We start from the raw sequence: 72,089 nt of genomic DNA on the forward strand, positions 1-72,089 counted from the left end.
CGTCACCCCTCAGTTCTCATCTGTATTTGTTGTTATGTCTTTACTTCTTTCTACTTTTCTTCTATTCTTCCTACTGTTCTTTCTCTCTATTTTCTTTCTTTGTTCTTTTCTCTTCTTATTCATTTCGTTCTGCTTGATCTTCTCTCTTTGTTTACTTCTTCTTACAGATTTTTCTTCGCATTCCTATTACCTCTCCCCTTTTCTCTATTCTCATTTCCTACTTTTACTTCAGCTTATCTTTTTATCATTCTCTTATTAATCTATATTCCGAGTAGTTACATGGAATGTTAAGGGTTTAAATAACCCTATTAAACGTCAAAGAGTTTTAACTCATTTGACTAGACTTAAAGCAGATGTAGCCCTCCTCCAAGAATCCCACCTTACAGAAACGGAGGCTACCAAACTCAAACGTTCATGGGTGGGTCAAGTTTTTTACTCTCCCGCTTTAGGTAAGAAAAATGGTACAGTTATCTTATGTCATAAAAAGTTAGATGTTTCAGTTTCTTCACAAGAATGCGATGTTAATGGTCGTTGGGTTGTTGTCAACTTTCTTATTGATAAAATTCCTTTAGCTATTTTTAATGTTTATGCTCCTACAGGTGTTGATAAATTGTTTTGGCCTGCTATTTCTGATAAGCTTGTCACTCTTAATGAACAGTATGTTATTTTTGGTGGTGATTGCAACCAAGTTTTTGATCCTTTTTTAGATAAAAATTCAACAGTTAAATTTGTTCCCTCTAAAATGCATTCTCAATTTATCTCAGCTATGAGAAATAATGCTTTGGTTGACATTTGGAGGCTATGTAACCCAGATCTACGAGAATACACCTTTTATTCCCCTACCCACCATTCACAATCCCGAATTGATTACCTTTTTCTCAGCAAACCCCTAGCACAACTTGCTATACATTCAGACATAGGTTCCATTTTAATATCAGACCACGCTCCTGTCTTTGTAGATATTGACCTTATCCCATACTCCCCTCACTCAGGGCGCTGGCGATTTAATAACTCCTTACTCCTTGACTCTAATTTCTGCACCCGTTTTACTTCTTTTGTCAATGAGTTTTTTACACTTAACCACCTTCCAGAATCCTCCTTTCCCATGATATGGGACTCATTTAAGGCAGCCGCAAGAGGTTTCATTATTAATTTTGTTTCTCACAAGAAAAAACAATCTATTTCTAAGTCAACTCAAATATTAGATAAAATTAAAAAGTTGGAATATATCTATTACAATTCGAATTCTGAATCCTCCCTCCGTGAACTGGTATCGGCCAAAATTGACTTTAATAAATATACCACCAATGCGGCCTCAAATTCGCTTCTTAAATGCAATTCCCGCTACTACGGAGGGCAAAATAAAATGGGCAAGCTTCTTGCAAACTATCTCAAAATACGTACTGAAAGGACTAAAATTGAATCCCTACAAGGTCCAGCTGGTGTTTCTTTGTTTAAAGATAAGGAGATATTAGCTCAATTTGTTTCGTTCTACAAAGCTCTATACACTCCCGAATCTACTCCTGACCTTACTGATCTTCTTGCATATTTTCAAGATATTCCCTCTCCGGATTCCTCTCACATTGACTTACAACCGTTGGACTCGGACATTACCCTATCTGAAATCTCACATGCCGTCTCTGTTCTTCGTCGCGGTAAAGCTCCAGGGCCCGATGGTTTTACTATTGAATTTTACACTCATTTTTCTTCCCTTCTTCTCCCTAAACTACTTTTGTTATTTCAATTCTTCTCGGCTTCCGGATCTTCTCAAGGAACTTTCCAAGAAGCATTAATTTGTCTCATCCCTAAACCCGATAAAGATCACACCCTATGTAAAAATTATCGTCCCATTTCCCTAGTAAATACTGATTATAAGATTTTTGCCAAAATTATAGCTCTTAGATTAGATCCTATATTGCCAGACATCATTGGTCCTGAACAGTCCGGTTTCGTTAAAGGTCGGCTATCATCAGACAATTCCCGTGTTTTCTTTAACATTTTGAGTAAAGCCCCCTCCCTATCTACTCCCCTTGCCGCTATCTCCCTAGACGCCGAAAAGGCTTTTGATCGAATAGGATGGGATTTTATGTTTCAAGCACTCCGTTGGTTTCGTTTCCCTCCCAAATTCATTTCTCTTATTTCCTTACTCTACTCTAGTCCCCACGCATCAATCTTTGCAAATGGCGTGACTTCCGATTACTTTCCCCTTCAAAGAGGGGTGCGTCAGGGATGCCCTCTTTCTCCTCTTTTGTTTATTTTGGCCCTAGAACCCTTCTTAACAAAAATTCGGCTCGACGAGAATATCACTGGTTTTCATTATGGACCTCAGAAGCAAGCTAAATTATCAGTATACGCAGATGATATTTTATTTTACTGTTCAAACCCCCAAACAACTCTTCCTTCCTTCCTTAATCAAGTTTCTTCTTTCTCGACTGTATCAGGTTACCGTCTTAATATTGACAAATGCGAAATTTTACCCTTAAACCCCTTATGTCAAAAACATCTCTTTGACTCCTCTGGCTTCTCCTGGCAGCCCACTAAGATTAAATATCTGGGTGTTTGGTTTGCCCCCCGTATCCCTGATACTCTTAAATTTAATTTCGAATCTCTGTCTAATAAAATTACTGCATCAATTAGTCGTTGGCACCCTCTCTTCCTTTCTTGGTGGGGACGTTTAGACTCCATCAAAATGATGCTAGCACCCTTGGTTCTCTATACTATCTCCATGATTCCCATTCGTATACCTGATCACTACTTCAAATCGATAGATTCTCTTCTAATAAAATTCTTATGGAAAGGTAAAAAAGCACGAATAGCTCTCTCTTCTTTAAAAAAGGACAAATCCCTAGGCGGTATCAAATTCCCTAACTTTAAATCATATCATAATGCTTTTTCCTTAAAACAATCCATGCGTTGGCTCTCTTCGGATCTTCCTCACAATCCTCCATTATGGCTTACGTTGGAATCTTCCTTATTACATCCATATGACTTCTCAGAAGTTCTCTCCTTTTCCTCCAATGTATCATCTCTTCGTTCCCCCATCATTTCTCACTCCTGTTCTCTTCTTCGCCCTTATGTCCTATCCACTTATCCCTCGGCCTCCTCTATTCATACCCAACCCATCTGGCATAATAAATTCCTCAAAATCCGTAACCGCTCATTATACTGGAAAACCTGGCATTCTCTTGGTTTAAAATGGATTTCCCAGCTTGTTTCCAATAATCGTCCACTTACCTTTCACGATCTCCAAATACAATTCTCGCTACCTTCCTCCTCTCGTAAACAATATCTGACGCTAACTCCTTCCCTTACCCGATACCTTGATTCGCTCCCCTCCACCAACTCTATCCCTGTCACTCATCTTTCCATTTCTAACGCTCTCGATCAATCCCTTTCCGCTTCATTTATCTATAAATCTTTGCAGTCTTCTACTGCACGTACTAAATCTAAGATTGAGTTGGCCTGGGAAAAAGATTTATCTCAAATTTGGTCATTCACTTTGTGGGATAAAATCTGGTCCAAAATTCACAGTACATCCAGAGCTGCTAACACTACACAAACCTTATTTTTTATATATAATCGTACACTTTTTACTCCTTCGGTTCTATCTTCATTCTCCCCAGACACTTCCTCCACTTGTTGGTCCTGTCCTTGCCCCTTAGCTGATTTGAAACACATGCTATTTGATTGCCCCCACATTTTACGTTTTTGGCGCTTGGTTTGGTCCCAATTACAAAAGATTTTTCGCTTTACTTTCTCCTTTTCAATCATTCACATTTTCCTAGGATCTCTCTCTCCTGCTTTCACCGACACGCACCATAACCATAAATTGATTGACCTTTTAATAGCCATTGCCTTTCACCATATTACCTCCCATTGGAAACAAACTACTGATGTTTCCTTTAATGCTTGGTGGAATGCAGTTTGCTTTAACCATCGTCTTGATACTAATTTTGTTTCCCCCATCTCCTTGGCAATTAAGCGCGACCTTTTATGGATTCCCCTCACAGATTATTTATCTAGGATTGCCAGACCTCCTCCCAACTCCCCTTTGCGTAATGTTGAAGTTAGTAAACCACCGTGAGCACATTTTCTTATTTACTTACAATGTTTCTACATTACATGTATTGTATACCATTCTATTTTTATGCTTCTTTACTACAGTTACTCCCTTCTTCCTTTACGTTACCTGATATGTACTACGATTTTTATTTTTATGTACGACACAGCTTTAATGAGTTGCCATTATTTTGTAAGAGAGATTTTTTTTAGCTTCCTTATCTTATGACTGTTTCTTCTTTTCTTGCCTATGTTTGTTCTGATTTCAATAAACTTCAAACTTAAAAAAAAAAAAAAAAAAAAAAGGGTGATTTCTGGAGAGTCATTGTGCTGGTTTCTTTCTGCAAGCAGCGAACCTATGAGGAAGGGCTGATACCCGAAACGCGTCAGGTGCTGCAGACGCGGGGCGTGCCTGCTCCCCTTTCCTGACCCGATGAAATGCCGACAGTGAGTGCGTCTTGCTCTTGGGCAAATGTGAACCTGAATACTTACCGGCTAGTCCGGCCGGAAGGCGCACCGCCGCACATTCTTAGCGGATTCTGCAGCTGTTCGTGGATGGCTTTGCGGGACTAACTGGCAAGTGGCTGAATGGGGGAAGGTGTGGGCGACACCCCCTGATATGATGAACTTTGAAATTTTGCATGTAAGACGCCAGCAACCCACATGGGTATTATTGTGTGACTACCAGTCCCAGGATGCATTTCACTCACCTGAGCTGTATTAAAGGGTGATTTCTGGAGAGTCATTGTGCTGGTTTCTTTCTGCAAGCAGCGAACCTATGAGGAAGGGCTGATACCCGAAACGCGTCAGGTGCTGCAGACGCGGGGCGTGCCTGCTCCCCTTTCCTGACCCGATGAAATGCCGACAGTGAGTGCGTCTTGCTCTTGGGCAAATGTGAACCTGAATACTTACCGGCTAGTCCGGCCGGAAGGCGCACCGCCGCACATTCTTAGCGGATTCTGCAGCTGTTCGTGGATGGCTTTGCGGGACTAACTGGCAAGTGGCTGAATGGGGGAAGGTGTGGGCGACACCCCCTGATATGATGAACTTTGAAATTTTGCATGTAAGACGCCAGCAACCCACATGGGTATTATTGTGTGACTACCAGTCCCAGGATGCATTTCACTCACCTGAGCTGTATTAAAGGGTGATTTCTGGAGAGTCATTGTGCTGGTTTCTTTCTGCAAGCAGCGAACCTATGAGGAAGGGCTGATACCCGAAACGCGTCAGGTGCTGCAGACGCGGGGCGTGCCTGCTCCCCTTTCCTGACCCGATGAAATGCCGACAGTGAGTGCGTCTTGCTCTTGGGCAAATGTGAACCTGAATACTTACCGGCTAGTCCGGCCGGAAGGCGCACCGCCGCACATTCTTAGCGGATTCTGCAGCTGTTCGTGGATGGCTTTGCGGGACTAACTGGCAAGTGGCTGAATGGGGGAAGGTGTGGGCGACACCCCCTGATATGATGAACTTTGAAATTTTGCATGTAAGACGCCAGCAACCCACATGGGTATTATTGTGTGACTACCAGTCCCAGGATGCATTTCACTCACCTGAGCTGTATTAAAGGGTGATTTCTGGAGAGTCATTGTGCTGGTTTCTTTCTGCAAGCAGCGAACCTATGAGGAAGGGCTGATACCCGAAACGCGTCAGGTGCTGCAGACGCGGGGCGTGCCTGCTACCCTTTCCTGACCCGATGAAATGCCGACAGTGAGTGCGTCTTGCTCTTGGGCAAATGTGAACCTGAATACTTACCGGCTAGTCCGGCCGGAAGGCGCACCGCCGCACATTCTTAGCGGATTCTGCAGCTGTTCGTGGATGGCTTTGCGGGACTAACTGGCAAGTGGCTGAATGGGGGAAGGTGTGGGCGACACCCCCTGATATGATGAACTTTGAAATTTTGCATGTAAGACGCCAGCAACCCACATGGGTATTATTGTGTGACTACCAGTCCCAGGATGCATTTCACTCACCTGAGCTGTATTAAAGGGTGATTTCTGGAGAGTCATTGTGCTGGTTTCTTTCTGCAAGCAGCGAACCTATGAGGAAGGGCTGATACCCGAAACGCGTCAGGTGCTGCAGACGCGGGGCGTGCCTGCTCCCCTTTCCTGACCCGATGAAATGCCGACAGTGAGTGCGTCTTGCTCTTGGGCAAATGTGAACCTGAATACTTACCGGCTAGTCCGGCCGGAAGGCGCACCGCCGCACATTCTTAGCGGATTCTGCAGCTGTTCGTGGATGGCTTTGCGGGACTAACTGGCAAGTGGCTGAATGGGGGAAGGTGTGGGCGACACCCCCTGATATGATGAACTTTGAAATTTTGCATGTAAGACGCCAGCAACCCACATGGGTATTATTGTGTGACTACCAGTCCCAGGATGCATTTCACTCACCTGAGCTGTATTAAAGGGTGATTTCTGGAGAGTCATTGTGCTGGTTTCTTTCTGCAAGCAGCGAACCTATGAGGAAGGGCTGATACCCGAAACGCGTCAGGTGCTGCAGACGCGGGGCGTGCCTGCTCCCCTTTCCTGACCCGATGAAATGCCGACAGTGAGTGCGTCTTGCTCTTGGGCAAATGTGAACCTGAATACTTACCGGCTAGTCCGGCCGGAAGGCGCACCGCCGCACATTCTTAGCGGATTCTGCAGCTGTTCGTGGATGGCTTTGCGGGACTAACTGGCAAGTGGCTGAATGGGGGAAGGTGTGGGCGACACCCCCTGATATGATGAACTTTGAAATTTTGCATGTAAGACGCCAGCAACCCACATGGGTATTATTGTGTGACTACCAGTCCCAGGATGCATTTCACTCACCTGAGCTGTATTAAAGGGTGATTTCTGGAGAGTCATTGTGCTGGTTTCTTTCTGCAAGCAGCGAACCTATGAGGAAGGGCTGATACCCGAAACGCGTCAGGTGCTGCAGACGCGGGGCGTGCCTGCTCCCCTTTCCTGACCCGATGAAATGCCGACAGTGAGTGCGTCTTGCTCTTGGGCAAATGTGAACCTGAATACTTACCGGCTAGTCCGGCCGGAAGGCGCACCGCCGCACATTCTTAGCGGATTCTGCAGCTGTTCGTGGATGGCTTTGCGGGACTAACTGGCAAGTGGCTGAATGGGGGAAGGTGTGGGCGACACCCCCTGATATGATGAACTTTGAAATTTTGCATGTAAGACGCCAGCAACCCACATGGGTATTATTGTGTGACTACCAGTCCCAGGATGCATTTCACTCACCTGAGCTGTATTAAAGGGTGATTTCTGGAGAGTCATTGTGCTGGTTTCTTTCTGCAAGCAGCGAACCTATGAGGAAGGGCTGATACCCGAAACGCGTCAGGTGCTGCAGACGCGGGGCGTGCCTGCTCCCCTTTCCTGACCCGATGAAATGCCGACAGTGAGTGCGTCTTGCTCTTGGGCAAATGTGAACCTGAATACTTACCGGCTAGTCCGGCCGGAAGGCGCACCGCCGCACATTCTTAGCGGATTCTGCAGCTGTTCGTGGATGGCTTTGCGGGACTAACTGGCAAGTGGCTGAATGGGGGAAGGTGTGGGCGACACCCCCTGATATGATGAACTTTGAAATTTTGCATGTAAGACGCCAGCAACCCACATGGGTATTATTGTGTGACTACCAGTCCCAGGATGCATTTCACTCACCTGAGCTGTATTAAAGGGTGATTTCTGGAGAGTCATTGTGCTGGTTTCTTTCTGCAAGCAGCGAACCTATGAGGAAGGGCTGATACCCGAAACGCGTCAGGTGCTGCAGACGCGGGGCGTGCCTGCTCCCCTTTCCTGACCCGATGAAATGCCGACAGTGAGTGCGTCTTGCTCTTGGGCAAATGTGAACCTGAATACTTACCGGCTAGTCCGGCCGGAAGGCGCACCGCCGCACATTCTTAGAGGATTCTGCAGCTGTTCGTGGATGGCTTTGCGGGACTAACTGGCAAGTGGCTGAATGGGGGAAGGTGTGGGCGACACCCCCTGATATGATGAACTTTGAAATTTTGCATGTAAGACGCCAGCAACCCACATGGGTATTATTGTGTGACTACCAGTCCCAGGATGCATTTCACTCACCTGAGCTGTATTAAAGGGTGATTTCTGGAGAGTCATTGTGCTGGTTTCTTTCTGCAAGCAGCGAACCTATGAGGAAGGGCTGATACCCGAAACGCGTCAGGTGCTGCAGACGCGGGGCGTGCCTGCTCCCCTTTCCTGACCCGATGAAATGCCGACAGTGAGTGCGTCTTGCTCTTGGGCAAATGTGAACCTGAATACTTACCGGCTAGTCCGGCCGGAAGGCGCACCGCCGCACATTCTTAGCGGATTCTGCAGCTGTTCGTGGATGGCTTTGCGGGACTAACTGGCAAGTGGCTGAATGGGGGAAGGTGTGGGCGACACCCCCTGATATGATGAACTTTGAAATTTTGCATGTAAGACGCCAGCAACCCACATGGGTATTATTGTGTGACTACCAGTCCCAGGATGCATTTCACTCACCTGAGCTGTATTAAAGGGTGATTTCTGGAGAGTCATTGTGCTGGTTTCTTTCTGCAAGCAGCGAACCTATGAGGAAGGGCTGATACCCGAAACGCGTCAGGTGCTGCAGACGCGGGGCGTGCCTGCTCCCCTTTCCTGACCCGATGAAATGCCGACAGTGAGTGCGTCTTGCTCTTGGGCAAATGTGAACCTGAATACTTACCGGCTAGTCCGGCCGGAAGGCGCACCGCCGCACATTCTTAGCGGATTCTGCAGCTGTTCGTGGATGGCTTTGCGGGACTAACTGGCAAGTGGCTGAATGGGGGAAGGTGTGGGCGACACCCCCTGATATGATGAACTTTGAAATTTTGCATGTAAGACGCCAGCAACCCACATGGGTATTATTGTGTGACTACCAGTCCCAGGATGCATTTCACTCACCTGAGCTGTATTAAAGGGTGATTTCTGGAGAGTCATTGTGCTGGTTTCTTTCTGCAAGCAGCGAACCTATGAGGAAGGGCTGATACCCGAAACGCGTCAGGTGCTGCAGACGCGGGGCGTGCCTGCTCCCCTTTCCTGACCCGATGAAATGCCGACAGTGAGTGCGTCTTGCTCTTGGGCAAATGTGAACCTCAATACTTACCGGCTAGTCCGGCCGGAAGGCGCACCGCCGCACATTCTTAGCGGATTCTGCAGCTGTTCGTGGATGGCTTTGCGGGACTAACTGGCAAGTGGCTGAATGGGGGAAGGTGTGGGCGACACCCCCTGATATGATGAACTTTGAAATTTTGCATGTAAGACGCCAGCAACCCACATGGGTATTATTGTGTGACTACCAGTCCCAGGATGCATTTCACTCACCTGAGCTGTATTAAAGGGTGATTTCTGGAGAGTCATTGTGCTGGTTTCTTTCTGCAAGCAGCGAACCTATGAGGAAGGGCTGATACCCGAAACGCGTCAGGTGCTGCAGACGCGGGGCGTGCCTGCTCCCCTTTCCTGACCCGATGAAATGCCGACAGTGAGTGCGTCTTGCTCTTGGGCAAATGTGAACCTGAATACTTACCGGCTAGTCCGGCCGGAAGGCGCACCGCCGCACATTCTTAGCGGATTCTGCAGCTGTTCGTGGATGGCTTTGCGGGACTAACTGGCAAGTGGCTGAATGGGGGAAGGTGTGGGCGACACCCCCTGATATGATGAACTTTGAAATTTTGCATGTAAGACGCCAGCAACCCACATGGGTATTATTGTGTGACTACCAGTCCCAGGATGCATTTCACTCACCTGAGCTGTATTAAAGGGTGATTTCTGGAGAGTCATTGTGCTGGTTTCTTTCTGCAAGCAGCGAACCTATGAGGAAGGGCTGATACCCGAAACGCGTCAGGTGCTGCAGACGCGGGGCGTGCCTGCTCCCCTTTCCTGACCCGATGAAATGCCGACAGTGAGTGCGTCTTGCTCTTGGGCAAATGTGAACCTGAATACTTACCGGCTAGTCCGGCCGGAAGGCGCACCGCCGCACATTCTTAGCGGATTCTGCAGCTGTTCGTGGATGGCTTTGCGGGACTAACTGGCAAGTGGCTGAATGGGGGAAGGTGTGGGCGACACCCCCTGATATGATGAACTTTGAAATTTTGCATGTAAGACGCCAGCAACCCACATGGGTATTATTGTGTGACTACCAGTCCCAGGATGCATTTCACTCACCTGAGCTGTATTAAAGGGTGATTTCTGGAGAGTCATTGTGCTGGTTTCTTTCTGCAAGCAGCGAACCTATGAGGAAGGGCTGATACCCGAAACGCGTCAGGTGCTGCAGACGCGGGGCGTGCCTGCTCCCCTTTCCTGACCCGATGAAATGCCGACAGTGAGTGCGTCTTGCTCTTGGGCAAATGTGAACCTGAATACTTACCGGCTAGTCCGGCCGGAAGGCGCACCGCCGCACATTCTTAGCGGATTCTGCAGCTGTTCGTGGATGGCTTTGCGGGACTAACTGGCAAGTGGCTGAATGGGGGAAGGTGTGGGCGACACCCCCTGATATGATGAACTTTGAAATTTTGCATGTAAGACGCCAGCAACCCACATGGGTATTATTGTGTGACTACCAGTCCCAGGATGCATTTCACTCACCTGAGCTGTATTAAAGGGTGATTTCTGGAGAGTCATTGTGCTGGTTTCTTTCTGCAAGCAGCGAACCTATGAGGAAGGGCTGATACCCGAAACGCGTCAGGTGCTGCAGACGCGGGGCGTGCCTGCTCCCCTTTCCTGACCCGATGAAATGCCGACAGTGAGTGCGTCTTGCTCTTGGGCAAATGTGAACCTGAATACTTACCGGCTAGTCCGGCCGGAAGGCGCACCGCCGCACATTCTTAGCGGATTCTGCAGCTGTTCGTGGATGGCTTTGCGGGACTAACTGGCAAGTGGCTGAATGGGGGAAGGTGTGGGCGACACCCCCTGATATGATGAACTTTGAAATTTTGCATGTAAGACGCCAGCAACCCACATGGGTATTATTGTGTGACTACCAGTCCCAGGATGCATTTCACTCACCTGAGCTGTATTAAAGGGTGATTTCTGGAGAGTCATTGTGCTGGTTTCTTTCTGCAAGCAGCGAACCTATGAGGAAGGGCTGATACCCGAAACGCGTCAGGTGCTGCAGACGCGGGGCGTGCCTGCTCCCCTTTCCTGACCCGATGAAATGCCGACAGTGAGTGCGTCTTGCTCTTGGGCAAATGTGAACCTGAATACTTACCGGCTAGTCCGGCCGGAAGGCGCACCGCCGCACATTCTTAGCGGATTCTGCAGCTGTTCGTGGATGGCTTTGCGGGACTAACTGGCAAGTGGCTGAATGGGGGAAGGTGTGGGCGACACCCCCTGATATGATGAACTTTGAAATTTTGCATGTAAGACGCCAGCAACCCACATGGGTATTATTGTGTGACTACCAGTCCCAGGATGCATTTCACTCACCTGAGCTGTATTAAAGGGTGATTTCTGGAGAGTCATTGTGCTGGTTTCTTTCTGCAAGCAGCGAACCTATGAGGAAGGGCTGATACCCGAAACGCGTCAGGTGCTGCAGACGCGGGGCGTGCCTGCTCCCCTTTCCTGACCCGATGAAATGCCGACAGTGAGTGCGTCTTGCTCTTGGGCAAATGTGAACCTGAATACTTACCGGCTAGTCCGGCCGGAAGGCGCACCGCCGCACATTCTTAGCGGATTCTGCAGCTGTTCGTGGATGGCTTTGCGGGACTAACTGGCAAGTGGCTGAATGGGGGAAGGTGTGGGCGACACCCCCTGATATGATGAACTTTGAAATTTTGCATGTAAGACGCCAGCAACCCACATGGGTATTATTGTGTGACTACCAGTCCCAGGATGCATTTCACTCACCTGAGCTGTATTAAAGGGTGATTTCTGGAGAGTCATTGTGCTGGTTTCTTTCTGCAAGCAGCGAACCTATGAGGAAGGGCTGATACCCGAAACGCGTCAGGTGCTGCAGACGCGGGGCGTGCCTGCTCCCCTTTCCTGACCCGATGAAATGCCGACAGTGAGTGCGTCTTGCTCTTGGGCAAATGTGAACCTGAATACTTACCGGCTAGTCCGGCCGGAAGGCGCACCGCCGCACATTCTTAGCGGATTCTGCAGCTGTTCGTGGATGGCTTTGCGGGACTAACTGGCAAGTGGCTGAATGGGGGAAGGTGTGGGCGACACCCCCTGATATGATGAACTTTGAAATTTTGCATGTAAGACGCCAGCAACCCACATGGGTATTATTGTGTGACTACCAGTCCCAGGATGCATTTCACTCACCTGAGCTGTATTAAAGGGTGATTTCTGGAGAGTCATTGTGCTGGTTTCTTTCTGCAAGCAGCGAACCTATGAGGAAGGGCTGATACCCGAAACGCGTCAGGTGCTGCAGACGCGGGGCGTGCCTGCTCCCCTTTCCTGACCCGATGAAATGCCGACAGTGAGTGCGTCTTGCTCTTGGGCAAATGTGAACCTCAATACTTACCGGCTAGTCCGGCCGGAAGGCGCACCGCCGCACATTCTTAGCGGATTCTGCAGCTGTTCGTGGATGGCTTTGCGGGACTAACTGGCAAGTGGCTGAATGGGGGAAGGTGTGGGCGACACCCCCTGATATGATGAACTTTGAAATTTTGCATGTAAGACGCCAGCAACCCACATGGGTATTATTGTGTGACTACCAGTCCCAGGATGCATTTCACTCACCTGAGCTGTATTAAAGGGTGATTTCTGGAGAGTCATTGTGCTGGTTTCTTTCTGCAAGCAGCGAACCTATGAGGAAGGGCTGATACCCGAAACGCGTCAGGTGCTGCAGACGCGGGGCGTGCCTGCTCCCCTTTCCTGACCCGATGAAATGCCGACAGTGAGTGCGTCTTGCTCTTGGGCAAATGTGAACCTGAATACTTACCGGCTAGTCCGGCCGGAAGGCGCACCGCCGCACATTCTTAGCGGATTCTGCAGCTGTTCGTGGATGGCTTTGCGGGACTAACTGGCAAGTGGCTGAATGGGGGAAGGTGTGGGCGACACCCCCTGATATGATGAACTTTGAAATTTTGCATGTAAGACGCCAGCAACCCACATGGGTATTATTGTGTGACTACCAGTCCCAGGATGCATTTCACTCACCTGAGCTGTATTAAAGGGTGATTTCTGGAGAGTCATTGTGCTGGTTTCTTTCTGCAAGCAGCGAACCTATGAGGAAGGGCTGATACCCGAAACGCGTCAGGTGCTGCAGACGCGGGGCGTGCCTGCTCCCCTTTCCTGACCCGATGAAATGCCGACAGTGAGTGCGTCTTGCTCTTGGGCAAATGTGAACCTGAATACTTACCGGCTAGTCCGGCCGGAAGGCGCACCGCCGCACATTCTTAGCGGATTCTGCAGCTGTTCGTGGATGGCTTTGCGGGACTAACTGGCAAGTGGCTGAATGGGGGAAGGTGTGGGCGACACCCCCTGATATGATGAACTTTGAAATTTTGCATGTAAGACGCCAGCAACCCACATGGGTATTATTGTGTGACTACCAGTCCCAGGATGCATTTCACTCACCTGAGCTGTATTAAAGGGTGATTTCTGGAGAGTCATTGTGCTGGTTTCTTTCTGCAAGCAGCGAACCTATGAGGAAGGGCTGATACCCGAAACGCGTCAGGTGCTGCAGACGCGGGGCGTGCCTGCTCCCCTTTCCTGACCCGATGAAATGCCGACAGTGAGTGCGTCTTGCTCTTGGGCAAATGTGAACCTGAATATATATATATATATATATATATATATATATATATATATATATATATATATATATATATATATATATATATATATATATATATATATATATATATATATATATACCTACTGGCGGTCGCCGGTAGGTATATATAGTTAGGATTTTTTCTCTATGGGTTTTTTGAAAATTCTATGTCTAATAACTTTGGCGTTTGTGGACGGAATTGGCTGGAATTTTCAGGAAAATGGCACATTTTGTTTCTGAGCAGCCCCTGAAAATTGGGGGGGGGTTCGTCCAGGGGGGGTCGAGAAAAAAGGGGGGTCCCAAAACGTGTTTTTAACATGAGTTTTCCATAGGGCGGTTGGCCTCACTTTTAGCCCGAACGGCTGAATGGATTTGTACGAAACTTGGCAAAATTGTAGGGACTGGTAGCCCGATGTGTCTTTTGTAGGTCTCAATATATGTGCTCCAGTGGATTTTGAGAAATTAACGTTTAAAAAAAGATATATATCTGTAACAGCGGACCGGGCAGCGCTCCAGTTCGCGTACTTTTCGCGCAACGGAGCTTTGTGAAGCGAAGCTGATTGGTTCTCCGGCGTCTGTCAACATTCTAAACAGTCCGTAGCGGCCGCCATCTTGTCTCTCGGTAGGATCGAGAGACAAGAGGAGGCGAAAGGGAAGGGGCAAATGACGATAAGGGGGCATAGTAGATCCTCCCTGACCTCTTAGGTTTGATGTACCATTTTGCCAAGTTTGGTGTAATTCCATTCAGCCATTCAGGCTGTAGACGTATCTAAATGTCAATAATCGAACGGCTGAATGGATTTGCACGAAACTTGGCAAAATATTAGGGACTGGTAGCCCGATGTGCCTTTGCTAGGTCTCAATATATGTGCTCCAGTGGATTTTGAGAAATTAACGTTCAAAAAAAGATATATATCTGTAACAGCGCTCCGCTTCGCGTACTTTTCGCGTTACGGAGCTTTGCGAAGCTGATTGGTTCTCCGGCGTCTGTCAACATTCCAAACAGTCCGTAGCGGCCGCCATCTTGTCTCTCGGTAGGATCGAGAGACAAGAGGAGGCCAAAGCGAAGGGGGAAATGACCATAAGGGGGCATAGTAGATCCTTCCTGACCTCTTAGGTTTGATGTACCATTTTGCCAAGTTTGGTGTAATTCCGTTCAGCCATTCAGGCTGTAGACGTATGTAAATGTCCTATGGAAAATTGCATGGGGAAAACACATTTGAAAGTGTTGAAATTTAGAACCAATTAAAATGTTACTTTGGTTTTGTATTTGTGTGTGATGAAAGTTAATTGGTTATGTATATATGTCAAATGAGAGGAAACCACAGCCATTTTGTGATACTACTGTCTGAGGTACATTTGTGAGGAATTTTTGGTGGTGAATTTCTGGTGTTTGATTTACACAGTACTAACACTTCTCCTACTTTTAAAAAGGTGAGTTGTTAATTTGTAAGGGGAACTATGTTGTACACTTGAAGATAATTTGAAAAATGTTTTCTGTTATTTATTTGCAGTCCTTTCTGTTATACTAAATACTTGATAAAGTTAGTTTTATATTATGTATTACTAAAAACGATAAATGAAAGTGATTATTTTTTTCTGCAATTTACAGCAAGCAATTTCAAAATAAAATGGCTCACAATGGAGAGACCGTGGCAATTTCTTTTGAATTGTCCACTACATTGATTGAAATTGAGAGCACCAATAATGAAATATTGTCACATGGAGGAGATGACTTGTATGATTCCATTAGATTGATTGAAATGGACAGCACCAATAATGAAATATTGTCACAAGGAGGAGATGACTTGAATGATTCCACTACATTGATTGAAATTGAGAGCACCAATAATGAAATATTGTCACAAGGAGGAGATGACTTGTATGATTCCATTAGATTGATTGAAATGGACAGCACCAATAATGAAATATTGTCACAAGGAGGAGATGACTTGAATGATTCCACTACATTGATTGAAATTGAGAGCACCAATAATGAAATATTGTCACGAGGAGATGACTTGAATGATTCCACTACATTGATTGAAATTGAGAGCACCAATAATGAAATATTGTCACAAGGAGGAGATGACTTGAATGATTCCACTACATTGATTGAAATTGACAGCACCAATAATGAAATATTGTCACAAGGAGGAGATGACTTGAATGATTTTTTTGATCAATCTGTTGATGGCGAATTTATCGAATGTTTGGAGACCATAGAGTTACAAGAATCATCATTGCAGACTTTTCATGAGGAAATTGCTGATGAGGACATGTTACTAGTTCTTTCAAATTTAGAAAATTCTGAAGAATGAATTTATATTTAGAAATCAAAAATTGTTTGAGACATTATTCATTTTTATTTTTAATTTATGAGTTTGTAGCAAAGTGATTGTAGTATAAAATGAGACTTATAGTATAGAGTGCAACATTTTTATGTTACATGGTAAGTTTACTCATATTTACTTCCCTTCTGCCACTATATTATCTCCAATGTGTATTTGACATCTCTTCTTCATCTCCGGCCTCCTTTCTCTCACTGTGTGTCTCCGATGCATCTTATCGCTGCTATTTTGTGTAATTACAGAAGAGAGTAAAATAAAATAGTTCGGAACGTGAAAAGGGGGCAAAGTAGAGTACCCCTCACCCCGTAGGCCTTTTCAGGCGGTCCCAAAAGGATCAGTTTCTGCTTTCCTGAGAGATTATGGTATGAGTTCCATATACCACAATAATTTGCATTACAACATGCAAGATATCTATCTCCTATTACCAACTTTTGGAGATATTCGCGCTAAGCGCGAATATCTCCAAAAAGTTATACCTGCCCTGAGCAGTTCTTAGCCATGTTATCCAATGGGAGGTGGATAACATGGCTAAGAGCATTAGCTCGGTAATGCATGAATATCGCTGACTTTTTAGCGATATTCATGCATTGCGGCCGTTTTTTATCGCATTTGCGATAAACCTTGATAATAGCAAGGTTTATCTTCGATAATTTCTGACGATGCTTAGCGGTAAAAAATTTGTTGGTAAGCATCGTTAGCGATAAATATCGCTTAACTTTGGTAATATGCACCAACGTCTGTTAACGTTCGATTCGAAGGAAATGAGGAAGTGTTGAAAAACATTGTTTGCGCCATCTTGCCTTTTTTGAAATGCCACACTTTTGTCGTGCACGGCAGCCATTTTAGATGCCTTGACCAGACCCACTCTCTGCACGCTGTCGATTCGTACCATGGCTCCCCACCCTCGCAAGCATCTTCCCCAGGCACTGGTCACCCCCGCTCTCTGTGTTATGCATGGGCAATAAACCTCCCCCCATCTGCGCTGCTCTTCCCTGAGAATCACACTCTGTGCCCGCCCGACACCTCCCTTTCGCCCTATTCACTACCGCACCCTTTGACACTCCTCTTCCTCTGTGTCCGATTGTCCAGGCTATCAGCTAGCCCTGCAGATGTAGTTTATGGCTCCAGCTGTAAAGAATCACCCCTCTTTAAAGGAGTTATAGTAGATCAAGGCCCACACCCGATGAGATCCGTCACACCACACGTGTTACTACTATCTGAAAACCATCCTGTATTGTGATTGGGGAGGGGACCGAGCCTGAAGCGGAAGATTCCAGGAATGACTCTTTGTACATCAAAGTTTTTACAATTATGTGTCACATTAAAAATATATAGCACTCCAACAAAGTAGTAGGAATATAAAACTTTAATAACATATAAATATATACAACAAAACAAAAACAGTAAAAACATTTAAACAACGAAGAGACCGTGGCAATTTCTTTTGAATTCCTGATGAGGACATGTTACTAGTTCTTTCAAATTATTAAAATTCAGAAGATGTTGCCTGGGGGTGGGTCGTCAGTAGCAGTCTGTTGTGCGAATAGTTCCAAGGCAGCAGAACGCGCTGAAATCTAGATGGCACGAAAGTGATGTCTAGTAAGTTGCCGCCCAGCAAATAACGGCGTGGGGCGCCGCGGGGGGTGGATTGTCAGTAGCGGTCTGTTGTGCGAATAGTTCCAAGGCAGCAGAAAGCGCTGAAATCTGGATGTCACGAAGGTGATGTCTAGTAAGTTGCCGCCCAGCAAATAACGGCGTGGGGCGCCGCGGGGGTGAGTGAGTCCAGTAGGCACCACAGCTATTGTTACCGGCATTGCAGAATTACTGCTGGGGACAATGCCTGTGCTGTAGCAGGGTCACAGCAGAAACAAAAAGGATTCTGTTGAAGATGTTGTTGGTTTTCAATTTGAAAACAGTTCTGGTGTCAATTGCTATGCTAATGTAGTGGTTAATGTTTTGTTTTCTCTAGAAAATGTAAAAGAGGGGGAGGCAGTCCAAAGTTCCGTTAAAAGGGCAAAGGAAAGGATCGGTGGTTTGAACTATCAGTCAAAAAGGGGAGGGGGTGCAACAATTTTTCCTACCGGGTCACACTGTGCTTTCACCGGAACTGAGGTCTGCAGGATTCTAGTAATTCAAAGTGAGGCTGGCGCCAGCATGGGAGCGCCGACGTCCCGCGGATACAGTTTCGTCACTCCACGGGCGATCATGGCAGTCATTCCCCATCGGGGGTGTCTGCGGGGGTCGGAGACTCCCGCGGCTCCTGTAGAATCTTCAAGGTCGTGGAGGACTACGGTGGTGGAGTCAACCAGTGACCGGGCCATTTCTTTATGCTGGGCCCGCTCTTGCCAGGTCGACCGCCATTTTGAGAGTTCGGTAGCTACTGGCGATCGCGGGGTCAAATGAGCGGACGGGCTCCACCCTGCCGGGCGAGACGTTGCAGCATCGCCACAGTGGAAGAACCCTTTTCCGGGCGCTTGGAGCGCCGAGGGTGCAGGTGGGAAGCCTCCACTGGGGAGGCGGGAGAGGCCTGTTCGCATCGTCTCTCCCTCCCAGTGCACCCCACGGCGTCTCGCTTGAGATTTGTTATGGCCGGACCAGGCGATGAGGACGAGGGGGGGGGGGTCGGAGGCATGTGCAAGACATCCCCCCCCCAGTGTTGTCGCAGCCATTATTCAAGAGAGAAGAAGTGTCCCGTCCGTCTTCGGGCCGGGCTTCCGGTGGATGTCGGCCGGACGCCCCTGGCTTTGGCCCCATGAACGGGTTTCTTGGTTTATCGGCTGCAGCCGGATCCAATCGGCCTCGGCCCCCCGACCGTTGGTGGCCGGACCGGAAGAGCATGTGGCGGGACTACCTGCAACTCTCAAGGGCCACCGCGGCCGGACTGGGAGAGAGAGGGGAGGGTCGAGGAGACATTCCCCCCCCCTGAAACTCTTCAGCGTTGTAAAGGCAATCCCCTGGCCGGGTCCCGCTGGCCTCGGCCTCTCCTCCGGCTACACCCTACGTTAGGATCTCCTGGCCGAGGCGTGGCAGCAGGATCCGCCTTATATGGGCTGCTCCCGGCTGGGCGTAGCCGCAACCCTGCCCCACCTTGGAAGTTTCCAGAGTGGGGGCGGATGTTCTACTGACTTGCATTTTCCCTAGTCTATCGATTTTTTTGGCGTGGCAGGCGGTGGGACAGCGAGGGGTGATTTGGTTTCTCTTACTGTTTTTCTGGTCTCTCACCACTGGCATATTTCTAACGTTTTCTTGTTTCTAGGACATTAATAGGTTTTATCATTACGTTATGTTTTTTTTTTTTTTTTTAATTTTTTTTATTAGAATATTTTGCAGTTATATACAAGGCACGGCTTCATTAATACAGACAGAATGAGGGTAAAAATATAAACAAAACATTCAAAGAGCAAACTAAAGACCAGTCAATAAAGTATCAACAGGCGAGGTAGATAATACCAAAAGCAAATTAGAACACAAAGATAGCCTAAATTGGGACATAATGTACTTTCATGTTATATGACATTGATATTGTGCTTACACCGAGTTGTTGTTTCCTTATCTCTAGGCAGGCCTATATTTCATATAATTATTCCTCCTTCCATCGAGTAATGGGATCCCATATTGTCTTACCTAACTTCCTTCCTCTTTTTCCCTTCCTTGCATATATCTCTTTCTCCACTTTATGTGTTATTAGTAACTTAGCCAGCCATTTATGAAAGGTAGGCGGTACGGGATCAATCCATACAGAGGCTATACATAATCCTTTAATAGAGATACAGCAGAAATTGGAGTGGTTTGGGATACCCTTAAAGCTGGAATACGAGGGGAAACAAAGAGCTTCAATTCTTATAAAAGGAAACAAACACAGTTGAGGAACTCAGAATTAGCTTTAAAGGTTCTGATGGCAGAAGAAAGTCTAGAAAACAGCGTGGTTTCGGGGCAGGATCGGGAAAAAGCTTGGGTGGACTTAGTCAAAGCTAAAGGTGAAGCAGAGGGCGAAATTGCTAGTAAGGCAGCGAAAATTTATAATACTAAAAGAGAGAAGTGCTATGAGTTGAGTGAGTCAGTAGGTAGGATACTGGCTACTCGAACACGGCAACAAGAAGCTGTAGGCATAGTGAGGGAAATCAGGGATATTTCGGGTACGGCTCATTCAGATCCGAATAAAATAAGAGAAGTTTTTAGGATATTCTACGAGAAGCTATACGACGACGAACTACAGGGTCGCGACCCTATAAAAGACAATGAAGAAATGATGGAGTATCTCCGAGAGACTCCTATAGATCTAATAGAGGAAGAGGAAGCAGATGGGTTAGAGGGACAGCTGCAGTTAGAAGAAATTAAGGAGGCAGTATGGAACCTACCTTCTGGTAAAGCAGCAGGCCCTGACCAGATACCTATAGAATTCTATAAAGTATTTTGGGATTGTCTGAGAGAAGAAATGATAAAGGTGATGCAAGGAGCACAGTTGGGCAAAACAGCACCTAAATCATGGAGGGGTGCGGAGGTGGTTGTAATACTAAAAAAAGGTAAAAATCCGGAAGAACCAGGCTCGTATAGGCCTATAACTCTACTTAATGCGGACGTAAAAGTCTTCTCTAAAGTATTGGCATCAAGGCTGGCAAAAGTTATAGATAAAATTGTTAGTAGTTGCCAACATGGCTTTATACCAGGGAGAGGCACCACCCACCATATACGGAAAGCAATAACGTTATTGGATGTAGCGTCAGTTACAGGAGACCCGATTGCAGTGATATTACTTGATGCAGAAAAAGCATTCGATCGGGTCTCCTGGGGCTACCTCTGGTACGCTTTAGCCAGAATAGGAATTAAACAAGGCTTTATTAAAGCTTTACAAACTCTCTACTTAGAACCAGTAGGGACTATACGGGTGAATGGTGGAAACACAGGTCAATTCCGTATAAAAAGAGGGACTAGACAGGGGTGCCCTTGCTCACCTTTATTGTTTGCTATATATATCGACCCATTTATACGCAGAATAGAGGCATCTGAGATGATAACTCCGGTAACAACAGTCATTGGGCAGTGCAAAATCTTAGCCTATGCAGATGACATTGCTGTTATTTCTCCAAATCCATCTGAAACCTTAGAACATCTTGAATTTGAGGCGTTGAAATTTGGAAAGATATCGGGATATAAAGTAAATACATCGAAAACACAGATAATAAAAAATTCATATACCCCATGTTTAGATAACCGAGTGGTGCAAGAAGGCATGTATTTAGGGGTTATCATAATGTCAGATCTGGATATCTTAGTGGAAAGGAATATTACCCCTTTAATGAAGAAAGTAGAGAAAGATCTGGATAGATGGGATAATTTGCACCTGTCAATAGTGGGAAGGACTAATATAGTAAAAATGATCATTCTTCCAAAATTTTTATATTTATTTAGGGCAATACCGCTTTTTTTTAATAGTAAAATATTTAAAAAACTTGAGAGCATACTAAATAGATTTATCTGGGCAAAAGGGAAAACGAGAAGGGCCCTTAGATATATGACATTGCCGAGAGAAAGGGGAGGCTGGGGAGTCCCAGATTTAAAATCTTATTATTGTGCGGCGGCTTTACAGAATATGACTGGTTTAATGGGAGGTGAACAGCATTGTGGATTAGAGGAGTGGAGTAAATTCGGATCATTAGCAATCTATGGATTAGCCTTGGGAAGGGAAGCGAAGGATGTTTTCTTGAAATTTACAGAGGCCAGTTATTATAAGAGGACAAAGTTTAAGACAATAATAGCAGCATTTGAAATTTGGAAAAGTTTTGCTAAAAAAATTGGCCTAGGAAAATATAATTCATACACAAGACTCTTAAATAATCCAACCCTCCCACAAGATATCTTCTCGGGACCTATAATTGCAGAGTGGGAAAACAGGGGAATTAGAACTATTGGAGATATAAAGGGGGATCAGGGTGTTCTCCAATTTAAAGATTTACAAGACAGATTCAACTTAGAAACTAGGCAATTTTTTAAATATCTCCAAATTAGGAGTTTTCTCCAGAATAAAAAAGGTGGTGATTTGGGATTTAGGCGTAACGCTATTATGGAAATTATTCAAAGGGGGCAGGATTGCACAATCAAAAGATTATATGCTGAACTGATTAAAGTAAAACAAGACGACCACCAAAAATGGAGCGAAAAATGGAAGGATAATCTTAAAATCAGCTCTGAAAGCTTTGGTATCTCCTTAGAAAAGGGGAACTCATTACTATGTTCAGCACCATTACAGGCTCAACATTACAAAACACTCTATCACTTGTATTATACACCGGCTAAAATAGCACAATGGGGAGGTTTAGCGGGCATTACGTGCTATAGGTGTGGAAGTTCGGATGCTGATTTGCAACACGTATTTGCTCTATGCCCCCGTCTAGATTTATTTAAAAAAGAAATTGAATGTTTTATAAACAAAATTTTAGAAAGCGAAATTGTATTAACCCCAGGAACTATTCTACTAGGAGTCAATGTTGAGGATGTACGGCCTTTTTGTGGGAGAGAATTTTTGTTTGTCGCTATGTCTATTATCATTACGTTATGTTATCGTTTCTTTGTTCGTTGTTTAATAAAAGTTTATGTTCATCAGTGGCCTACTGATTTTCGTTTTCCTATTCTTTTCTTTCCAGGTTGTTTCATGCTAAAGTTTCTGTTAACAGGATACAGTGATCACTTCGTTATTATTGCATATGTCCTTTTCACTAGGGGTGCTCTCTGGTCGGGCCAGATGACGTATCTCTAGTAAATGGTCCGGGTGAAACAGGTGCATCAATCAGTGGGGAGTAGATAGGCATGACAGATTACAACGGGGGAGAAAGGTTCGCATTACGTACCCTTTCACTATTTGCAAAGATTTTCCTACGTATATTTGCAAACAGGGAATACCTCCAAAAAGAACCAATTCCCAAACAGTCAATGTTTGGGGAAACAATCAATCAATGAGGAACGAAATAGGCACGACGTGTTAAAGGTTTGCGTTACCTACCCTTCACTATCTGCAAAGGGAGAGAGAATATTCCTATTCTTCCTCGTTTGCAGGCAGAGAAGATTCTTAAGAGAACCAACTTCGAACAATTCAATGCTCGATTCAAACAATCAAGAAGGGGTACTGTGAATACAAATGAACGCCGCTTATGTACATACACATTGGTATTATCAACAGGTTATTCCTAATGTTTCTATTTTAGGGAGGTCAAAAAGAGATCCCATTAGTGGCCTACTGATTTTGCTCGATTCCTTTTCTTTTTTTACACGATTTTTCGCTATCTGCAAAGACTAAACAGAGTATTGCGACTCTGTGTTTGTTTGTAAATAGAGAATGAACCAAAGAGAACAATCAATCAAATGGAGAGAGAAGCAGGCACGACGGATTACAACGGGGGCAAAGGCCTGCGTTAACTACCCTTCACTATCTGCAAAGAGAGAGTACTCCTAATAGAAATGAGGGGTGGGGGGCAGCATTCAAAGCAGATCAGTGTGCATAAACACGAAAATGTTTTTACTTACCACGTACTTGACATTCGACAGCTTATGATATTTTCTATTAAAAAACCATTGAAATTCACTGAAAAAAACATAGGTTATAGACCATATATAGTTAGGAATTAGCATTTAAAAAACCTTATTTTACTCACACAAAACCATTGAAATTCCATATATAGTTAGTTGCACTAACTATATATCGCGCACCCGCAATCCACTGCTGATCAAGTCACATATTACATCATTCATGACATGGTCAGTGACATCACTGATGACATCACTGATGACATCTCAAATGACATCACTGATGACATCACTGATGACATCTCATTTGACATCATTCTTGTGCTAATACGATAAACCTCTTCAGACTCTAATATAACCTTAGATACACTCAGTGTATACAGACACTCACACACTGCCACTCATCCATGGAGTTACTCACACACCCAGTCAGTCATGCAAAGAAACAATCTCACCTCCATTTCTTCAACTATACAGTTAAACACACCTTACTTATTGAAACATATACTAACACATATTTACTCTCTTATACAATCCCTGATACAAGTTCACAATGATCGATACAACCACTCACTCATTCAGTGGCTCTCATGCACAGTTATTTATATATGCCAACTCTCACATGTACTGTGTTTTACATATGTGTTTAGTATGACATGTAGCATTGAGATATCCATTCACTCATCAATACACTCATGCACACAGTCAACTGCCCATGTAGCTGTTTCCACATGCACTCTTGAACTCATACACCTAGTGAATAAACTGCTCACACATCTATGCACAGAGTCACACACTTTACAGCCACCCCCACACAAACTCAATCTCCCATAGAAATACTTGGGCAACCAATTAATAACACATATAGCCTCTCGTATAGCTAATGATCAACACATGCAGCAGTTTACATCACAACAGACATAATGATGCACAAATTAAGACAGTTTAGTCACTAACCCATTCATTCAGTGAGACATATTTAATCACTCACTCATACAGTCAGTCACGCACCTACTAAATCCTTCATCCAGACACTTCTACATCTACTCATTCTTCAATATGTAAAACATATTTAAACTTTACAGAAACACACAGTCACTGGATGATGTCATCAGTGATGTCATTTGAGATGTCATCAGTGATGTCATCAGTGATGTCACTGACCATGTCATGAATGATGTAATATGTGACATGATCAGCAGTGGATTGCGGGTGCGCGATATATAGTTAGTGCAACTAACTATATATGGAATTTCAATGGTTTTGTGTGAGTAAAATAAGGTTTTTTAAATGCTAATTCCTAACTATATATGGTCTATAACCTATGGTTTTTTCAGTGAATATATATATATATAAAATATAGCTTCTGCATATATATAGCTATATATGCAGAAGACGAACACCTGCTTGAACAACAAAGATCCACAAGCAACACAACAGTAAGTGTTAATAACATTTGTTTATTTCAGGCAGATAAACAGACACGTTTCGACCACAGCCGTGGTCTTGGTCACATGATCTAAACAGGTGATCATAATGCATTTTTAAAGAAGAACACAGGTAGCGTCTCACACGACACAACTACTAATTATTTACAGTCCTTATTTTTACTTTTTTAAATACTTTTCTTTCTTGTTTTGCCTTCAACTTCTCTTGTTTAATACATTGAAAATAATATGCATTTATGTTCATGACCACGTATGGTCAAATAATAAAGTGTTACAAAGAGTGAAAATGTGAAACTGGACCATGGTGCAGTAAAACAACCTCATTCATTGTACAGTTAACAATTTGTACGTATGTGATGTAACTTAGTTCAAGCTACATCCGGAGATTTTCTAAGGTCACCATTTCTATTAATATACAAGACATCTAAAACTGATTGTCAATCATTGTGGCATTGAAGTTTTTATCAATTCAAATTAGAAGAAATTTACAAAAATAATGGTATAGTACCCAATTATTTCCAAACAAATGACACAATTTAAATAGTGTAAAACCAAACAATGTAATCACAATGTATCTAAGTCAGGGAATTTGCAAAAGAACACTGTCTGTGCTACAATGCTAGCCTAATATTATGCATGAATTTACCTGCATGGCATAAAAGGAAACTATTCGGCCAAGGGAAACAACTAGGACTATCGTTCATTAGCCCACACCATTTGTAGATCAAAATTTAGTGGAGTTAACAATACTGGTCTAGTACCTAAATCATATAAGAGCATACCATGTTCTAACTTTACAACCACACTCAGTCAGCGTATATAGTACACTATGGTGCCTAGAGAGCAATTGTTGTTTCCTAAAACATAGCAGAGCTCCCGTGAGATAGTTTTATCCTGTGGTGTCATTCGTCCATAATCTCATCCTCTAATGGCCCCTATAAAAAAGAACATAGAACATCATTCAAAAGTTAAATAAATCGTCATTATAACCTATTCTGGCAATGTACACCATATCCATGTTGTCCCTGCAATCTGAGTTCATAAAAAACACAGTATTCCAGTTCAAATTTGGCAAAATGTGAACATTGCATGTCATACACTAAACAATAATAAAATAACATGAACCCCTAAGTAAAAAGGACATGTGAGAACATTATATAATGAGAGACATATTAAAAAATGGTTCTAACCGGGAGACCTCATCAGTAGCTTATAGATGCAAGTACAAAATGAGACGAGATTCTAATTTGCGTAATGCAGATAAACGGTTACCTCTTCTTTGATTTTTCGGAATGCAGTCTAACCCGAAGAATCGAGCTTTTATCCAATCACTTCCGTGATGGTTGTGGAAATGTTTGGCAGTGCTGTAGATGAAATCCCCATTAGCGATGGCCCTGAGGTATCCAAGAATATGCTTTTTACAGGAAAGGTGGTGGAACCTATGTGCCAACTATCACAAGGGCATGTGATCACGTAAACAACAAAATAAATGGCACAAGTGATGCATTTTGCAATCTTCTATTTTCTGTGAATTCTTTGCAGTGTTACCTCTGTCACATTCTCACTAAACTTGCACGCCTTGCAGTTACTGCATTTCTAGAAACCTTTGGTCTTTTTTAGCCAGTTGGTTTCCTTTGGGAGAAGATGACTTTTAACTAGCATGTCTTTCAATGAGAGATATCTCTGGAATGTAAGAGAAGGACTATTGCCAACCACAGGTTTAAAGATAGGATCCTGCCTGAGTGTATTCCATCTTGCTTTCAAGATTTTCCTGAGTTGTCCTGCTTAGGTACTGAATTTAGTGATGAACCTGATGGGATCATACTGCTCCTTATCCCTGTTTCTAACACTGGGTGGCTTGAATAAGGCTTCCCCTCTGCTTACCTGCCCTATTCTCTCACCTGCCTGTTTCAGTGCTTTGTAAGGATATCTCCTGGCACGGAATATTTGAGTCATTTCATGTCTCGTACGCTGGTAACACGTATTGGTGCTGCAGTTCATCTTGGCTCTAAGAAATTCACCAAAGGGTGTTCCCCACCTAAAGCTTGGGAGATGGCAGCTTGAGGTGTGTAAAATGGAGTTTCCTGCAGTCTCCTTTCTTTACAGTTCTGTTTGAATGTAATCATTGCTCGCTATCACTTTGAGGTCTAAAAAATTGATGCTGTACTGCATGGTAAATATAAGATTCATATTGTTCTCTTTGAGTGTGTTGACAAATGAGTTCAAGTCTGTTTCATTGCCCTCTCAGACAAAGTAGACGTCATCGATGTAAAGGAGACAGAGGCTCACATTATTGATCCATCTTTCGTTTGTGGCGCTCCAGAGCACCCGTTGCTCCCACCAGCCAACCACTAGGTTGGCATAACTGGGAGCAAAGCAAGTGCCGATGGAAGTGCTCTGCAAGTGCTTAAAATGCTAGTTGGAAAACATGAATAAATTCTCAGTTAGGCAGATCTCTATCATAGATAGAATCATATGTGTGTGCTCAAGCAAGTGTATGCTCTGGGTTTTGAGAAAGTATTGACAAGCCCTCAAGCCATCAGAGTGTCTGATACTTTCAACATCAAGAGTCACCAGCCAGTGGTCATAAGTCAGAAATAAGCATTGTACCTTTTGGAGAGAATCTTTAGTGTCCCTAATGTCTGAACTCAAATCCTTTACACAGGGAAACAGAAAGTGATCAACGAATCTAGATGTATTTACCAGTGAACTATTTTTTGAAGAGACAATGGGTCCACCTGGGGTTTGATTGCGTTTTGTGATTTTTAGGCAAGAGGTATAGTGTGGGAGTGGTTGGTGTGTCATTGCGGAGAAACTGTCTCTCATCCCAATTGAGCAACTGTTTGTCGTACCATCCTTGTAGTAAAGTGTGATATCTATTTTTCAGTTTGATAAGATATGTTTTATCCACCCTACAGTACCATGAAGGGTCAGTGAGTTGAAGAAAAGCTTCTTTAGCATAATTAGATCTTGTCATAATGACAACATTCCCACCTTTGTCAGATGCTTTTATGACAAAGTCTGTGTCATTCTGTAATCTAGTGACTGCTTCCCACTGGTCTTTAGTCATATTTTTCTTTGTGGGGATGCCGTATTTATCAAACCCAACAAATCCTCAGCTACACTGTTGCAAAAAACATCAATGTTATCTTTATTGGTCTGTGGTATGTATTTGGATTTGGATCTAAAATTGGTTTCATCTGACTCTCTAGTTTCTAATCCAAACTTAAGTGGGATGTCTACTATGTGAGCTGGATCAAAGGGGTCATGTTGTGTACTTCTGAGATTTGTCTGACTTGAGTGGTCTAAATCATGAATCACACATAATGTAGGGATATCTTTGATTGCTAAGTTGGAATGGGTAACGCCAGGTGTAAGGGGGCTGCAATGTTAGTATTACTTTTTTTCAAAGCATGTATTTTAAAGTATTTAAGTTTAGGTTCAAACTGATATAAGTGCACTCTGGTTTGAGCATAGTTCAGATCTGATTCTGGACAGAAAGAAAAGCCCAATTTAAGCACTTCCGCTTCAGTCTTAGTAAGAAATTTTGAAGAAAGATTGATTACCGTCAATTGTTGAGCTGGTTCGTCTGCCATAATGGTTTCTTCGCAGTCTGGCCTCGTGTTCCCATGCCAGGTGTATTGGTGTTTTTTTCTTCGGATTTGCCACTTTTGGTTTTGCCTCTCAATCCTCTCCCTCTTCCTCTGGGCTTGTCTCTGCTTGATTGTTCATTGTTCATTTGGAGGAGGTGAAATTTACCAGAAAAAGACACCTGCTCTCTGGGCCGTGAAGTAGCACCATCAATTGATTCTTGATCAGAACTCAAATCCGAAGTTGGCTCCCATCTATTTCCTTCCATACGACCCAGTGCTTTGTCCCCTGCCAGATCGATTCTAGCTTTATCAAATTTGTGGGCAAAAGTTAGAATTCTGCCCGAAGCGTAGTCGCGTTTATCACACCGAAATTTGCGTTGTTTGCATGCTATAATCTCCTTCTCGTGTTTCTTTATCCTTTCATCAACTTGTTTTAGTACTTTATTTGTTTCTTATTGATCTTCCTCTTTTTTTAATTCATCCACGATGATTTGTATTTTTGTCATTAGTTCTTTATGCTCATCCTAGGCATTAGATATAGGCATCTGGAGCATTCTTCTTGAGCATGTGTTTGTGTTTTCTGCCCAATCCTTAAGAACCTGTGATTTGGGTGTTGACAGCGTAGGTATGGTAAAATTCCTCAGTCCTCTTGATATCCGGTTTACTTAGATATAATTTTTAAAGGATGTTGCCTCCTACTGTTGTGTACCATTTTAGGACCCTATTGTAATTTTCCTGATTCATGCCCTTATATAGGTATAAACCACTGTGTCCTTATATAGGCATAAGAATCATAAGCCTATTTAGACATGGCTCATGCAGTCTAAATACGGCAGGGCTACTTCCACTAGTTCCGAAAATCTACAACGATTTCTTGGAAAACTCGGCTTCAGCAGCTAGGGACTTCCCCTTGCTCGAGAACTGACTTGTCCAAGAACTCATGGAGTTTTCAAAGAACTGAGACTCTTTTATGATTTTATTATGTCCACCTTATGTCAAACTCAGCAACTTCAAGGTATAAATATGCCCACACTTGCCTAAGCAAACACACGGTGGTTTGGAGCAGTTCAACTATCTACTTGCCCTAAGCATCCTGCTACTGCAAGTGCCGAAGGAAGCCGACCCTCCAGCAGACGCACTGAGAGAGACACTGTCTTTTCTCCTGTCGAGAAATCCAGGTCCAGTGTTTCCAAGCTCCCATTGCGGGGTGTTGGGAAATCGAGTCGTGAGCCTGACCTTCTTCATTCCAAATCAAGGTACGGAGCTGATTAGACCCTAATAGAAATCTTTTTTTTCTTTTTGTCCTCGTAGCCTGGGTAAGCAGAAAGAGAAAGAAATCTGCTTCAGATCACTTCTCTCCTGGGCGCCTCAAGTGATCTTGCTGAAAGTCAGGTATAGTACACTCTATATCTTGCAATCTTACTCAACCATAGGTGCCAATTCCGCCCTGAGACCGTCGGCTACCACCAGAGTATTTGCAGACCGATATAGAGGCCTAATCATTGGACTCATTTATACATGTCTGTACCCACATCTCATAGGGGAGCCAGAAAGCATTTCGCCTACATTTATGTGCTCTGTCTAGGGTGTTTATATACCTTATCGAAGCCAACCATTCCAATTTACTGGGAGGAGTAACCTTAACCCAGTTCTTACATATTTCCCTCCTTGCAAGTAATATTAGATAAAAAAAACAATTTTTTCACATTGTTTGACATAGATTCGTTAATATTGGTGAGACCAAAGAATATCAACAGTTCGCTCACCTGGAGTACTTTGCCCAGAATGGAAAAGAATATGTTACTCACATCCAGCCAGAAGGATTGAAGTACCGGACAGGTCATAAACATATGCGTATCATCACCTTTCTCCTTGTTGCATTTAGGGCATTTTGGGACTACTCTACTCTCCATTTTAGATAGCTTGTATGGAGTCCAATACACCCTGTGGAGACAGAAAAGGTGGCTCCGCCTTAAATTTGCGGGTCGGAGTGTGGAATAAAGAATGTCGCAGGATACTTGCCATAAATCTTGTATCTGTTCTCCTGGCAAGCTCCTCTCCCACAGCTCCATTGGAAGGTTGAAGTCTCCATCAGCCAGTTCCAATAATAACCAATAATAATTTGCCACCTCCTTCTTATGAGTTGTTCCATCTACCAAACTCTCTTCCAGCTTATTTACTAGTCCCGCTCCGGGCCCAACAATCCAACTCCAACTTAGCATTTGTAAATACTTAAATCTCGAAAGTTGGTCTCCACACATGTTTTGGCACTCTTCCCATGATATTAAATTACCTTCCGATATCAACTGTTTCCAGGAGGTAAATCCTGCATCCTTCAGTGGACGCACTAAAGAGTCCTTCGACCATTCTGGGGATCCTGGAGAGTCAAAGATAGGTGCCATCCCACTAAAATAATTCATTTTTAACTCTTTCCTAACTTTATGCCAAGTTGTCGCGAGGCTGAGTAAGATCTTTAGACGTATTTTTTTTTTAAATCTCGGGTCTCCAAATTTGTAAATAAAACCGTATTCTCCCCCTATTACGTCTTTTAACAATGCTATATGCATCTTCCCTGTCTCAGAGTCATATGGTGTTTTAAATAACCCCTTCCCACCTTTTAACAAAAACACCCATGCGCCTAAGAGAAATCTTGGACAGATTCTTGGCAAAAGAATAGTACATTTATCCTACACCTCACTTTCTTCTTCACTCGCACTAAGCTTAGGTTAGGTACATCGGGGTAGGCATATTTTAGAAGCACCAGTTGAGTACTTTTAGCCTCTGTTATTTACGTATGTATTTATTTATGGTTTAGGAACCATACAATGCTCTTACATTATTATTGTATTCTACTCTTTCTACTGTATGCATTATATTTTACAACCAGTTGTACGATTGTAGCAGTTCATTTCGTTTGCTTGAGAAAGAAGACTGTTCAATAAATCCTTTCATTGAAAACGCCCGTCTACCTATTTTCTCTGCACCTCTGGTGAAACGAAGCATGCACGATTGACTGAGTAAAATATCTATCTTTTTTTTTCCACGACTCTGAAGATCAGTTTTATCTTGGGGAAACAAAGTTGTCATGTTTATGCGGTTGTCAGAAACTAAACCCTTCTTGTTTATTCGAGAAAGTTTCTAGTGACCTCTGAGCTAGCTGCCACTCACAATTAAGTCTAATATATTCGATAGAGACCTAGTAGACATAAGTCCTACGTCACATCTATAAGATATATTATTCCAATGCGCAGAGCCTATTGGGAATATAGGAACTACACTACACTACCTGCTTGTTTCATTCATTCTCAGATTTTCTAGCTGGTTGCCTCTTTGTTTTATTCCAGTTGTTTTAGATTGTGGGGGTTCTGCTTGTCTGCCATCCTGTGTCAGTACTGATGTCTTTTTGAATATCATTGAAGCAGAGGCCTCCTGGCTCTTCAAAAATCCCTCTGCCATCGAAATATTTGTTGGAGAGAACTCCTGTTACACACACACTACTGTAATGTTAGTGAGCCAGCTGGCTCAAACGTAACCTGACTGTGCCGGACACTTGCTTTGAATTTGTAGCGGAACAAGATCCTTTGTGTGAGCGTCCTTCGGGTGCAGGTTTAGTCAGAGTTCGCACCTGTCCGTGTGTGGCTCCAAACCTGTGTCTTCAGTCTGCGTATTTAAATATTGTGTAGAGAGAGAGAATATGCACATTTTATCATATAGCAAATATGTGTATATCTATACTAATATAATAAAGAGAGAGCCCATACCTTTGAGGCGGGTAATCTCAGGAACCACAGCACCAATCACAACACCCAATACAACGTTGGAAAGGGCAGTTGCAGCAGAAGGACATAGGCTATGCAGATGTCCACCATATACATTTAAAAGGTAAAAGAACCGTGCCAGCAAAGTAGTCCCTTGTGGGCGTGTCTGCGTTGTGCTGTAGGCATGTGCTGGGGGCGTGAAAAATGCTCGGGGCGTGTGGTACGTTCCGCCCTTCATGCCATGTCTCATATAGTGTGCTAATCCCACCCTGCTCCCTTTAAATACCCCTGCACCCCATAATCGTAACCCTTACTCCTTAAAATACCCCAACACCCTTAAACACTAACCCATCTTAACCCTATAAATATACCCTGTACCCTAAACCCCAAACCTATCCCTAAAAATACCCCTGCACCCCAAAACCCAAGCCTATCCCTAAACTCTAAAAATACCCCTGTACCCCAAAACCCAAACCTACCCCTGTATCCCAAAACCCAAACCTAGCCCTGAACCCTGAAAATACCTCTGTACCCCCAAACCACCCCTGAACCCTAAAATACCCCTGTACCCCAAAACCCAAACCTATCCCTGAACCCTTAAAATACCCCTGTACCCCAAAACACAAAACCACCCCTGAACCTTAAAATACCCCTGTACCCCAAAACCCAAACCTAGCCCTGAACCCTAAAAATACCACTGTACCCCAAAACCCAAACCTACCCCTGAACCCTAAAATACCCCTGTACCCCAAAACCCAAACTTACCCCATAACCCTTAAAATACCCCTGTACTCCAAAACCTAAACCTACCCCTGAACCCTAAAAATAACCCTGTACCCCAAAACCCAAACCTACCTCTGAACCCTAAAATACCCCTGTACCCCAAAACCTAGCCCTGAACCCTAAAAATACCCCGGTACCCCAAAACCCAAACCTAGCCCTGAACCCTTAAAATAACCCTGTACCCCAAAACCCAAACCTACCCCATAACCCTAAAATACCCCAAAACCCAAACCTAGCCCTGCACCCTAAAAATACCCCTGTACCCCAAAACCCAGACCTATCTCTAAACCCTAAAACTACCCCTGTACCCCATAACCCAAAACTATATCTGAACCCTTAAAATACCCAAACACCCCAAAACATATACCTCAGTACCCCAAAACATATACCCCTATACCCATACTTATATAATTTTATGTACTGTTTTAAATTGCTTTGTGATTAAAAGTGATGTAGAGAATTAAATAATTGTAGTAGTCATAGAGGTAGTGTAAGTGTGCTCATAGTAAGCAGTATCAGTGTCATAGGAAATGTGGAACATGAGTGAGCAAGAAGGGTGAGATATTACTAGTACAGGATTGTGAAAGTGATCTTGAACGTTTTCTTTCTGAAAGTTGCGGAAAAAGAAAATGACGGGATTTGCTTAGAAGAATTCCAAGAGTTATAAATGGCTCTTACACGATTTGGCCTTGAGGAGAAGTGCTGTAGAGAGTGAGAAGTCATTTATTGTATGTAACATATTTGTCAAAACGATGGAGCTTTTCTTTCAGAAAGTGGCGGGCTGAAAATAATAACAGCACAACAGAGTATAAGCTGTTCATAGGACATCCTTCGACGTCATGGAAAGTAAGTTACTTTTGAGGAGTTCTGATTTCTGATTGGTTATGTTATATGGGTTTTTTAAACACAATCATTTTGATTGTGTTTTTTTTCCCCGCTGTTATATGATGAATACCTTCAAGTCACTGTTTTTAGTGAAATTTGATATATTCTGAGAACAGCAAAAATAAACCATTTAACATGTATAATTAATTCTGTACTTTTTGTATTTATGATATACATTTAGAACTGTGTAGGAGGCATGGAGAAACTGAGGCTTCTGTAAGTGTAATGTCATTTGAGATGTCATCAGTGATGTCATCAGTGATGTCCCTGACCATGTCATGAATGATGTAATATGTGAGATGATCAGCAGTGGATTGCGGGTGCGCGATATATAGTTAGTGCAACTAACTATATATGCGGATTTCAATGGTTTTGTGTGAGTAAAATAAGGTTTTGTAAATGCTAATTCCTAACTATATATGGTTTATAACCTATGGTTTTTTCAGTGAATTTTCAAGGTTTTGTAAATGCTAATTCCTAACTATATATGGTCTATAACCTATGGTTTTTTCAGTGAATATATATATATATACATACATATATATATATATATATATATATATATATATATTCACAGAAAAAACCATAGGTTATAGACCATATATAGTTAGGAATTAGCATTTACAAAACCTTGAAAATTCACTGAAAAAACCATAGGTTATAGACCATATATAGTTAGGAATTAGCATTTAGAAAACCTTATTTTACTCACACAAAACCATTGAAATTCCATATATAGTTAGTTGCACTAACTATATATCGCGCACCCGCAATCCACTGCTGATGATGTCACATATTACATCATTCATGACATGGTCAGTGACATCACTGATGACATCACTGATGACATCTCAAATGACCTATGGTTTTTTCAGTGAATTTTCAAGGTTTTGTAAATGCTAATTCCTAACTATATATGGTCTATAACCTATGGTTTTTTCAGTGAATTTCAATGGTTTTTTAATAGCAAATATCATAAGCTGTCGAATGTCAAGTACGTGGTAAGTGAAAACATTTTCGTGTTTATGCACACTGATCTGCTTTGAATGGTGCCCCCCCCCCCTCATTTCTATTAGGAGTACTCTCTCTTTGCACATAGTGAAGGGTAGTTAACGCAGGCCTTTGCCCCCGTTGTAATACGTCGTGCCTGCTTCTCTCTCCATTTGATTGATTGTTATCCAAGTATTTACTGTTTTAGAATTGGTTCTCTTTGGTTCATTCTCTATTTACAAACAAACACAGAGTCGCAATACTCTGTTTAGTCTTCGCAGATAACGAAAAATCGTGTAAAAAAAAAAGAAAAGGAATCGAGCAAAATCAGTAGGCCACTAATGGGATCTCTTTTTGACCTCGCTAAAATAGAAACATTAGGAACAACCCCTCATGACAAATACAAAACTAGTGAGATGAACTGAACTCCACACAATGATGGCTGCAAAACAGCTTGGCTCCGCCACCCACCCCGCCTAAAATAACGATAAAGAGCGGCTGCCATGATTGGTTGCGGAATGGCCACGACGGAGCTACGAAATGGTGCTGCTCTCATGCTAACCCCAGCTTCAGTCTGAATATCCAGAAACACTGTAGACTACCAATTCGATCAGTTCCGGTAGCGCCCCAATGTAACCCGGTAGAGAAGAACTAGCCCTCCCCTCTTTGACTGATGGTTCTTGTTGCCTGTCCCTTCTGTTGTCATTTAACAGAACTATTTAGCCTGCTGAAAGGGGTTGTGTTCCAACCGCTGGTTGGTGGAGACATTTTGACTATATTCTGGACCTGCGTTGTCGCGTAATGCGTCATATGACGCGCCGCGTTAGCGCATCCGGAAGTCATCCGGGGCGCGCAGCGCGTAACGTAAGCATAACAAGTCATGTGACTTGTTAATAAAACTTTTCATTGGTTCATTTTACTTTTCTTATTCTAATGATGAAAGGCTTGGTCATATGACCTAAAAATTACGCTTTTTATTACTTCCGAACATTATTTTTTCTTAAATATATGTTATAATGTTCCAGGCTAATGTACTTTCCCGGAAAATTTACAACTGTCCTGCAAGTAAAATATATTCTTTTTTCGAGAAAAAGAGCGTTTCTTCGTCCCATGACGGAGCCGTTGAGCAAAAGAGGGTCGACCTGCTGTCTTAGTCGCCGATACGCCTGAATATGAGATTCTTATCGATCACTTTATGTTGCAGGAGTAGAAAACACAACAGCCCTTGACCATTTATCTTTACTGCGTTCCTTCGAATTATACCTTTTACCCTTCATGTAATTGGTCTGCTTTATTTCACTTGCCTTTTACTGATTCTAAAACAGTGACTATTATTAAAAATTTTACCAATGTATATACTACTACCATGTTTTCTTTTAAAAACCTTTATTGTGAAAATTTCATTATACAAATACGAGCCTATAACCACGTGGGCCGGCCACGGAGCAAACTGTAATCGTATATGATGAGTAGACATTTACACTGTAGAGGAACGTAACGGGCGGGCCATTAGGTTGCAAGAACTAAGGTGTCTAACAGTTACGGAATCGGTGGACGTACATTTTATAATTAAAATACGACAGGGCCAGTTACAATAAAATTATCTAGATATACATTTGCGGGCAAGTACCATGGGTGACGTTAATTCGAACTTTCAATAGTACAGTAATCAATAACACATCAGAACTTAATATCAATAGGGATGTCGAAATATTCAATCAATTCTCGTCCCCGCCCGCCATGTGGTTCAAAACTGCATACGTATCTCGTGATTTCAAGGTTCTGCAACCAGTACACAACAAGGAGTTACGAGTCCCATTTATTCCGGCGCCATTTTGGGCGAGGACGGGCAGGTCCAGGATATAGTCAAAATGTCTCTACCAACCATCGACTATGATGATGTTCATATGCTGTATTTATTAGAGTAACACTCATCTGTCCACATGAAATTAATTTGCCACAATCTAAACATGTCATTTTAATCTTTCCAAAGTTCTTCTAAATATTTGGGACCGTTTCCCTTGCCTCTGATGCTGTCAGTGCCACTTCTTTGATGAATGTACTAGCAGGTCAGGGGTTCTCCTCCAAATCTCTCTTTTATGCAGCACTATAATTAATTGGTGCCACCTCTCCATATGACGATGCATGGTATAGTTACCATAACTATATTTTTTTTCGGTTCCTCTGGAGAGTTCATCGTGGCAGATGAAGCGTGTAACGTACCGGGCATTTACCTTTTTTTGCATGTACAGGAAAGGAAAAAAGAAATCGAGCGTCCGAGTTCTAAGGTGTCCCAGGGCCATTTTAGTGGACCAGGCCCAAATCCAAAGAACAGGCCGCCATTTTGAGAGTCCTGTTGCAGCCGCCTGTCGCTGTAGCATCAAGAGCAGCCGAAACTCAGCTGAATGGCAACTGAAACGGTAAAGGGGCGCCCCACTACAGCAGACGAGCCTCCACCTAGGAAGGCCCGTTCACGCCGCCTCCACCCCCCCCTTCGGGCACCCCACGCCGTTATTCGGAGCAGTATTGTAGGATGGCCACACCAGTGCGGCAACTTGCTAGACATCACCTCGGTGGTAACCGAATCTCAACGCCTTGTGGTGTCTTCTATTCAGAAAACATTGTTATGCTGCCTTCGACCTATTCGCCGCAAGTGCGCACACAACTCAACTGCATAGCTTGCTAGACACCACCTCGGTGCCATCCGGATCTTGGAATCTCAGCGCCTTTTGGTGTCTTCTCTTCAGAAAATATTGTTGCGCTGCCTTTGGCCCCATTCGCACATCGGTCCGCTACTGACGCCATCTCACAGGCTAATGGGGCGCCCCACGCCGACTTTCAGCATTGTAGGATGACCACACCAGTACAGCAACTTGCTAGACATCACCTCGGTGCCATCCGGATCTCGGCGCCCCACTGCAGATGAAGTGCCTCTCAACTATGAAACCACCACGGTGACATCCGGATCTTGGCGCGTTGTGCTGCCTTCGGCCTATTCGCACATCGGTCCACTACTGACGCCATCTCACAGGCTAATGGGGCGCCCCACGCCGACTTTCAGCATTGTAGGATGACCACACCAGTACAGCAACTTGCTAGACATCACCTCGGTGCCATCCGGATCTTGGCATCTCAACGCCTAGTGGTATCTTCCATACAGAAAATATTGTTGCGCTGCCTTTGACCCCATTCGCACATCGGTCCGCAACTTAGACATCACCTCGGTGCCATCCGGATCTTGGCATCTCAGCGCCTTGTGGTGTCAGTCAGAAAATATTGTTGCGCTGCCTTTGGCCCCATTCGCACATCAGTCCGCTACTGACACCATCTCACAGGCCAACAGGGCGCCCCACGCCGACTTTTACCATTGTAGGATGGCCACACCAGTGCCACAACTTGCTAGACACCACCTCGGTGCCATCCGGATCTTGGCATCTCAGCGCCTTGTGGTGTCTTCTATTCCGAAAATATTGTTGTGCTGCCTTTGGCCCCATTCGCACATCGGTCCGCTACTGCCGCCATCTCACAGGCCAACGGGGCGCCCCACGCCGACTTTCAACATTGTAGGATGGCCACACCAGTGCGGCAACTTACTAGACACCACCTCGGTGCCATCCGGATCTTGGCGCGTTGTGCTGCCTTCGGCCTATTCGCACATCGGTCCGCTACTGACGCAAACTCACAGGCCAACGGGGCGCCCCACGCCAACTTTCAGCATTGTAGGATGGCCACACCAGTGCTGCAACTTGCTGGACACCACCTCGGTGCCATCCGGATCTTGGCGCGTTGTATTGCCTTCGGCCTATTCGCACATCGGTCCGCTACTGACGCCGCCTCACGTGCCAACGTATTTTCTCCGCATTTTATACCCTATGCCGCATAACAGGTCATGTGACTTGTTTATAAAACTTTTCATTGGTTCATTTTACTTTTGGTTTCCTAATGATGGAAGGCTTGATCATATGACCTAAAAACAACACTTTTCATTGGATGAAAACTTTTTTTTTTCCCAAACGATGAAAGCCCCACCTTGTTTCTGGATGTTTCAGACTGAAGCTGGCTTCAGCATGAGAGCACCACCATTGCGTAGCTCCGTCGTGGTCATTCCGCGAGCAATCATGGCACCCGCTCCCCACCAGAAGCCTACAGGAGTCGGGGGCCCCCAAAACTTTTGATAAATCCTCAAGGCGGAGGGGACGCTTTCGAGAATGGGGTCCAAGACCTAGCAGACAAGCGTCCGATTTCCAAGGTGTCCCAGGGCCATTTCAGTGGACCAGGCCCAAAAAGGAAAGAGCCTGCCGCCATTTTGAGAGTCCTGTGACAGCCGCCTATCGCTGCACCGCAAGAGTGGGCGCAACTCAGCTGAATTGCGGCTTTTGACACAGTGGACCAAAAACGGACGGAATGGCAACTGAAACGGTAAAGGGGCGCCCCACTACAACAGATGACACTCCACCTGGAGAGGCCCGTTCACGCCGCCTCCCCCGGGGCGCCCCACGCCGTTATTCGGAGCAGCATTGTAGGATACCAAAACCAGTGCGGCAACTTACTGGACATCACCTTGGTGCCATCGTTCTGCTGCCTTGGAACTATTCGCACAACAGTTTGCTACTGATGACCCACCCCCCGCGACGCCCCACGCCAGAAATCTGGACGTTGTGCTGCGTTGGGACTATTCGCACAGCCGACCGCTACTTCGTTGTTTTTCCCTAAAAATGTTTATATGTTATTACTGTTTTTGTTTTCTTGTATATATTTATAAGTTATTAAAGTTTTATAATCTTACTACTTTGTTGGAGTGCTATATATTTTTAATGTGACACATAATTGTAAAAACTTTGATGTACAAAGAGTCATCCCTGGAATCTTCCGCTTCAGGCTCGGTCCCCTCCCCAATCACAATACAGGATGGTTTTCAGATAATAGGAACGCGTCTGCTGTGACGGATCTCATCGAGTGTGGGCCTTGATCTACTATAACTCCTTTGAAGAGGGGTGATTCTTTACAGCTGGGGCCATAAACTACATCTGCAGGGCTAGCTGATACCCTAGGACCGGCCTGGACAATCGGACACAGAGGAAAAGGAGTGTCAGAGGGTGCGGTAGTGAATAGGGCGAAAGGGAGGTGTCGGGCGGGCACAGGGTGTGATTCTCAGGGAAGAGCAGCGCAGATGGGGGGTGGTTTATTACCCATGCATAAGACAGAGAGCGGGGGTGACCACTGCCTGGGGGAGATGCTTGCGAGGGTGGGGAGTCATGCTAAGGATCGACAGCGTGCACAGAGTGGGTCTGGTCAAGGCATCTAAAATGACTGCCGTGCACGACAAAAGTGTGGCATTTGAAAAAAGGCAAGATGGCGCAGACAATGTTTTTCAACACTTCCTGATTTCCTTCGAATCGAACGTTAACAGACGTTGGGGCATATTACCAAAGTTAAGCGATATTTATCCCTAACGATGCTTAGCAACGATTTTTTTACCGCTAAGCATCGTCAGAAATTATCGCAGATAAACCTTGCTATTATCAAGGTTTATCGCAAATACGATAAAAAACGACCGCAATGCATTAATATCGCTGAAAACTCAGCGATATTCATGCATTACCGAGCTAATGCTCTTAGCCATGTTATCCACCTCCCATTGGATAACATGCCTTAGAACTGCTCAGGGCAGGTGCTAGCTTTTGGAGATATTCGCGCTTATCGCGAATATTTCCAAAAGTTGATAATAGGAGATAGCGATGTTAGCGACTGTTTCCAGTCGCTAACATCTTGGCATGCCCACTTTGCATGTCATTAGTGATAAATATCACTCACATGCAAAGTGGGGCCCAAGATGGTCGCTATCTCCTACTAGCCGTCGCTAACTGGTGTTAGCAACAGCTAGGTAATACAGATATAATTTTATCTCCGCGAAGCGGAGCGCTGTTACAGATATATATCTTTTTTTGAACGTTAATTTCTCAAAATCCACTGGAGCACATATATTGAGACCTAGCAAAGGCACATCGGACTACCAGTCCCTACAATTTTGCCAAGTTTCGTGCAAATCCATTCAGCCGTTCGATTATTACTATTTTTTTTTTTTTTGCCTCGCGGGGCCCTTTTAAAACCTCCACATCAAACCTAAGAGGTCAAGGAGGATCTACTATGCCCCCTTATGGTCATTTGCCCCTTCGCTTTGGCCTCCTCTTGTCTCTCGATCCTACCGAGAGACAAGATGGCGGCCGCTACGGACTGTTTGCAATGTTTACAGACGCCGGAGAACCAATCAGCTTCGCAAACCTCCGTTACGCGAAGCGGAGCGCTGTTACAGATATATATCTTTTTTTGAACGTTAATTTCTCAAAATCCACTGGAGCACATATATTGAGACCTAGCAAAGGCACATCGGGCTACCAGTCCCTAATATTTTACCAAGTTTCGTGCAAATCCATTCAGCCGTTCGATTATTATTAGTATTTTTTTTTTTTGCCCCGCGGGGCCCTTTTAAAACCTCCACATCAAACCTAGAGGGTCAGCGAGGATCTACTATGCCCCCTTATGGTCATTTGCCCCTTCGCTTTGGCCTCCTCTTGTCTCTCGATCCTACCGAGAGACAAGATGGCGGCCGCTACGGACTGTTTGGAATGTTTACAGACGCCGGAGAACCAATCAGCTTCGCTTCACAAAGCTCCGTTGCGCGAAAAGTACGCGAACTGGAGCGCTGCCCGGTCCGCTGTTACAGATATATATCTTTTTTTGAACGTTAATTTCTCAAAATCCACTGAAGCACATATATTGAGACCTACAAAAGGCACATCGGGCTACCAGTCCCTACAATTTTGCCAAGTTTCGTGCAAATCCATTCAGCCGTTCGGGCTAAAAGTGAGGCCAACCGCCCTATGGAAAACTCAATGTTAAAAACACGTTTTGGGACCCCCCTTTTTTCTCGGCCCCCCCTTGACGAACCCCCCCAAATTTTCAAGGGCTGCTCAGAAACAAAATGTGCAATTTTCCTGAAACTTTCAGCCAATTCCGTCCACAAACGCCAAAGTTATTAGACATAGAATTTTCAAAAATCCCATAGGGAAAAAATCCTAACTATATATACCTACTGGCGACCGCCAGTAGGTAATATATATATATATATATATATATATTCCATAAGATTCACTCAATGAAGCGCTCTCAGAAGGCAGGAATGTCACACAGTGTTGGTTTTATTGCTGCTACGCGTTTCGGGAGTCCTTGCTCCCTTGCTCACACAACAATACCACAGCATACCACCAGTTACATACACTTTGTGTAATAGCCATCAAAACAGGACTGCACAATACCATTTTGGCAGACATCTTAGAAGGGGTTATTTTCACAATTTCCTTATTTCTTGATGCCGTGTTTTAAAGCAACTCATGAATCAAAAATAAAGTACATTACAGTTTTTTCTAAATTATAGTTTCGCCACAGTGGCCTAATAGGCTGTCCTGTCAGTTAACCTTCCTTTCTTTCGCCAAGTGGCTGTATAAGGGTCAATTGTCTCTGGGGGTTTAGCTGTTAAAAACATAAAGTGAAAAACGTGAACTAAAGTGAATAAATTATAACGTTACAAAGTGACGTGATCTCTTATAATTCTTCCAGGTGACAGGTTTCAATTGCTCGTGAAGTGCACGTGATATCTACTCTGAGCTCCCTGAAGTCACCTGTTAGAGTAAAACAAAATACAATTACATTAGAATTCCTCTTAGATATTTTAAAAACATATGTACATTGTTAAGCATTGACCAAATAACTTTTAAATAACCTTTAAACATTTTAAACATTCTTTGCTGTACTGATTGAAGATCTCAACAGTGACTTCATGGTTAAGAAAGAATTTAACATATTCAGGGATCATACAGATGTACTACTAGCTCCTCATGATCATTATGCCCATCAGGCTGTCTCGTCTCTAATTCAAGGATCCACTTGGATTCCTTCTTTCGCAGTTGTAGCTCTCTGTTCCCACCCCTCGGGTTCTGGTTCACCTGTTCTATTGCAAAATACGTTAGTAAATTGCAATTCGAATTATGATGTTGGGCAAAATGTCTTGCGACAGGGTATTGTGGGTCCTTATTGGTGATAGCCCTTAGGTGCTGCATCACTCTATTTTTAACCATCACAGTCGTGCTCCCCACGTATCTTTTTTGACATGGACACTCCAGCACATATACCACATGTGTCGAGCTACACGTCAAAAATTGTCCAATTTTCTTTTTCTTTATTACATGAGGGATCTTAAACTCCTTTCTCATTGAGCTATATTTGCAGGCTTTACAATGTCCACATGGGAAGAAACCCTCTAAGTTATGCTGGTTTCTATCTCTATGTTCTGTGATATCTCCCCTTGTGATAAGGTCCCTCAAACTTCGACTTCTTCTGTATGTTATAGCAGGTCTTACACTCAGTCTAGGTCCAACAATAGGGTCACATTTCAAAATATTCCAATTTTTGGAAATTATTTTCTTCACAGCTTGCGACCCTTTATTGTACGTGAGGATTACTCTAGTGTTTTCAGTGTCCTCCTCTACCACGTTCTTTGGTGTTAGTGTTTTTTCTCTTGTGACATTTTCCATTCTAGATATGGCCCTATCCAAAACCCATTTGGGATAGCCTCTTTCTCTGAATCTCTGTACCATGTTTTTGCTTTCTTGCTTATACTCTTCAGTATTAGAACAATTCCTCCTTGCTCGTAGCAGTTCCCCATAGGGGATACTCCATTTTAGGGTGTCTGGGTGACTGCTAAGAGCATGGAGGACACTGTTGCCCGCAGTTTCCTTTCGGAACAATTTAGTTGTCAATCGATCTCCTTCTGCTCTCACCTCAACGTCTAGATACTCGACCTTAAGTCTATCTTTACAGTGAGACAATTTGATATTGTACCTGTTGATATTAAGCTGTTCCACAAATTCTTCAGCTTCTACATCACTGCCACTCCACACCACAAACAGGTCATCTATATACCTTAGCCACATTCTGACTTTTTCAAACGCCTGCCTATATCTTGAATCTGCTCTAATTTCTTCCTCCCATTTACCAAGGAATAGATTCGCAAAGCTCGGCGCGAAATTAGTACCCATACAAGTCCCGGTGGTCTGTTTGTACAGTTCCCCATTAAACATAAATACATTATTTTCAAGACATATTCTTATCATGTCTCCTATCATTCTTGTGTGTTCCAAGTACATTATGTTCCGCTCTTTTAGATAATACATGCATGCATCAATACCCTGTTTGTGGTCAATTATTGTATATAATGCATTAACATCCATTGTCATCAAAAGGTAATCTGGTTCCCACTGTAAGTCAGTAATTTTGTTCAGAAAATCCTGAGTGTCTTTCACATATGACGGAAGTTTTCCTACATATTCTTGCAGAAAATGTTCGACATATTTTGACACATTTTCATAAACACTACCTATGGATGACACTATAGGTCTCCCTGGTGGTACTAGTGGGTTCTTGTGGACTTTGGGCAGGAAATAGATTATTGGCAATTTGGGGTAATCTTTCTTCAGAAAAACATATTCTTCCCATGATAATAAGCCTTCTTCCTGCCACTTAGCTAAATTGGACCACATTGTCAGGATATTATCTCTGTACACTCCACCATTAGTCCTACAGTAGAATGATTCATTATCCAGCTGTCTTCTAGCCTCTTCGATGTACATGGTTCTGTCTTGAACGACAACATTTCCCCCCTTATCTGCTGGGCGTATTATAATGGAGGAATCGGTCGCTAGGGATGTAATTGCTTTTCTTTGTTTGAAATTCAAATTAAATCCACCTTCCTTATCTCTAAATTGATGTTTATATTTCAATAGTGATTTAGTTGTTACATCATGAAAGGTGTCAACATTGTCATGAGCGAGATTGGGAAAAAATACTGATTTAGGTTTGAAACTCGTCAACGCTGCTCTACCTGTAGTTATATCCCATGTCTCTATTTCCTCATTGCTATTAGATGCAATTATACCCTCTCCTTCCCGAAGTAGACTATGCGCTACTTGGATAGCATTGGCATCCCCAACAGTCAAAGAAGGCTGACTAGGGGCTGAATAATCATGCACCACAGAAGTTCTAATGTCTGATCTTAATGCATGCCACTTTGCCAGTTTTAGCTTTCTTATAAAGCGAAAAATATCTATTCTGGTCTCACTGTAATTAAATATCCCCGTTGGGCAGAACGAGAGTCCCAGGCTTAAAATATTCCTTTCGGTTTCCGTTAATTCTCTACTAGAAAGATTCACTATAGTTTTATTTACCATATCTTTGTCTTCCATTATTGATTGCGTTTCTTGTAGCCTCCAAATCTGGTTCCCATTGGCTCGCGTTCCACTCCTTTTGCTTTTCCTTTGTTTCCTCCTTTGTCTCCGCTGCTTTGTTCTTCCGATCCTCTTCCTGCTCCTCTTCCTTTCCCCCGTGGTCTTCCCCTGGTTCCTCTTCCTCTTTGTGCCGGAGGGGGTGAGAATCTTCCCGACTGCTGCCCCCTCTTCAGCGCTCGGAATTCGTCTAAATACGTCGGTCTTGATGTAATTATTTCCATTTCTGCAATTGTGCTGGTGCTTTGTATGGAACCATCTGTGTCTGACCCTTCTGTTGTTACAGATTCTGCTTCTTTACCTCTGGTTTGTGTGGTTCTCTTTACGGGGGTAGATTGTTTTAGATCATACATATGATCATACTTCTTGCTATACGTAAGAATGCGGCCAGAGTCATAATCATTGCAGTCTCTATGCAGTTTTCTTTGCTTTCTGATCTTTATATCTTCCTCATGTTGACTCAATCGTATTTTCATATCTTCCTTATATTTCTTGATGTTTGACTGGTCAGTCTCTTTAGTCAATTCATCTTCTATGTCTATTATTTCTTTCAATATTCTGTCTCTGTCCTCCCACGCATATTTCACCAGGATGCAGAGCATAGTTTTGGAACTGTTTGTGGAGTTTTCAAACCACTCCTCAAGCATGCGCGGATTCGGGGATTCATGGGAGGGCGTGATATATATTCTCAGCCCCCTGGGAATCATATTTTTGTCCACATAGTCTTGTAGGGAGACTGCCTCCCACCATTTTGAAATTTCATTCTTTTTGAGTTTCTCATATTTTCTTAATTTGCCAATTAGAGTAGTTTCTACTTGCTTTTGGGTGCCAGGCTGGGGTCCTTTCCCGGGTGCTCTTGCCAAGAGTGACTGAGCAGCAAGTCTGCGTTGATTATCTTCATCCATATTTTAATGTTAAGAATGTTAAAGACAATGTTTTATAGTTCTTAGTCAGGCTTAATGACACGTTGTTAATCAGGTGCAGTTACTTCACATACACACCTGAAAAATGTGTGTTCACGTTTATACAGTCAATTATTTTGTTGTTATTCGACAAGTACTGTGTGATTTCCTGCTTCCCTCCTCTTTGTTAGGAGTTCCAGATGCCCTCGTACAGTGTAGCGTTCAAACCGCTTTGGACGTGCGTTTGTACAGTTTATTTAGGAAACGCACTCCTCCTTAGGCTTCACACTCGATTATAAACCCAGAGGTCCGAGTAACTTTCTACCACAAGCCCAGGACACCCGTCGGCTCCCCCGTAATCTCCGCCTTCGCTCCGACGGTTTCGGCGTCTCACGCCTTGCCGTCGGAGTTCTGACTTCGAAAATGGGCTTACCTTCGGAGAGTCCTCCGTCGGGCTGCGGGGCTGGCTCGGCTCGTCTCTTAGCGGGCGCCGCTCCTGATCCGTCCTCTCATCGCGGCTATATTAGAACATGGGCCGGCAGTTCCACTCGATCAGCTTCATGAGTTGCTTTAAAACACGGCATCAAGAAATAAGGAAATTGTGAAAATAACCCCTTCTAAGATGTCTGCCAAAATGGTATTGTGCAGTCCTGTTTTGATGGCTATTACACAAAGTGTATGTAACTGGTGGTATGCTGTGGTATTGTTGTGTGAGCAAGGGAGCAAGGACTCCCGAAACGCGTAGCAGCAATAAAACCAACACTGTGTGACATTCCTGCCTTCTGAGAGCGCTTCATTGAGTGAATCTTATGGAATGAAAGTTTACTGGTAGGGCTCTGCCAGTGTTAACGCGCCACCAGACCACGGGCGGTTTCCTCTGCAAACGAGCCGTAAGGAATTGGAGCATATATATATATATATATATATATATATATATATATATATATATATATATATTTGCAGCTCCGAATCTCTCCCAATATTAGAAAGAATTTACGGCACTCATGAGGGAAGTGTTCACGCTATTTTATTTTGAAAACACTCAGCAGACAAACGCGTTTCGGTTTTCCTTCGTCAGTGTCTACCATTGACACGGAGGAGGCGGAATTAAAAACATTTCATTGTTTTGGCATGTCTATAGAAAGAGGACTTACTTGAAGCCCCGTGAGGAACTTATTTGTTCAGTATATTACTGTTTCTTAACACATATTGTGAAACATGATAAATGGCTATATACATAACGTCCGTTTTGTATTTACATATCTTTTTTGTGAGATTGCTTAAATAAATCATTTCTACAGATATACAATTTAAATTTTGCCATAGTTCATGTTACCGTTGCTATCAAGCCGTGGATCGGCAATGCTCACGGGGTTTCCTAAAGCATATTCTACAAATTCATTTTACATTACATTTTCAAAGGATTATGCATTGCCCAGGTGAGAGGCTAATTCCTCATTCTTATTCAGTCCCAGAGGAGCCTTTGTTTGGAGATCTATGATATAGCGGGACTCCAACCTTCTCAGTCTCCGTAATCTGTCTCCACCTCTAGGATTTACTGGTACATGGTCCAGCGCAAAGTACTGTAAGAGTTCTCTATTGCTGTTATGTTTAAGGGCAAAGTGCTTTGCTACGGGATAATTGAAATCTTTATTCGTGATGGCACGTTGATGCTCTAATATGCGTAGTTTGACATTTTTCACAGTGCTTCCTATATATTTGAGTCCACAAGGACACTGTAGGCAGTATACAACGTGAGTTGTGGTACAGGTAAGAAACTTTGAAATTTTTCTTGACATGTTGGTCCCAGGTATGTCGAATGTTGTTTTCCTCTTACTTTTTTCGCAGGCTTTGCATTTTCCGCATGGGAAAAACCCTGGCATATCCCTAATTCTCCCTGTTGATGCTGCTTTCTCAGGAAGATGGCTATGTACGATTTTATCTCTAATAGATCTCCCTTTTCTAAAGGTGATAAGAGGGGATACAGGAATGTCTTTTCCTATAATTTGATCTGTTCTTAAGATATGCCAGCTTCTTTTCAAGATTTTTCTTAGATGGTTAGAGTCATCCGAGAAGGTGGTAATTAATCTGAATTTTCCTGCATTTTTTGTTTCCAACACGGTTTTTTTATCCTTTTCTCTCAGTAGTTGGTCCCTCGGTATCTTCTCTACTCTTTTCAAGGTGTTATTTAGAAGGGTTTTGTTATACCCTCTAGCTTGGAACCTACTGATGCTGTCTGCTGCAGCTTTTACAAAGTCTGAGTCTTTGGAGCAATTTCTTTTAATTCTCAGAAGCTCTCCATAAGGGATGCTTCTGATCAAGGTTGGAGGATGACTGCTCTCAGCGTGCAGAACTGAGTTACCTGCTGTCTTTTTTCTGAAAAGTTCAGTTTCTATTTTAATTCCTCTCAAATTCACTTTCAAATCCAGATAGTTTACTGATGAGGCATTAATGTCAGCTGTAAATTTTAGATTTAGTGTATTGGTGTTTAGATACGCCACAAACTCTTCTGCCTCAGTTACTGACCCTTCCCATAGTAAAAAGAGGTCATCAATGTACCTATACCAGACTTTTAGGTTCCCAGCCCATTTTTTGAAACCTGGGCTCCGGGTCACCTGCTCCTCCCACCAGCCCACGAATAAATTCGCGTAGCTGGGGGCGAAGCAGGTTCCCATCGCCGTACCAGTGACTTGTCTGTACAGTTGCCCTTGGAATAAGAATATGTTATTAGATAAACAGTATTCTATAAATTCTAGCAACATTTGATTATGTTTTGCAAATTTCATTGATCTTTTGTCTAGAAAGTATCTGATGGCTGACAGTCCCTGGTGATGGTTTATGCTAGTATATAAGCTAGTAATGTCCATTGTTATCAATATACAGAAAGGAGTACAGCTCACATTCCCAATTTTATTTACAAAGTCTTTTGTGTCTCTAATGTAGGACTGAAGTTGTGACACGCTTTGTGAGAGAAAATGGTCTATATATACAGACATGTTTTCTGAAACACTGCCTATGGAGGAGACTATTGGCCTCCCAGGTGTAATGTAATGTAATGTATAGGCATTTATATAGCGCACTACTTACCCGGAGGGTCCCAAGGCGCTTCGACCGCTGCGAAACCCTTCCTGGCTTCCCTGAGAGATGGTCCCTTAATGGGTATCTCCAGGGTGAGACCAGGCATCCCCGGCGGTCTGGTGGGGCCGTTAGTGAAGATGAGGCAAGCTAATGCCCAGAGTTGCCGAGTGTGATCGCTGATCAGAGTGGGCACCGAGGCGAGAGAATTATCGAGTCCGCTGACCCTGGTCCAGAAACCTGCCGCGCCGGGAATCGAACCCTGGTCCCGGGCCGTCCTCTGCTCTCAGGTCTGCCGCCTCTAACCAGTGAGCCACACTACCTCAATCCTCAGGTGGATTCTTGTTGTCCTTATGTATTTTTGGTAACTGGTAGAAGGTGGGCACAGTAGGATTGTTATTTTTTAGAAAAAAATACTCTTCAGTATCCAGCATGTTGTTATTATGCCATTTATTGATCAGTGTTTGAAATTTCATAATGCTTTCATCATAGATTTGTTTGGTTGTTTTCTCGTAGGATAATCGATCCTCCAATTGCCTGAGGGCTTCACGACAGTATTGGTCTCTGGACATCACCACGATGTTTCCTCCTTTGTCTGAAGGCTTGCAGATGATGTCCTCATCGTTATCTAGATCTTTCAGAATGTTTCTCTGTTCTTTTGTCATGTTCGATGTTTTATTCCTTGTCCGATTTTGTTGTGACCTGAATTTAGTCAAGTCCTTTATCACAGCTTCCGAGAAAGCGTCGATTGCGTCGTATGGCATCATTGGTACAAATAATGACGAAGGTTTGAATTGTGTTGTTGGTGCTTCTTGTTCAACACCTATTCTTCGTGTTGTCTGTGAAACCGACTCGTCTTCATTGAGACTTTCTTCAGTTCTCAGCTCCTCTAGGATTTCCCAGGTTGAGATGTCATCGGTTGTGAGAATGTCTGTGTCTCTAGTTCTTAGTTGTCTATTTTCCTTTTTCGTTGGTTTCAATTTGAAATATTTATGTAATTTCATTTTTCGTACAAAAGCAAATAGATCGATTCGGGTTTGAGTAAACTCGAGTCTTTCATTCGGGCAGTATGATAGGCCTAGTTTTAGTGTTTCTTCTTCTAGTGGTGTCAAAGTTTGCTCTTTCCTCCCCCGAGCGAATTGGCTCAGGGGAGGAAAGAGCAAACCCCCAGAAGCAACAGAAGAACAAGAAGAGGGGGCTGGAAGGGGCCGAGGCAGAGGCAGAGGGAGAGGTCTGGTCAACATCACCCCCAGGATCACGAGGAGCAAAAGGGGTGCGAAGTGGTAGATAACCTAACGGTGATAAATCTAACCGAAAGAACTTTGACACCACTAGAAGAAGAAACACTAAAACTAGGCCTATCATACTGCCCGAATGAAAGACTCGAGTTTACTCAAACCCGAATCGATCTATTTGCTTTTGTACGAAAAATGAAATTACATAAATATTTCAAATTGAAACCAACGAAAAAGGAAAATAGACAACTAAGAACTAGAGACACAGACATTCTCACAACCGATGACATCTCAACCTGGGAAATCCTAGAGGAGCTGAGAACTGAAGAAAGTCTCAATGAAGACGAGTCGGTTTCACAGACAACACGAAGAATAGGTGTTGAACAAGAAGCACCAACAACACAATTCAAACCTTCGTCATTATTTGTACCAATGATGCCATACGACGCAATCGACGCTTTCTCGGAAGCTGTGATAAAGGACTTGACTAAATTCAGGTCACAACAAAATCGGACAAGGACTAAAACATCGAACATGACAAAAGAACAGAGAAACATTCTGAAAGATCTAGATAACGATGAGGACATCATCTGCAAGCCTTCAGACAAAGGAGGAAACATCGTGGTGATGTCCAGAGACCAATACTGTCGTGAAGCCCTCAGGCAATTGGAGGATCGATTATCCTACGAGAAAACAACCAAACAAATCTATGATGAAAGCATTATGAAATTTCAAACACTGATCAATAAATGGCATAATAACAACATGCTGGATACTGAAGAGTATTTTTTTCTAAAAAATAACAATCCTACTGTGCCCACCTTCTACCAGTTACCAAAAATACATAAGGACAACAAGAATCCACCTGGGAGGCCAATAGTCTCCTCCATAGGCAGTGTTTCAGAAAACATGTCTGTATATATAGACCATTTTCTCTCACAAAGCGTGTCACAACTTCAGTCCTACATTAGAGACACAAAAGACTTTGTAAATAAAATTGGGAATGTGAGCTGTACTCCTTTCTGTATATTGATAACAATGGACATTACTAGCTTATATACTAGCATAAACCATCACCAGGGACTGTCAGCCATCAGATACTTTCTAGACAAAAGATCAATGAAATTTGCAAAACATAATCAAATGTTGCTAGAATTTATAGAATACTGTTTATCTAATAACATATTCTTATTCCAAGGGCAACTGTACAGACAAGTCACTGGTACGGCGATGGGAACCTGCTTCGCCCCCAGCTACGCGAATTTATTCGTGGGCTGGTGGGAGGAGCAGGTGACCCGGAGCCCAGGTTTCAAAAAATGGGCTGGGAACCTAAAAGTCTGGTATAGGTACATTGATGACCTCTTTTTACTATGGGAAGGGTCAGTAACTGAGGCAGAAGAGTTTGTGGCGTATCTAAACACCAATACACTAAATCTAAAATTTACAGCTGACATTAATGCCTCATCAGTAAACTATCTGGATTTGAAAGTGAATTTGAGAGGAATTAAAATAGAAACTGAACTTTTCAGAAAAAAGACAGCAGGTAACTCAGTTCTGCACGCTGAGAGCAGTCATCCTCCAACCTTGATCAGAAGCATCCCTTATGGAGAGCTTCTGAGAATTAAAAGAAATTGCTCCAAAGACTCAGACTTTGTAAAAGCTGCAGCAGACAGCATCAGTAGGTTCCAAGCTAGAGGGTATAACAAAACCCTTCTAAATAACACCTTGAAAAGAGTAGAGAAGATACCGAGGGACCAACTACTGAGAGAAAAGGATAAAAAAACCGTGTTGGAAACAAAAAATGCAGGAAAATTCAGATTAATTACCACCTTCTCGGATGACTCTAACCATCTAAGAAAAATCTTGAAAAGAAGCTGGCATATCTTAAGAACAGATCAAATTATAGGAAAAGACATTCCTGTATCCCCTCTTATCACCTTTAGAAAAGGGAGATCTATTAGAGATAAAATCGTACATAGCCATCTTCCTGAGAAAGCAGCATCAACAGGGAGAATTAGGGATATGCCAGGGTTTTTCCCATGCGGAAAATGCAAAGCCTGCGAAAAAAGTAAGAGGAAAACAACATTCGACATACCTGGGACCAACATGTCAAGAAAAATTTCAAAGTTTCTTACCTGTACCACAACTCACGTTGTATACTGCCTACAGTGTCCTTGTGGACTCAAATATATAGGAAGCACTGTGAAAAATGTCAAACTACGCATATTAGAGCATCAACGTGCCATCACGAATAAAGATTTCAATTATCCCGTAGCAAAGCACTTTGCCCTTAAACATAACAGCAATAGAGAACTCTTACAGTACTTTGCGCTGGACCATGTACCAGTAAATCCTAGAGGTGGAGACAGATTACGGAGACTGAGAAGGTTGGAGTCCCGCTATATCATAGATCTCCAAACAAAGGCTCCTCTGGGACTGAATAAGAATGAGGAATTAGCCTCTCACCTGGGCAATGCATAATCCTTTGAAAATGTAATGTAAAATGAATTTGTAGAATATGCTTTAGGAAACCCCGTGAGCATTGCCGATCCACGGCTTGATAGCAACGGTAACATGAACTATGGCAAAATTTAAATTGTATATCTGTAGAAATGATTTATTTAAGCAATCTCACAAAAAAGATATGTAAATACAAAACGGACGTTATGTATATAGCCATTTATCATGTTTCACAATATGTGTTAAGAAACAGTAATATACTGAACAAATAAGTTCCTCACGGGGCTTCAAGTAAGTCCTCTTTCTATAGACATGCCAAAACAATGAAATGTTTTTAATTCCGCCTCCTCCGTGTCAATGGTAGACACTGACGAAGGAAAACCGAAACGCGTTTGTCTGCTGAGTGTTTTCAAAATAAAATAGCGTGAACACTTCCCTCATGAGTGCCGTAAATTCTTTCTAATATTGGGAGAGATTCGGAGCTGCAATTGTAACGTGGGGCGTCACCACGAAGAGGCACCCGTCTGCGAGTGACCCGGACTTTGGCGCAACAAGGAGCTACAATATATATATATATATATATATATAAAATATAGCTTCTGCATATATATAGCTATATATGCAGAAGACGAACACCTGCTTGAACAACAAAGATCCACAAGCAACACAACAGTAAGTGTTAATAACATTTGTTTATTTCAGGCAGATAAACAGACACGTTTCGACCACAGCCGTGGTCTTGGTCACATGATCTAAACAGGTGATCATAATGCATTTTTAAAGAAGAACACAGGTAGCGTCTCACACGACACAACTACTAATTATTTACAGTCCTTATTTTTACTTTTTTAAATACTTTTCTTTCTTGTTTTGCCTTCAACTTCTCTTGTTTAATACATTGAAAATAATATGCATTTTTGTTCATGACAACGTATGGTCAAATAATAAAGTGTTACAAAGAGTGAAAATGTGAAACTGGACCATGGTGCAGTAAAACAACCTCATTCATTGTACAGTTAACAATTTGTACGTATGTGATGTAACTTAGTTCAAGCTACATCCGGAGATTTTCTAAGGTCACAATTTCTATTAATATACAAGACATCTAAAACTGATTGTCAATCATTGTGGCATTGAAGTTTTTATCAATTCAAATGAGAAGAAATTTACAAAAATAATGGTATAGTACCCAATTATTTCCAAACAAATGACACAATTTAAATAGTGTAAAACCAAACGATGTAATCACAATGTATCTAAGTCAGGGAATTTGCAAAAGAACACTGTCTGTGCTACAATGCTAGCCTAATATTATGCATGAATTTACCTGCATGGCATAAAAGGAAACTATTCGGCCAAGGGAAACAACTAGGACTATCGTTCATTAGCCCACACCATTTGTAGATCAAAATTTAGTGGAGTTAACAATACTGGTCTAGTACCTAAATCATATAAGAGCATACCATGTTCTAACTTTACAACCACACTCAGTCAGCGTATATAGTACACTATGGTGCCTAGAGAGCAATTGTTGTTTCCTAAAACATAGCAGAGCTCCCGTGAGATAGTTTTATCCTGTGGTGTCATTCGTCCATAATCTCATCCTCTAATGGCCCCTATAAAAAAGAACATAGAACATCATTCAAAAGTTAAATAAATCGTCATTATAACCGTATTCTGGCAATGTACACCATATCCATGTTGTCCCTGCAATCTGAGTTCATAAAAAACACAGTATTCCAGTTCAAATTTGGCAAAATGTGAACATTGCATGTCATACACTAAACAATAATAAAATAACATGAACCCTTAAGTAAAAAGGACATGTGAGAACATTATATAATGAGAGACATATTAAAAAATGGTTCTAACCGGGAGACCTCATCAGTAGCTTATAGATGCAAGTACAAAATGAGACGAGATTCTAATTTGCGTAATGCAGATAAACGGTTACCTCTTCTTTGATTTTTCGGAATGCAGTCTAACCCGAAGAATCGAGCTTTTATCCAATCACTTCCGTGATGGTTGTGGAAATGTTTGGCAGTGCTGTAGATTAAATCCCCATTAGCGATGGCCCTGAGGTATCCAAGAATATGCTTTTTACAGGAAAGGTGGTGGAACCTATGTGCCAACTATCACAAGGGCATGCGATCACGTAAACAACAAAATAAATGGCACAAGTGATGCATTTTGCAATCTTCTATTTTCTGTGAATTCTTTGCAGTGTTACCTCTGTCACATTCTCACTAAACTTGCACGCCTTGCAGTTACTGCATTTCTAGAATCCTTTGGTCTTTTTTAGCCAGTTGGTTTCCTTTGGGAGAAGATGACTTTTAACTAGCATGTCTTTCAATGAGAGATATCTCTGGAATGTAAGAGAAGGACTGTTGCCAACCACAGGTTTAAAGATAGGATCCTGCCTGAGTGTATTCCATCTTGCTTTCAAGATTTTCCTGAGTTGTCCTGCTTAGGTACTGAATTTAGTGATGAACCTGATGGGATCATACTGCTCCTTATCCCTGTTTCTAACACTGGGTGGCTTGAATAAGGCTTCCCCTCTGCTTACCTGCCCTATTCTCTCACCTGCCTGTTTCAGTGCTTTGTAAGGATATCTCCTGGCACGGAATATTTGAGTCATTTCATGTCTCGTACGCTGGTAACACGTATTGGTGCTGCAGTTCATCTTGGCTCTAAGAAATTCACCAAAGGGTGTTCCCCACCTAAAGCTTGGGAGATGGCAGCTTGAGGTGTGTAAAATGGAGTTTCCTGCAGTCTCCTTTCTTTACAGTTCTGTTTGAATGTAATCATTGCTCGCTATCACTTTGAGGTCTAAAAAATTGATGCTGTACTGCATGGTAAATATAAGATTCATATTGTTCTCTTTGAGTGTGTTGACAAATGAGTTCAAGTCTGTTTCATTGCCCTCTCAGACAAAGTAGACGTCATCGATGTAAAGGAGACAGAGGCTCACATTATTGATCCATCTTTCGTTTGTGGCGCTCCAGAGCACCCGTTGCTCCCACCAGCCAACCACTAGGTTGGCATAACTGGGAGCAAAGCAAGTGCCGATGGAAGTGCTCTGCAAGTGCTTAAAATGCTAGTTGGAAAACATGAATAAATTCTCAGTTAGGCAGATCTCTATCATAGATAGAATCATATGTGTGTGCTCAAGCAAGTGTATGCTCTGGGTTTTGAGAAAGTATTGACAAGCCCTCAAGCCATCAGAGTGTCTGATACTTTCAACATCAAGAGTCACCAGCCAGTGGTCATAAGTCAGAAATAAGCATTGTACCTTTTGGAGAGAATCTTTAGTGTCCCTAATGTCTGAACTCAAATCCTTTACACAGGGAAACAGAAAGTGATCAACGAATCTAGATGTATTTACCAGTGAACTATTTTTTGAAGAGACAATGGGTCCACCTGGGGTTTGATTGCGTTTTGTGATTTTTAGGCAAGAGGTATAGTGTGGGAGTGGTTGGTGTGTCATTGCGGAGAAACTGTCTCTCATCCCAATTGAGCAACTGTTTGTCGTACCATCCTTGTAGTAAAGTGTGATATCTATTTTTCAGTTTGATAAGATATGTTTTATCCACCCTACAGTACCATGAAGGGTCAGTGAGTTGAAGAAAAGCTTCTTTAGCATAATTAGATCTTGTCATAATGACAACATTCCCACCTTTGTCAGATGCTTTTATGACAAAGTCTGTGTCATTCTGTAATCTAGTGACTGCTTCCCACTGGTCTTTAGTCATATTTTTCTTTGTGGGGATGCCGTATTTATCAAACCCAACAAATCCTCAGCTACACTGTTGCAAAAAACATCAATGTTATCTTTATTGGTCTGTGGTATGTATTTGGATTTGGATCTAAAATTGGTTTCATCTGACTCTCTAGTTTCTAATCCAAACTTAAGTGGGATGTCTACTATGTGAGCTGGATCAAAGGGGTCATGTTGTGTACTTCTGAGATTTGTCTGACTTGAGTGGTCTAAATCATGAATCACACACTTGTGGGACACCCCCGCGACACCCCCGCGCCGCACGGCCACCAGCTGCTGCGTGTGCCCCTTGCCTGCCCTGCTGCCTCGTTGGGCCTCGTTTGCCGGCTGCCGCCGCTGCGAGTGCTTTTGCCGCTTTTTTCCTGGTTTTTGTCAAGCATTTGTGCTTGTCTTGCCGATCTGTGTTTTTCTCTGTTTTGCCCGTTTTTTGTCGTTTATTTTTGCCTGTTTGTATTTTAAAGTGTGCGCTCTCCTTCCTTGTTGCCCGCCTACCGCGCCACCCCCCGCCCTCCCTTCCCGCCACCGCCGCTTGTCCCCGCCCCTTTTTCTTCTGTAACCCTCCCCGCTCCCGCCTCCCAGCTGCCCCGCCCACCCGCGCACTTCGCCTTAAATGGCGACCGTGCGAACGCGCAGCGGTCACGCGCAGCGGGCGCGCCGAAGGCGCGCCAAAGGTAAGCCCGTCTGCGCCCGTCCGCGACCGGATCGCGACCAGCGCCAGGACCCCTGGCCCCCGAGGAGCCCGACCGACCCGCCTGACGTACTCCGCCGCCACCCTCACCGCTCTCAACACCGGCCGACTCCCAGAATGCCATCAAGCCACACCACGACACACCCACGGACCTTTCAGCTGCCACGCCTGCAAGTTCTCCTGCATCCGGACCAGCCCCGCACCAGCACCCGACAAGTCGAACTCCAGCAGCACCCACCTCAAGTGCATCCTGCTCAACACCCGCTCCGTCCACAGACACGCCATCGAACTCTGGAACCTCCTAGACGCCACAGCCCCTGACGTTGCCTTCCTCACGGAGACCTGGATGAACGCCTCTTCAGCTCCCGACATCGCCATCGCCATCCCAGAGGGCTACAAGATCATCCGGAGGGACCGCAACGCCAACCAGATGGGAGGAGGCATCGCCATCATCCACAGGAACACCATCCGTCTCACGACCAGCACCGACAACACCCTGACCAGCGCCGAACACCTGCACTTCCAGATCCACACCAACCCGAACACCACCCTCAGAGGCACCCTGATCTACCGACCCCCTGGACCACGCACGCAATTCAGCGAGGACATCGCCGACTTCGTCAGCCCGCATGCCCTCCCCTCCGCCGACTACATCCTCCTGGGGGACCTGAACTTCCACCTGGAGAACAACAACGACCACAACACCAGCACCCTGCTCGACAACCTCGCCAACCTGGGACTCAAGCAACTGGTGTCCACCCCCACCCACCTCGCCGGACACACACTCGACGCCGTCTTCTCATCCAGCACAGACATCAACTTCAGCCACGCCACAGAGCTTCAATGGACGGACCACAGCTGCGTCCACTTCACCTTCAAGAGAACAACGACCCACCAACACCAGCAACACACCGCCCGCAGAAGCTGGAACAAGATCACAGCAGACCAGCTCGCCACCTCCCTGAGCCAACACCCTCCTGCCAGCTCAGCGAACCCCAGCCAGGCCGCCAACAACCTCACGAAGTGGATCACCATCTGCGCGGACGAGCTCGCCCCGCTGAGGACCCCGCCCAGCAGACCCGCCAGCAAGAAGGCCCCATGGTTCACCGACGAACTCAAGAGCTCCAAGAAGAACTGCCGAGCCCTCGAGAAAGTCTGGAAAAGGGACCCGACACCGGACAACAGGACCTCCTACAAACTGGCCACCCGGAAACACCACCAGCTGATCCGCGCCGCCAAGAGAACAGCATTCAAGGACCGGTTGGACAACAACGCACACAACAGCAAGGAACTCTTCAACATCGTGAAAGAGCTTTCCAACCCCAGCGCAGGAAACAACGACATCACCCCATCACAAGACCTCTGCAACTCCCTCGCCTCATACTTCCACAACAAGATCACGGACATACACAGCAGTTTCAACAACCAACCAACGCACACCACGACCGACCTGCCACCCCCCCCCACCACCACCCTCCACGCCTGGACCCCGATCAGCACAGAAGACACCATCCGCACGATGAACTCCATCCACTCCGGATCACCAACCGACCCCTGCCCTCACCACGTCTTCAACAAGGCCGACGCTGTCATCGCACCCCACCTGCGAGACATCATCAACACATCCTTCGACACCGCCATCTTCCCCGAAAGCTGGAAACACGCCGAACTCAGCGCTCTACTCAAAAAACCAACAGCGGACCCCACCGACCTCAAGAATTACCGCCCCATCTCGCTTCTACCGTTTCCAGCCAAAGTCATCGAGAAGACCGTCAACAAGCAGATGGCCGCCTTCCTCGAGACGAACGGATCCCTCGACCCCTCACAGTCCGGCTTCCGAGCCAAACACAGCACCGAGACCGCCCTCATCGCCGCCACCGATGACATCCGAGCCCTGATGGACAAGGGAGAAACAGCGGCCCTCATCCTCCTAGACCTCTCCGCGGCATTCGACACGGTCTGCCACCGCACCCTAACACGGCGCCTCAGCAACATCGGTATCCAGGACAAGGCGCTGGAATGGATCATCTCCTTCCTCGACGGAAGAACACAGCGAGTCCGCCTACCACCGTACAAGTCAGAGGCCTCCGAAGTCATCTGCGGCGTCCCCCAAGGATCATCACTGAGCCCCACCCTCTTCAACGTCTACATGAGCCCCCTCGCGGCCATCGTACGCAAACACCACCTCAGCATCATCTCCTACGCCGACGACACCCAGCTGATCCTCTCCCTGACCAACAACCCCGCCGCCGCCAGAGCCAACCTGCACGAAGGGATGAAAGAGGTAGCCGAGTGGATGACGACCAGCCGCCTGAAACTGAACTCGGACAAGACGGAGGTCCTCATCCTGGGCTCTTCACCCTCCGCCTGGGACGACTCCTGGTGGCCTCCCGCCCTGGGCACCGCACCCAAACCGACAGACCATGCACGAAACCTGGGCTTCATCCTGGACTCCTCCCTCTCCATGACCAGGCAAGTCAACAGCGTCTCCTCGGCGTGCTTCAACATCCTACGCATGCTACGAAAGATCTTTTGGTGGATCCCCTCAGAGACCAGGAAGACCGTCACCCAGGCCCTCGTCACCAGCCGACTGGACTACGGCAACGCCCTCTACGCCGGGACCACCGCCAAGCTCCAGAAGAGACTCCAGCGGATCCAAAACGCCTCAGCCAGACTCATCCTCGACATCCCACGATCCAGCCACATCTCCGGTCATCTGAGAGACCTTCACTGGCTCCCCATCAACAAGAGAATCACCTTCCGCCTCCTCACCCACGCACACAAAGCCCTACACGACCAAGGCCCGAGCTACCTCAACAGCCGAGTCAACTTCTACGCTCCCAAACGCCACCTCCGATCAGCCAACCACGCCCTCGCCGCCGTCCCCCGCATCCGAAGAGCGACTACAGGAGGAAGGTCCTTCTCCTACCTGGCCGCCAAGACCTGGAACTCCCTCCCGTCCGACCTGCGCCTGACCCAAGACCACCTCTCCTTCAGGAAGAAGCTGAAGACCTGGCTGTTCGAGCAGTAGCGGCACCCCCCCCTCCCCAGCGCCTTGAGACCCTACGGGTATGTAGCGCGCTTTATAAGTGTCACTGATTGATTGATTGATTGATAGGGATATCTTTGATTGCTAAGTTGGAATGGGTAACGCCAGGTGTAAGGGGGCTGCAATGTTAGTATTACTTTTTTTCAAAGCATGTATTTTAAAGTATTTAAGTTTAGGTTCAAACTGATATAAGTGCACTCTGGTTTGAGCATAGTCCAGATCTGATTCTGGACAGAAAGAAAAGCCCAATTTAAGCACTTCCGCTTCAGTCTTAGTAAGAAATTTTGAAGAAAGATTGATTACCGTCAATTGTTGAGCTGGTTCGTCTGCCATAATGGTTTCTTCGCAGTCTGGCCTCGTGTTCCCATGCCAGGTGTATTGGTGTTTTTTTCTTCGGATTTGCCACTTTTGGTTTTGCCTCTCAATCCTCGCCCTCTTCCTCTGGGCTTGTCTCTGCTTGATTGTTCATTGTTCATTTGGAGTAGGGGAAATTTACCAGAAAAAGACACCTGCCCTCTGGGCCGTGAAGTAGCACCATCAATTGATTCTTGATCAGAACTCAAATCCGAAGTTGGCTCCCATCTATTTCCTTCCATACGACCCAGTGCTTTGTCCCCTGCCAGATCGATTCTAGCTTTATCAAATTTGTGGGCAAAAGTTAGAATTCTGCTCGAAGCGTAGTCGCGTTTATCACACCGAAATTTGCGTTGTTTGCATGCTATTATCTCCTTCTCGTGTTTCTTTATCCTTTCATCAACTTGTTTTAGTACTTTATTTGTTTCTTATTGATCTTCCTCTTTTTTTAATTCATCCACGATGATTTGTATTTTTGTCATTAGTTCTTTATGCTCATCCGAGGCATTAGATATAGGCATCTGGAGCATTCTTCTTGAGCATGTGTTTGTGTTTTCTGCCCAATCCTTAAGAACCTGTGATTTGGGTGTTGACAGCGTAGGTATGGTAAAATTCCTCAGTCCTCTTGGTATCCGGTTTACTTAGATATAATTTTGCAAGGATGTTGCCTCCTACTGTTGTGTACCATTTTAGGACCCTATTGTAATTTTCCTGATTCATGCCCTTATATAGGTATAAACCACTGTGTCCTTATATAGGCATAAGAATCATAAGCCTATTTAGACATGGCTCATGCAGTCTAAATACGGCAGGGCTACTTCCACTAGTTCCGAAAATCTACTACGATTTCTTGGAAAACTCGGCTTCAGCAGCTAGGGACTTCCCCTTGCTCGAGAACTGACTTGTCCAAGAACTCATGGAGTTTTCAAAGAACTGAGACTCTTTTATGATTTTATTATGTCCACCTTATGTCAAACTCAGCAACTTCAAGGTATAAATATGCCCACACTTGCCTAAGCAAACACACGGTGGTTTGGAGCAGTTCAACTATCTACTTGCCCTAAGCATCCTGCTACTGCAAGTGCCGAAGGAAGCCGACCCTCCAGCAGACGCACTGAGAGAGACACTGTCTTTTCTCCTGTCGAGAAATCCAGGTCCAGTGTTTCCAAGCTCCCATTGCGGGGTGTTGGGAAATCGAGTCGTGAGCCTGACCTTCTTCATTCCAAATCAAGGTACGGAGCTGATTAGACCCTAATAGAAATCTTTTTTTTCTTTTTGTCCTCGTAGCCTGGGTAAGCAGAAAGAGAAAGAAATCTGCTTCAGATCACTTCTCTCCTGGGCGCCTCAAGTGATCTTGCTGAAAGTCAGGTATAGTACACTCTATATCTTGCAATCTTACTCAACCATAGGTGCCAATTCCGCCCTGAGACCGTCGGCTACCACCAGAGTATTTGCAGACCGATATGGAGGCCTAATCATTGGACTCATTTATACATGTCTGTACCCACATCTCATAGGGGAGCCAGAAAGCATTTCGCCTACATTTATGTGCTCTGTCTAGGGTGTTTATATACCTTATCGAAGCCAACCATTCCAATTTACTGGGAGGAGTAACCTTAACCCAGTTCTTACATATTTCCCTTCTTGCAAGTAATATTAGATAAAAAAATCAATTTTTTCACATTGTTTGACATAGATTCGTTAATATTGGTGAGACCAAAGAATATCAACAGTTCGCTCACCTGGAGTACTTTGCCCAGAATGGAAAAGATTATGTTACTCACATCCAGCCAGAAGGATTGAAGTACCGGACAGGTCATAAACATATGCGTATCATCACCTTTCTCCTTGTTGCATTTAGGGCATTTCGGGACTACTCTACTCTCCATTTTAGATAGCTTGTATGGAGTCCAATACACCCTGTGGAGACAGAAAAGGTGGCTCTGCCTTAAATTTGCGGGTCGGAGTGTGGAATAAAGAATGTCGCAGGATACTTGCCATAAATCTTGTATCTGTTCTCCTGGCAAGCTCCTCTCCCACAGCTCCATTGGAAGGTTGAAGTCTCCATCAGCCAGTTCCAATAATAACCAATAATAATTTGCCACCTGCTTCTTATGAGTTGTTCCATCTACCAAACTCTCTTCCAGCTTATTTACTAGTCCCGCTCCGGGCCCAACAATCCAACTCCAACTTAGCATTTGTAAATACTTAAATCTCGAAAGTTGGTCTCCACACATGTTTTGGCACTCTTCCCATGATATTAAATTACCTTCCGATATCAACTGTTTCCAGGAGGTAAAACCTGCATCCTTCAGTGGACGCACTAAAGAGTCCTTCGACCATTCTGGAGATCCTGGAGAGTCAAAGATAGGTGCCATCCCACTAAAATAATTCATTTTTAACTCTTTCCTAACTTTATGCCAAGTTGTCGCGAGGCTGAGTAAGATCTTTAGACGTATTTTTTTTTTAAAATCTCGGGTCTCCAAATTTGTAAATAAAACCGTATTCTCCCCCTATTACGTCTTTTAACATTGCTATATGCATCTTCCCTGTCTCAGAGTCATATGGTGTTTTAAATAACCCTTTCCCACCTTTTAACAAAAACACCCATGCGCCTAAGAGAAATCTTGGACAGATTCTTGGCAAAAGAATAGTACATTTATCCTACACCTCACTTTCTTCTTCACTCGCACTAAGCTTAGGTTAGGTACATCGGGGTAGGCATATTTTAGAAGCACCAGTTGAGTACTTTTAGCCTCTGTTATTTACGTATGTATTTATTTATGGTTTAGGAACCATACAATGCTCTTACATTATTATTGTATTCTACTCTTTCTACTGTATGCATTATATTTTACAACCAGTTGTATGATTGTAGCAGTTCATTTCGTTTGCTTGAGAAAGAAGACTGTTCAATAAATCCTTTCATTGAAAACGCCCGTCTACCTATTTTCTCTGCACCTCTGGTGAAACGAAGCATGCACGATTGACTGAGTAAAATATCTATCTTTTTTTTTCCACGACTCTGAAGATCAGTTTTATCTTGGGGAAACAAAGTTGTCATGTTTATGCGGTTGTCAGAAACTAAACCCTTCTTGTTTATTCGAGAAAGTTTCTAGTGACCTCTGAGCTAGCTGCCACTCACAATTAAGTCTAATATATTCGATAGAGACCTAGTAGACATAAGTCCTACGTCACATCTATAAGATATATTATTCCAATGCGCAGAGCCTATTGGGAATATAGGAACTACACTACACTACCTGCTTGTTTCATTCGTTCTCAGATTTTCTAGCTGGTTGCCTCTTTGTTTTATTCCAGTTGTTTTAGATTGTGGGGGTTCTGCTTGTCTGCCATCCTGTGTCAGTACTGATGTCTTTTTGAATATCATTGAAGCAGAGGCCTCCTGGCTCTTCAAAAATCCCTCTGCCATCGAAATATTTGTTGGAGAGAACTCCTGTTACACACACACTACTGTAATGTTAGTGAGCCAGCTGGCTCAAACGTAACCTGACTGTGCCGGACACTTGCTTTGAATTTGTAGCGGAACAAGATCCTTTGTGTGAGCGTCCTTCGGGTGCAGGTTTAGTCAGAGTTCGCACCTGTCCGTGTGTGGCTCCACACCTGTGTCTTCAGTCTGCGTATTTAAATATTGTGTAGAGAGAGAGAATATGCACATTTTATCATATAGCAAATATGTGTATATCTATACTAATATAATAAAGAGAGAGCCCATACCTTTGAGGCGGGTAAACTCAGGAACCACAGCACCAATCACAACACCCAATACAACGTTGGAAAGGGCAGTTGCATCAGAAGGACATAGGCTATGCAGATGTCCACCATATACATTTAAAAGGTAAAAGAACCGTGCCAGCAAAGTAGTCCCTTGTGGGCGTGTCTGCGTTGTGCTGTGGGCATGTGCTGGGGGCGTGAAAAATGCTGGGGGCGTGTGGTACGTTCCGCCCTTCATGCCATGTCTCATATAGTGTGCTAATCCCACCCTGCTCCCTTTAAATACCCCTGCACCCCATAATCGTAACCCTTACTCCTTAAAATACCCCAACACCCTTAAACACTAACCCATCTTAACCCTATAAATATACCCTGTACCCTAAACCCCAAACCTATCCCTAAAAATACCCGTGCACCCCAAAACCCAAGCCTATCCCTAAACTCTAAAAATACCCCTGTACCCCAAAACCCAAACCTACCCCTGTACCCCAAAACCCAAACCTAGCCCTGAACCCTGAAAATACCTCTGTACCCCCAAACCACCCCTGAACCCTAAAATACCCCTGTACCCCAAAACCCAAACCTATCCCTGAACCCTTAAAATACCCCTGTACCCCAAAACACAAAACCACCCCTGAACCTTAAAATACCCCTGTACCCCAAAACCCAAACCTAGCCCTGAACCCTAAAAATACCACTGTACCCCAAAACCCAAACCTACCCCTGAACCCTAAAATACCCCTGTACCCCAAAACCCAAACTTACCCCTGAACCCTTAAAATACCCCTGTACTCCAAAACCTAAACCTACCCCTGAACCCTAAAAATAACCCTGTACCCCAAAACCCAAACCTACCTCTGAACCCTAAAATACCCCTGTACCCCAAAACCTAGCCCTGAACCCTAAAAATACCCCGGTACCCCAAAACCCAAACCTAGCCCTGAACCCTTAAAATAACCCTGTACCCCAAAACCCAAACCTACCCCATAACCCTAAAATACCCCAAAACCCAAACCTAGCCCTGCACCCTAAAAATACCCCTGTACCCCAAAACCCAGACCTATCTCTAAACCCTAAAACTACCCCTGTACCCCATAACCCAAAACTATATCTGAACCCTTAAAATATCCAAACACCCCAAAACATATACCTCAGTACCCCAAAACATATACCCCTATACCCATACACCTTATTCGAACATTTAAAAAAAACATGCTTTTACCATTCATGCATTTACAACGAATTTCATTATAAATGTATGCGTGGTAAAAGCACATAGAATGTAATGCCATGCGTTATAATGGCATTGCGGAGTCATGGTACTTTCGTAATGAAAGTATGAGGAGTGATGGTATGCGGAAAGAAAGTTGCTGAATAATGGGTGTTTACCCTCCTCCGGTAAGTACATTGGTGGCACGGCGGCCCACATCTCCAGCAACATACTAATATTTTTTCACCACCCATTTGAAAAATGCACAGGTCTCTCTCATTGATGGCCAGCACCGACATACACTTTTAGACACACCTCCCGCCATAAGTTCTAGAATTGAGAACTTTAGAGCTGGGGAGCTACGTTCGAATCTCGGCATCAGCTCAACATCCTGTGATTCCAGGCAAATCGCTTTGTCTCCCGGTGCCTACCACAAATGAATGTGTTCTTCTGTAATGTAAATTGTGCTCATGCCATGTTGTCGAGTTTGCGCTATATAATATTGCAAGGAAAAATAAAGTAGGGAAACTCGAGTTCACACACAACTGAACGCGCACTCTTAAGTGCATCAGCAGTGCACTGTGAATCGGAGCGTTTCACAGGCCTGTCACAGATAAGAAATGCTATCTAAATGAAATCCTACAAAACAATATACTACTGGCCGGCAGCAATTCATACCCGGACAACGTCGGGACGGGCTGCTAGTGTTACATAAGAATAATAATTATATTTATATAACATATACAATATTTTTCTATATATTTGTGTAAAAGCTTACCTGTGATGTAATGCTGCTTGAAAAGTACAATATATATATATATATATATATATATATATATATATATATATATATATATATATATATATAAATATATTCACTGAAAAAACCATAGGTTTCAGGAGTTATATAGTTAGGAATTCGTTTTTAAAAAACCTTTGAAATTCACTCAAAAAACTATAAGTTTTAGTGGTGTTATAGTTAGCTGGACATTTTACTCATTCAAAACCAATGAAATTGCTCCTATATAGTTAGTTGTACTAACTATATTTCGGGCACCCCCAATCCACTGCTGATGATGTCACATATTAGATCATTCATGACATGGTCAGTGACATCACTGATGACATCTCAAATGACATCACTGATGACATTACTGATGACATCATCCAGTGAATGTGGTTTGCTTCGTTATTTAAATATGCATTATATATATATAGCAATTTACATTGAAGAATGAGTGGATATATATAAATAAATATTTGGATGGAGGATTTAGTAGCAGTGTAATTGACTGTTTACTTGACCAATTTATAATGTCTCACTAAATATAGTGGATAGTGACTAAACTGTGTGAATATCTGTATCACTTTGTCAGTTGTTGTGTAAACTGATTCTACAGTTGGTTACTAGCTATGTGAAAGTCTATATTAGTTATTGATTAGTTAACTGAGTATTTGTATGGGAGTGTGAAAGTGTGTGTGGTTCGGTGGGGGGGTGTGACTGTCCAAAGATGTGTGAATAGTTGATTCAGTAGATATATGAAGTTAAAACTACATGTTCTAACAGTTTGGGTGAGGGAATCTATTTATGGGTGTGGTGATGAGCAAATATATTTCTCAAAGGTACAGGTCCAACAAACTAGAAAAATAAAAGGCAGTGTATGTGTCAGTTGTTGTATATAAATAAGTATACATAAGACACAATGATTGTGTGAGTGACTGTATGGATAACTGTATACTTGTAATAATGATTTTATAATTCACTAAGTATGACTTACTATCTAAATGAATAGAAGAAGTGGTGTTTGTATAAGTGTTTTGCTAAGTAAATATGTAAGTATGATCCATTGTTTGCATAAGTGAGTAGGATGACTTCATATGTGAATAGGATGCGTGCTGTTGTTTAATCTCGATATAGATGTATAAGTATTTTTGATAGTGTTCTATTGTTCATTGACAGCATGTATGAGTGAATTCATAGGTGATTAGATGTGTGTATACATCTATGAATCACTGAGTGGATTTTTAGATACTTGTATTGCTGTGACAATGGATTTAAAAATCTGTATTTTACAAACAGTGATGAAAAATTGTAATAGTGTATGAAAAGGTGTATGTGATTGTCACGTGGATGATGTCATCAGTGATGTCATCAGTGATGTCATTTGAGATGTCATCAGTGATGTCACTGACCATTTCATGAATGATCTAATATGTGACATCATCAGCAGTGGATTGCGGGTGCGCGAAATATAGTTAGTACAACTAACTATATAGGAGCAATTTCATTGGTTTTGTATGAGTAAAATGTCCAGCTAACTATAACACCACTAAAACTTATAGTTTTTTGAGTGAATTTCAAAGGTTTTTTAAAAACGAATTCCTAACTATATAACTCCTGAAACCTATGGTTTTTTCAGTGAATTTCAAAGGTTTTTTTAAATGCTAATTCCTAACTATATAAGGCCTGAAACCTATGGTTTTTTCAGTGAATTTCAAAGGTTTATTAAATGCTAATTCCTAACTATATAAGGCCTGAAACCTATGGTTTTTTCAGTGAATTTCAAAGGTTTTTTAAATGCTAAATCCTAACTATATAAGGCCTGAAACCTATGGTTTTTTTCAGTGTTTTTTAAAAAAAAATTGATTGGTTAACTGGCTTATTAAGTGTATCTTAGTGAATTCATATATTAGCGAGTAATGTTTAAATATTTAAATATATGCATGAGTGATGTAATATGTGACGTCATCAGCAGTGCATTGCAGACGTGCAAGTTATAGTGAGTCCAACTAACTATAACGTGGGAATTTCAATGGTTTTATGCGAGTAAAATTTCCAGCTAACTATAACTGGTGTGAAACCTATGTTTTTTTCAGTGAATTTCAAAGGTTTTTTAAATGCTAATTCCTAACTATAACTGGTGTGTAACCTATGGTTTTTTCAGTGAATATATATATATATATATATAAAATTTCTATGGCAAAATGAAACCCCTCATTTTGTTCCTTTTCAAATTAAATGTATTAAGTGTTACCACTTTATTCCAATCAAGATGACTTCAGGTGTGCCATACTTTTGTCAGAAGTAAGACTGTTAGCGTTCTAGTTGTTCTTTAGAACACTCTGGGACATTCTGTCATTGGGCTATAGTTGGGCTACATCTGGCTTATATTTGGGCTACATTTGGGCTCTTTTGTCTCTGGTGGCCATCTTGGGAGACTGCATATCAGAATTTTTTTAATGAAATATAAGAGGATTTGAGAAGTCACTCAAAATGTGCCCTATTTTTTCTTTCTTCAGCACTAATCATAATTTCTATGGCAAAATGAACCCCCTCATTTTGTTCCTTTGCAAATTAAATGTTTTAAGTGTTAACACTTTATTCCAATCAAGATGACTTCAGGTGTGCCATACTTTTGTCATAAGTAAGACTGTTAGCGCTCTAGTTGTTCTTTAGAACACTCTGGGACATTCTGTCATTGGGCTATAGTTGGGCTACATCTGGCTGATATTTGGGCTGCATTTGTTTTTTTTTGTCTCTGGTGGCCATCTTTGGTCTACATTGGGCTACATTGGGCTACATTTGGGCTCTAACATATATATAGCCCAATGTAGCCCAATATATATTTTTTCAAAGTTAATTTTCGTAAAAACCACTGTAGCACATATCTTGAGACATAGCAAAGGCACATCGGGCTACCAGTCCCTACAATTTTGCCAAGTTTGGTGGAAAACCATTCAGCCGTTCGGGCTAAAAGTGAGTTCAACCGCCCTATGGAAATTAACATGGGGAAAACACGTTTTGGGACCCCCTTTTATCTCGGCCCCCGCTTGACGAATCCCCTCCAAACTTTCAGGGAAGGAGCGGAGCGCCGCGAGGCAAAGTTAAGGAAAATTTCAGGAAGATTCCTCAACCGGCGCCAAAGTTATTCCCAATAGAATGTTGCGATTTCCCTATGGAAAACAATCCTAACTATATATACCTACTGGCTATCGCCAGTAGGTAATACGTATATATATATATATATATATATATATATATATATATATATATATATATATATATATATATATATATATATATATATATATATATATATATTACCTACTGGCGGTCGCCAGTAGGTATATATAGTTAGGATTTTTTCCCTATGGGATTTTTGAAAATTCTATGTCTAATAACTTTGGCGTTTGTGGACGGAATTGGCTGAAATTTTCTGGAAAATGGAACATTTTGTTTCTGAGCAGCCCCCGGAAATTTGGGGGGGGTTCGTCAAGGGGGGGCCGAGAAAAAAGGGGGGTCCCAAAACGTTTTTTTAACATTGAGTTTTCCATAGGGCGGTTGGCCTCACTTTTAGCCCGAACGGCTGAATGGATTTGCACGAAACTTGGCAAAATTGTAGGGACTGGTAGCCCGATGTGCCTTTGCTAGGTCTCAATATATGTGCTTCAGTGGATTTTGAGAAATTAACGTTTAAAAAAAGATATATATCTGTAAGCGCGCTCTGGGCAGCGCTCCGGTTCGCGGACTTTACGCGTACCGGAACTTCGCGTAGCGAAGCTGATTGGCTCTCCGGTGTCTGTCAACATTCTAAACAGTCCGGAGCGGCCGCCATCTTGTCTCTCGGTAGGATTGAGAGACAAGAGGAGGCCAAAACAAAGGGGGAAATGACCATAAGGGGGCATAGTATATCCTCCCTGACCCCCTAGGTTTAATGTGGAGGCTTTAAAAGGGCCCCGCGGGGCAAAAAAAAAAAAATTTTTTTTTGTTTTTTTGCGTGGGTAGCGCCCGGTACGCGAACCGGGAAGCGTTCTGGGCAGCGTACTATAATGAAAAATGAATGATAGACTTTTCAAATACTGTATGTTAATTGATTGTTGGTTTTGTTGATTATTTTTTAATTTTTTTATTTTTTAAGCAATTATTTATTATTGTGATTGTGTTTCAAAATTTAATAACATTTCTAACATTTAACTAGTTTATGAATTACATATAAAAATGATTAAAGACTCAAACAATTTTTTAATATTACATACAATTTTATTTTTCAGATTGTTTTTCAAAATTTAATAGAACGTCTAGCATTTGACTGTCCGATATGTCCTCTTGTTGAGTGAACATAAGTTCCCACATTTGACCGTCATCATAATGGAGTAAATGATCGACAGATTCTACACATTGAAGTAATTCATAGTCCCGTGACTCATCCATGAATTCTAAGTCATCAATGGGTTCCATAACTTGTTCATTGTTGCTGTCCAGAACAATTTCGAAGGAAACATTCTGCTCACCTTCCATTTTATTGCTGTAATTTGCATAAAAAATAAATATATCAGTAGTGATAGGGCACTGTTGGGTTTAAGTTCAGACAGGTACTTGTGAGTTTATAACAGAGAAGTAATCTATGGGCACTGTATGGTTTCAGGCGTGAAGTAGTACTATTAAAAAGTGCCTGTGAAGAAGCCTAAGTAAATTCATAATTATACCACAGAAACATAAATCAATCCATAATTATAATAAAGAAGCCTTTCTCAATGTCTAACTCTTACAGAGGGATAGTATATAACTATCTGAAAATGTTTTCAAATTTATAAAATAATATCTCACCTTCTAAAAACAAGTTTAAGTTGTGAGTGAAAATGATCTTGCAATGTAATTCAGGAAGTAGTAGTCAAAATGGCTGTGTTTCTCTCTCTTTCTTTATATATATTCAGGTACATAACCAATCAAATGTCAGGTAAAAAAAGTAGAAAATGAAAGTAACATTTTAATTGGTTGTCAATTCCAACACTTCAGATGTGTTTTGAGAAGTAATTTACCTCAGGGTATTTAGAGAGGTCTACAGGCTAAATGGCTAAATGGAATTCCAATCAAATTTGTGAAAATGGTAGGGATTGGTATGTAGTATGAGCTAATCTATATTTGGTGAAATTGTCTCCAGTTGCTTTTCTGTAAACTACTTTCCCACCTTTTTTGATGGTGCGCTTCCCAGGGAGCGACCCGGTACGCGAACTGGTGAGCGCCCCGGTTCGCGAACCTTAAGCGTTACGGGAGTCCACCATTTTGTGTTTCGGTCGAATTAAGATACAAGATGGAGGGCAAATAATGTTCAGAATAGGTAGAAGGGGGCACGGTAGACTTATTTTGACCC

The sequence above is a fragment of the Lissotriton helveticus genome, chromosome 6 (genome assembly GCF_964261635.1).
Source record: "Lissotriton helveticus chromosome 6, aLisHel1.1, whole genome shotgun sequence".
Taxonomy (NCBI): domain Eukaryota; kingdom Metazoa; phylum Chordata; class Amphibia; order Caudata; family Salamandridae; genus Lissotriton; species Lissotriton helveticus.